This window comes from Coptis chinensis, chromosome 4 (assembly GCF_015680905.1).
Source record: "Coptis chinensis isolate HL-2020 chromosome 4, ASM1568090v1, whole genome shotgun sequence".
Classification (NCBI taxonomy): Eukaryota; Viridiplantae; Streptophyta; class Magnoliopsida; order Ranunculales; family Ranunculaceae; genus Coptis; species Coptis chinensis.
In genome coordinates this window covers 80,437,252-80,509,340 of record NC_141459.1, presented here as the reverse complement: position 1 = coordinate 80,509,340, position 72,089 = coordinate 80,437,252, and the positions used below count along the sequence as shown (strand labels likewise).

At 40.0% G+C, this 72,089-nt stretch overlaps 2 long non-coding RNA genes and 1 pseudogene across 2 annotated transcripts; 2 read left to right on the top strand and 1 right to left on the bottom strand.

The window, feature by feature from the left end:
• Window positions 1-16,427: 16,427 nt before the first annotated feature.
• Window positions 16,428-16,522, bottom strand: LOC147505038 (small nucleolar RNA R71; annotated as a pseudogene).
• A 27,287-nt stretch (window positions 16,523-43,809) lies between these two features.
• LOC147505037 (uncharacterized) lies at window positions 43,810-46,149 on the top strand. The gene is made up of 4 exons (XR_015220519.1): window positions 43,810-44,185; window positions 44,270-44,340; window positions 45,067-45,168; window positions 46,115-46,149. It is a non-coding gene; the product is annotated as an uncharacterized LOC147505037 (long non-coding RNA).
• A 795-nt stretch (window positions 46,150-46,944) lies between these two features.
• LOC147505036 (uncharacterized) lies at window positions 46,945-47,710 on the top strand. Its single transcript, XR_015220518.1, has 3 exons — window positions 46,945-47,194; window positions 47,271-47,369; window positions 47,468-47,710. It is a non-coding gene; the product is annotated as an uncharacterized LOC147505036 (long non-coding RNA).
• The last annotated feature ends 24,379 nt before the right edge of the window (window positions 47,711-72,089 follow it).

Genomic DNA, 72,089 nt, shown 5'->3' with positions numbered 1-72,089 from the left:
CCACAGACTGAGACACTAGTACACTTGCTGATATGTGTTTTTTGGAGAGGGTGAAACTTGTAGATTTTGTAAGGGACATCCCTCAGTCACTTGATGTGCACGCACGACGACTCCCTCAGTATAATGCGACTCCTAGACATACGAACATCGCGCACTTGCATGCTCAACAATACTCACAAACTCAGTAACACACGCACTCAGTGACATACACACACTCAACAGGTCGGTGACTCGTCACTTGACTTCATTTCATGACATCATCACCTGTTACTATCATTATTACGGGTTATCTATAAGCTCCCTTCCTCATTGTAATACATGCACCATTGCAACCCTACACCATCATTCACGACGGAGAACACCATAATTACAACCTATGGCGGCTCGGATAGACCTACAATTGCTATCAATCGTCCCCGACCCATAGGCAAATCATGTCATCCATCCATCTCGACCGCGTACTCCTCATCGGTACCGTGTAACGCCGATGCTCATCCTCAATGACTATAAAACCACCCTTAAGAGCTCGTGTGGCTTGATTCTATATTCTTGACCACGTCTTTGGATAATGTAGGCATCTTTTTTACTTAGGAAAAGCGACCATTAGTACTACTCAAAACCATCCCAACCTAATTATCTACATATAAGAGCTAAGAATTAACTCCTAATCCTTGGTGTAAATTTAGACATTTACATTTGGCTCGTCGTGGGGAAGGTCAATACGATCTCATATCATATGAAGATCATCGTTCAAACAACTTCCAGTTGAGTTCATTCAAGAGCATCAACGAAGCAAGGACTAAGTTTTCATCCCTTTCTTTCTTCCCGCTTCCTTTTTTTTTAATTATTTTTAGACATTTGTTTTTCATGAAAGATGGCCCGTAACACTCCGTCTTTCCAATGCTTGTTCTTGAGGACTTGGTTTTAATCTATACCTTGAAAACTCAAATCCAAAACTCACATCTTTGAATGTCCTTACAACGACCTCATCAATGCATACATACAAAACCCAAGTAGGGCCGACCCGTCACTTGGTACTCTACTACATGTTACATTTGAGGACCTGAGGTATATATTATGGCCAAACTCTCACCAAATCAAGCCATAGTGAACCGCGGGAGAGTTATAGTCATTCAAGGCAAAACATCTCTATTTTCTAATCTCCGTTTTTACTCATACAACATAAACTCTTTACTAACTACCGTACATGTTTTATAGCATAGCGATATATTGCGCATCGATTATAGTAGTTTCATCTCTATTTTCTAATCTCCGTTTTACTCATACAACATAAACTCTTTACTAACTACCTTACATACATGTTTTATAGCATAGCCCGATATATTGCGGTCGATTATAGTAGTTTGTGATCGCTAGGGGTTTGATTTTAATATATGTACTCAACCTGCTCACGACTTCAAAACAAAGAAGGCCAACGGCGAGAACTCTTGGTACCATAAAACGCGCCACAATGGCTCTAACAAGTATCCGCGAGACAAACAATACTACACACTTGAGGGATAGATTAAAATCACACCCACAAGGCAATCACATTTCCGCGGCGAGGGCTAATACACACATTTACGATATGTAGTGAACAAGGGTTACATCTTATTAAAGATGCGTGGAACTCAATCGTTTCTCAACACACCGAGGGTTGCCACCCCTTCTTCTACATTCGTTCAGTCGAACCAATCGATCACGCAACAACAAATACTTAACAAACAACAAATACATTGGACAACTACATCTATTCGCATATAAGCAAATATTATTTTTCCGCGAAACTTTTCATTATTATTCATAACATCATACATTTTTAGATTACATTTATCGATTACATCTTTCGACTCACATCGCCGGTTACAAGTCACTCCCTCACTCTCTACGCATTAATCGAGGGCTCGTGATTGTCCTCATCAAAGTTGCGATTACGTTGGATCGTCGGCATCATCATTAGTACCATCGACGCGTTAACACCACCACCACGGTCTCTTTAACACCGGTGATGAAAACACTTAACAAAAGCGAAAGACCAAGGCACGCGATTGCCTCCTCTCGACTCACATATGCAATGACTAACACCCAACAACAATCGAGTGGTTCCGGATCAGCATAAGGCGGAGCATCACCACCACTAAGGGAGCGACACTCCAAGAAGACCACTTCGATCGCTGAAAACCAATAACCCAAGGAAAGTGCGCGATGGACAACAACCTAATCCGGACATGCATCGCGAGCTCAGCGCAAGACCGAATACGTTGACCCCTATCGAAGCCAAAATGCCGGAGGCGCGACATTTCACCACTACCGAAGATTCACCTGCCCTGCGCATGGTCGATCCCCTCATGCGGATCCACCAATACTGAGCGAGCCGAGCCGGACATCTCAGCTTTCGATCAAGGATGCTTTACCTAAAACATCCTTTCATCGACCAAACAACCTATCACAATCTCTTCCTCATGCCATTTATGGATTTCCCCTTGTCAAGGATAGCTCACCACATCTCATATGACACCTCGCAAACCTGGCTTGATAAGTCAAGTCCAGCATAACTCCAGCATTTAACAACTGCAAGTTTCAAAGCGACAATTCCACTTCCCAAAACAACAACTTCCAAGAAGGACCAGATATGTTTCACCCACAAATGTGGTAAAGTTACAAGGTTACCTTTTTCTACTTACATTCTTTATGCTTACAAGCTAACATGATATGCGATCACAAGAAGACAAAACAACAATCGCGAACATGCATTCAAAAGCAATAATCAATTCAAGTACTCCTACAACGAGCCCTACTAGACTTCACTCAGTGAAAAACAACTCACTATTTCTACCATCAAACAAGAACGACGAGCAGCACAAGGCATACTCTATTGTATCAGGCTACTTAGAGCCACAACAACCTCACCAACACTTTCGCCAAACAAACAATACAATCAAGAAGAAGCAAGTGTAACACCACCATCACCACAGTACCATTACACGCTTCTGCGTTGGACCCGTTTCAAAATGCAAGACTCAACCACCGCGTTCGACACTCGGCGCACTTCGTCCCCTCAATGGGGAACATTAGGTCGATTACAACTTTCCCCTTTCCACGCGTTAGCCACTACATCCGCGAATTACAATAGAAGACACCTCTCGCTTCACCATCTCGACCGTCCTTTTCATCATCATCACTTTGGGAAATGGTTTTGCGATCTCCGCGTCGGTCGACACTAATTTCCGCTTACGCTAGATAGATAGCCGACGATTCCATTTGACGTTAAGCCACCTCCACCCGACCGTATCGGTACTTGCGCTGTCCCCCCATGAAACCCCTACTCCCTCTTCAAACGCTCGGTTCTAACCTTTTTGCTTATCAAACATCTTCTTTAGCTCTCCACACAACATTTTCACCGTGAACATCTTTGAAAACTTCACTTCATCCAACTTCTTTCTCAAGACGCGTCTTGACCGCTTCATCCGCGATGTAAATCCCTCGTGAACGATGTGTTATTCACAACTGCCACCTCTTTAAGATGCACCCTTAAGTTAATAATTTCAATTAATTTCGACTGCATCTCCATATCAGATGAAGCCGAAACAAATGCTAACACTTCCAAATTGTTGCATATAAGCATATTCTCGCACCCGGCCTGACATGACAAGAAATAGTTTAACCCAGTCATGCATACTAAATGAATCGTACAACCAGAAGAAGAACAAACACTTACCCAGTACGCGTTCACCACACTTTTCTCTCGCAACTCTACAGGAGTTATCCTCTCCACCAACTTCCGGTCGGCCTCCCACATCATAGAATCAACCAAACCTCTCTTTATAGGCTCGATCATAGGCACATCATCGGTGCACCTCACCCGACTCATCCTAAGACCCTCCACAAACCACGGCCTTCCCAATATAAGGTCTTCCTCTCTATCTCTAGGCAGCCTAGGCACTAAGCCCACTAGAACCACTCACCACTTCATTAAACTCCACACATGGCTAACATCGGCTACCTTCTTCAAAGACACGGGCACTACCATTTCCACACCAACCCTACAACCACTCGCTACACTACACCCTATTCACTTACCCCCAAATCATAACAGGATACCTCACCACCACTCATAGCGGGGATCCTTAAATTCAATAACTCCACCAAAGACCGCGCCTCCTATCAAATCTATAACTTTCGCCCCCCGACTTCACAAAATAAATCCTCACCGACCTTTGACTTCTTCGACTTCCCTACACCAGCCACACCGCTTCCTCTTGTCCCCTTCGACACCACTATCCATCTCCTCACCTGAATCCCCGATCAAACTCACTCGACCGCTTTGCTATGATTCCTAGCACGATCTTTCTTCTTGTCCTTCTTCACGCGGCAACAATCAACCTCCTCACTTGTCAAAATAGTCAACAATCACGACCAAAAATGCTTCTTCTCCTCCCTTCCTAAGCTAGCAAAACCCTCTATCTTGTTGTACCGCTGTAATGATGTCACTGTAAACTTTGGAATCTTTGCAAAATGCACAAGCACATATTAGAAAACCCTTGAACCCAGAACACAAACATACACAAACATCAACCCCACCCATTCTTACCTTCACTATTACACCAATAATGGTTCAAACCACTACCAGCTTCGCAAAACAAACTTGTTATAAGAACCAGATGCTCCCACCAAGCCTCCCAGTTTGGTAACTCCATTAACTCTGACGCACCCACCCTCAAACTCAGGGCACACGTCAGCATTGACCTATCCTTCGACCAAGTTCCCTTCACATACATATACTCCAAAATATCCTTCAGAGTAATCCCATAACCTTTAAGTCTCATTCAAAAATCAAAAGTCCTCGGGTACCTCCGGCTATTACTAGTAAACCCGATAGGGACTCTTTGCAAAGTTCGAGAAATTCGACTGTTAACTTTGAAAAAGGAATCTTCAACCCAGCCATCATTTGCCTAGTACTCACCACCACTATCTACATGGGCATCTCGTACTCAGGATGCCTATAAGCAGGATAATCCTTTAGCAGGTCAGCAATCACCCTAAACTTCAACTTTTTCTAACCACATCATCTCTCTCGCTGTTTGTTCTAGCGACTCCACACTACTCGAGCCACGATGGACTTTCCAGGCCGGGCGTTCCCATGGCTCCACAGGTACCACTTTCAGCGACTTCCGGACTTCGATTCTATCCTCATTACTCCCACTACACTCCTCTCCGTCGGTTTGCGGCGACGGTAATCGTTCCATATCCAACAATTCTTTCGTACACACACTACCCCCAAACTTCACCAACAACAATACTTCCTCCGGACAAACACTTCCTTCCTCGCTCAACACCTCCTCTTCTCCTACATAAGTAACAATAGAACTATTACTACTCAAATCACATCCAAAATCCACCCATAAATACCTACCATCCTACCAATCCTTACAACAAAGAGGACCTATTTTTTTTTCATCACCGGTCAAGAACATATTCCTACCCTCCAAAAAAAGCGAAAAAAAAAAGCAAAGTTGAGAACATAACCGACACCATTATAGATCAAAATGCTTTCGCCAAAAGTACTCCTACCAAGTATTGATCACAGTTCTCTACACTTGTTAGAAAGTTTTTTCTTTTTTTTCTTTTTTATCAAGTAGTAAACAAACTCTCTATCCACTAACTCTTTCCTCTTATATACCCGCAACAAGCCAATCCCCATCCGTTCGAACCCCAAACCGCTATAACCTATCAATGCTCCGGATAACGCGACCTTTCGCTTACCCTCTTTTGAGCCAATTTTCATACCACCAACACAATCAACGGTTTTGCTGAAATTTTCATCAAAGCGATCCTCCGTCATTCGACATATACAATATTTACCCCACATTTCATCCGCCACGCACCCATCTTGAGCTCCACAACCGTCTCTTCATGTATGCGAAACAATCATAATCGCCGCATTTATTACTTCAAACCAGCCCATTTTATTTTTTCATAACCCGATGTATCCGCGTGCCTTGGTATTTATCCTTTTCTTTTTTTCTTTTCGTTAACCGTCCTTTTCAAGGACATGCTAACACTACACCATAACACCTTTTGTGGCGCTTAAAATGGTGTCACAAAAAATTTTAATGACACCATTTTGGCGTCACAAATATGGTGTCACAATTTGGCGTCATTTATTTTTGTGACGCCATTTTGGCGTCACTATTTTTTGTGACGTCAAAAGCCGTCCACAATTTGTGATGTCATTTTGGCGTCACAAATATTTAATGACGCCAAAATAAGCGTCCACAAAATTTGTGACGTAAATTAACGTCAAAATTTGTGACGGCTTTTTGACGTCACAAAAAATAGTGACGCTATAATAGCGTTACAAATTTGTGACATCGTTTTGGCGTCTCAAATATTTGTGACGTCATTTTGGCGTCACTAATCTAATTTTAGATTTTAAAAAAATAATAATAATAATTTGCTCTCATACATACACCCTGTAGAACTGGCCATCTATACACATCTATAAACCAAGACGACACATTTAAAAAACAAATAGCTCCATAAAATACACAAATACACCATCATTCTCATTCAAGAATATAACATTCATTCTATCACTTTTAAAGTTCTCTAGTCACTAGCACAAACACAAACACTACTAAGTACTTACATTTTTCAAAAAGAAAAATACAATACAAAAAGTTCATTACATTGTGCTTACAACTAGCTAGAAATAAAATCTTGATAGAAAGTTTCCAAGTTTCCAAACTATCGACTTCCATCAAATTGCGAAATTGCCGACCATTTAAGCTATATCTTGCATCATTAGCATTGTGCGGATCACTAAATTCACTGTACAAAAGGTAAAAACAAGGAGAAACATATGAGAAGAAACTTATAGGCATGTAATATTCTGCTTAGAGATGCTTGAAACACAACTAAGAGAGAGAGAGAGAGAGAGAGAGAGAGAATAAAGAGAGAAATGCGTCTTGAGATCCACATCCGAGAGCACTTACTGATGAAATCGCGGTTGCGGATCCACATCAATGCTTGATAAGGCCATCATGACTTAAGTACCAAAGGCTTTTGATACTTAGCCGCTTCACGAAGAACTAAACATCAAGGGCACCAAGAAGGACCCCACCACCAGCAGCAAGCACCAGCAGGTCTATGGATGCGATGTGAGCCAACAACAATATTATCCTTTCGGTGGATGTAGTTATGCGATGAGCGTAACTTCGAATTGCATCGACTGAAAATAATGATTAAATGACAAACATTATACATTACGAAGTTCGGTATTTGGAGAGAACCTGCTTGACTTTTCCTCTTCCCAGTGAAGTATCCAGATGAAAGTAGAAATGAAGGTAGGTTGTAATCATGCACAGAGATCAATATGAATTTGGGAACCCCTATGACACAAAATAATGTTTAATCCATAGAGCACACCAAGAGAGAAATACAAATTGCTACTACTTACCAAACAAGAGCAGTGTGTATTAACGCATAGGTGGCCTTCTCACTAAGCAATGTTCATCCTTTCTCAGACTCATTGGTCAATGATAATAAGTTGTGACTCATAATTAATTATATCATGAATAAACAAATATTAATTTACATGTTTGTACACATCTACAAGCATATTTCGATCTTATGTCAAAAGAGCTCATTAACTCCACAAAAAAATGAGGCAACATCCATAACAATAAGACTACAGTGAAGGATAAATCACTAATCATAGGAAATGGAGAAATGAAGCTTACAGTCATAACAATAACCACATAAACAGGTGTGCAATAGTCAGTGTTGTACCATACTCCTTTGCAGCGTCCTTCATCGCCAAAGCGTTTGCCTCGCCATTTATCCTCTTCATCTGCTCCTCATTACCAAAACCTCCAATAGTTGAAAACAACTCTGCGGTAGCCCAACGAGAACATCATCCCAATTTGTGTAGAAAACATCCCCGCATGAATTGGGTTTGAACGCAAGTAATTCAAATGTTAACCGCAATTACATAGTATGCTCACAAAGAAACCAAAAGTACAATTTATCATCTTACGTGTCAAGATACATGTGAGAATTGTACCACTTTTATGTATATACATGAAGCATACTTAGTACCTTTAACTCCTTTAAATGCGTTAAATCAATATTAGTTGGTTAATGTGTGAGTTTGTTTAAGTTCTTTCTTCCTTCCCACTACCAATATCTGTTCCCGGTCTCACATAATCATACCAACGACTTCTTGATTAGTACATCATGCTTATTTTTTTTCCTTCAGACAAAATGCATCCGACCCCTCCCCCGCTTCCCTATATTTAAAACTACCGAAGGAAGGACAACACACGCACACCGGGTATTAAATAGGTGTGTGTGCTAATTTTCCTCCCTCCATGACCATTGTCACCAAAAATCAGTTCATGGCAGCAGCGACACCAGCAGCAGCCGAGTCCATGGCAGCAAATGCGACACCAAAGGCGAGGCACCGGTGGCGGCGGCAACAAGCGAGCACCCGGCGGCGGCGAACAAGCGAGCACCCAAAGACACTCCACCCGGTAGCAACAACACCACACTCACACACTCACACACTAGCACCTCCACACACACTCTCCCACACTAACACTTGCACACACTATCACACGCACACACTCTCACATACACCACACTACCACCACTGCCATCCCACACTCACACCACATATACTAATGAAACGATTTGGTATGAAGGAGATAAATTTTGAACCGACAAGTAAAGTTGTTGTTGAAGAGCAAGTCGAAAGATACCAAATGGTCAAGCAGCAACAGGGTTAATAGTTTAGATGTCTCCCTATTATAATATTCTTTAGTGTACAATGGCTTAATTAGCTTATATGTCTCCAAGTTTCTGAATTTCCCACAAAAGTGTTAATAGTTTAAAATTAATGCGCAACCACGAGTCTTAATTAATTATAACCAACAAGCACATGTGATTGTTCAATGGTAAAATAAACAAGTTGAAATGAAGGAATACAAGAGTTTGAAAAACTTATAAACGATAACAAAATAGTCATATTGCTCACCTCGCTTTGGCAGCAAGAAAAACCACTGGACACACTCATTGGTCCTCGCAAAGAAAAACTGATTTGGTTATTGTCAGATATTGATTTCTTTGAAGGCATCAAATCAAGGACACCCCAAACATTTGATGCAAAGAGATGGAGAAGAAACACAAATGGATTTAAGATATCGTCTAAAAGTCTGTAGTGGGAGCTCTCAATCTGGTTTTCAAATCTATCTCACATTCTCACTAATTTGGATTGTAAAGCTCATGAATTCAATGATCTATTCAAATACACTTGCTTCACAAAATCACAAGATCACTTGGACTTGATCTTAGGCTACCCCACATTTTATGTGGCAAGACAATGACGACAAAAATTCTAGGACTAAATAAAAAATTAATAAAGGTGTCCATGGAAAGTTCTCAAAGTATCACTAGTCATTGCTTAACCTAGAACCTAACCACTTGCCAATTTCTTCTTATGATTATCGATTATCATAATAAAGAATGACCAACTCAACATACTAGTTACTTCTCAAGACCAAACAATCCACAACAACAAAAATAAAGGAAAAGCTCATTATTCAACACTAAGACAAACAAACTAACAAATGGTATGCAGTCCCAAATTCCTATGATCTATTCCTATACCAACAATGTTACTCATAAAAGAATGACAAGTTGATTAGTCATTGTTAAACAATCGACCACTCTAAAAAAGTCGGTATGTACAAGAGGTGTAGGCTTTGTTCTCCATGTAATATATCTAGTCTATCTCACATACCAAAAAGGGATGAAAAAAAAAACTTTTGTAAATGTCAACTAAGTGAAAAGCAAAACATGTAATAAACTTAAAAAACAGATCTTGCTGATTTACTTAGCTTGACCAGGGTAAAACTTCGATCGACTTCCATGTGCAAGCAAAACCTATGGAAGGGTATTGAAACACATGAACAAATTATAAACCCATTCCAAAGACCCCAAATAAAACTAACCCCATTTCTAATGCTCATAATACTCGAGGCATCAAAAGCGAATATATATAACCTGGTTTCTGTAAGCATTGATTGTTTATCTTTGTTAAGAAACGAGGTCCAATAAGCATTTCCCAAAATACTTTCCAAGCAAAGTCAAAATTTCAACTTTGTCTAAACACTTTAAATTACTATATGCGTAAAACTGTCAACAAAATAATATCCAACATTGTTGAAATATTCAAGAACACTTCTCAAACAGGTTAACCAGGTAGCCGTACAAGAATTATATTCCAAGGCACAATAAAAAGCCATAGCAACGAGTGTTATTAACTTATTACAGGTAGCCATGGTAGATGCATAATATACAAACACAATTCAACTCAATAGTAATGTATACAGAAGTTAACTAGAACGACCACATGCACTTTGCCTGAGTAAACATTTTATTCAGTTCCAATGCTCAGATGCTTTCAAATGAGATTGTCTCGTCTATTTATAGTTTTGAGGGGTCGAATTGACAAAGTAAAGAGCATATGCATGGAGTAGGCAGTATTTTTACCCAAAGCAAAGCTTTTCCTCCAGCTTATTCATTTCTCCTTGAGCCTTCTCTTTTCTCTGACATCAATGAAATTAGAACTTCGGTCTAATTAAACTCCCCAGTGACCTAAACCTACAATATTGAACTTTAATATAAAAAAGGGAGAAAGAAGTTATCAAAAAAGCAAAATTTTATGAAAAATTGATAGTTGATTGAATGAAAAGGGAAGAAAAGAACTAACACTTTCGAATCGCCAAGCAAAAATATAATCAAGGGAATAGGCGTGCGTGCAGCTTCCTCGATGCCTCCATCATTCGGAGAACAAATGAGAGACTTAGGGATTTAATTGTAAAGAAAGGATGTAGTGAGAGAGGGAGAGAAACAATTCGAGGGACCTGATTCGACTTTGAGTTAGGGTTTAAAGTGATTTAGGTTGGGTGGTAGAAAAAAAAGTGGGAGAGAGATCGGTTAGTGTGAGAGTTGGGTTTCCACGGGTTGCTTTTCTTTTCAATATTTTTTACAGATTTGTGACGCCTATGAGCGTCACTTTGGTTTATTTAATTTAAAATAGATTAATTCGGATAATTTTGGAATTATTAGTGACGAGTTTTTTTATAAGTGGCCTTGAATTAGTGTCACAAAATTCGCCATTTTTGGCGTCACTTATGAAAAAACCCCGGTGTCACAAAAAAACTGTTATGGTGTAGTGTAACGAGAGATGGCTTTGTAAGGGACATCCCCTTAGACATACGAACATCTACCGCACTCGCATGCTCAACAACACTCACAAACTTAGTAACACTCGGGCACTCAGTGACATTCACATACTTAGCAGGTCGGTGATTCATCACTCGACTTCATCTCATGACATCATCACATTCATTCGTCATCATTACCTTATCTCTAAGCCCCTTTCCTGCCGTAATACATGCACCATTACAACCCTACACCATCATTCTGAGAGAACACCATCATTACAACATATGCCATTTCGGATAGACATACAACCCGATATCCATCGCCTCCCGTAAGCATATGTCATCCATCTCGACCCCGCACATCGTATTCATCAAGACATGTAGTCGCACCCGATGCTCATTCTCAATGACTATAAAAGCCACCCTTAAGAGCTATGCGGCGATTCCAGATTCAGCGACAAATTCTTGGATACGTAGACATCTTCTTACTTAGGAAGAAGCGACCATTAATACTACTCAAAAACCATCCCAACTTGATTATCTACATATAAGAGCTAAGAATTAACTCCTAATCCTTGGGGTAAATTTAGACATTTGAGATTCAAAACTTTTGTACCATTTTTACTGTATATACCATAAGAAAGTCATTTATTTGGAATGCAACTCTGCGTCAGACCCTGTCTCTATCCTTGTTTGTTTTCGACCACTATTTATACTTGGGGTGGCAGTTTTGACACCACCGCTAAGCACCCTAAGCTAATAGAATCCAACCAAAGCATTAATGGGTTTGGGTTGGCCATGATTGAATTGAATTGATTCTGGGTTGACTCGCCCGACCCATTATATAAACATAAAATGGTTGGGTTTGAATTAAAATTTTTAACCCAACTAATGTTTAGTTGTCAGACAGGTCATGTCATCAACCCCGCTACCCATGTAACATGTTTGGTTGTACTTCTCAAGTATTTTAAACTTAAATTCTTTTTTTTTGCCTAGAGAGGTTTCAATTTTTTTTTTAAATTTTTTTTATTATGGCACTATCTTGCTCTAGAGTTTGGAAAACATTTTTTTTCCCTTTTTATTGGTGAAATAGAATTATATTAAAAATTGAAAAGTTGTAGGTAGTTTAGACTTAAGGTACAAGCCAAATGAGAGCTCAAAAGTATATGCCTTAGAGTTTCGGAAACAATCATGATATTCAATTTTCATAGCTATTTAATTGAATTATAGATAGATGGTTGATGTAGTCTAGTTATGAGTATCTCAAAGTTGTTGATGTGGTCCACCATAAATTGTTTGTAGCTTAAATGATTTGGGCGTTTTAGAAGAAAGAAAGGTAGAATCTTAGTTTAAGACTTGTATTGGTTCACTAGCTTATGAAGAACATTGAAAAGCTTAAGTTGTTTTAATGATTGAAATAACACAAACTTGAAAGAAAATGATTGAAATGATTGATTGAAAGAAAGAACATTAAGAAAGAAGATTGATTGATTGAATAACAAAAACAAATAAAAATATTAAAACGAAGAACAATAAAGTAAATGACTCAAATGAAAAAAAAACTAGAAAATAAATCTTACATGATACTTGAATAAGTCTAGGTGCATTCTCTCTCCCTAACTTTTAGTTCTTATACCCCTACTTTATGCTAATGACTGATTTGTCCTTCTCCATTACATTTGAGACACCTCACCTTTTACTTTATGCTTTTCCTTTTTCCTTTTGATTTTTTATTTCTTCTTGATCAACATAGGTTTTAGAGAAAGCCATCTTTTATGTTAAGGACATCTATCTCTGGTCATCTGAGTTGAGGACTTAACTTTCAGCTATTTGGTTATGAGTCCTTGACCTATGACCTTTGACTTTGACTTTGACTTTGACTTTTTCAGCACTTTTTTATAATAGCTTATAGTCTTCATAATAAGTGTAATTAAGACTTCTTTTGGTGCTATGACCCAACTTTTATGGTAAGTGGTCTGAATTTCTCTGTAACCGAAAAAAATACAATAAAGCAATGAGTTGTCTTTTTATTAAGCGTAAGAAGGGCTATAATACAGTAATATAAGGATAATAAAATGCACATTTGGGAGCTAATCACCACCCCCAAGTAGCATCTTGCTTGTCCTCAAGCAAGGATGAAAGAAAAAAACTAAGATCACAAATGAGTGATTTATTATAAGTTATACTAATCTCGTTTCGCAGAGTGCGATTGCATTTATTATATGCAACAAGGCCTTAAACCACAAGGAATTCTCTAGTGGAGGAGTTTTAAGCCTCGTGAGAGTTTTCCAGTGAAGGTACTCACAAACTTCTTCTATCTAGTACAAAGGGTCTTGTTTCCTTATTTATTCTCAGAAGTCCATACATCTCATTAGCGGGGAATAAGAACAAGCTCCTTTGAACTTAGAATAACATATGTATAGTAATTTAATAAATTAAAGATAAATATGCAAAACATGAGCAATAAAATACAAAAAGCGAGTCGACTTCCAAGACTTTTGGAGAACGTTCTTAAGGAGGGTTCCCACGGTGTGTTGCAATCACAATTGTCATTAGATTCACTCAAGTTTAAGTTCTCTCAAGTACATGGGACACTTATATTCCTCATGATAAGAGCCCAAAACTGTAGTTTTAACCACAGTAACGCAGACATACTTTTAGACCAATTATATGAGTAATAATTAAGAGTTAACACGATTATTTGTTTTATGCATTTCGGGCTTCAAAGTCCATTATGTGCGAAATGTGCCACTTTAAGCGAGATAAAGGAGCAAAGGTCGGTTACTAAGGAGTTCCGTGATTAAAGGCCAAGATTCAAGAAGACAAAGCCTTTCTAAAGCCCGGTCAAAAGCTGAAAAGTCGACGCGGGCAGAAACATCACACAAAGTCAGCAGAACTTCCAAAGGCCATATCTTTGGACTTAGACCTCGGAATGGGGCCTACCTTATGTCAAAACGACCGGCTCGGAAAGAGCTTTCCAATGGTCTAAGCCGTGATCCAATTAGAGGAGCAGAAGTGGATGAAAAGTCTGTTGAAGCCAACTGCAGCTGAAGAGGCCTTTTTGGACTGAAAGAATTGGGTTTTGGGCACGATTCTCGGCTGAAAAACATGGCTCCAAGCCCATGCATGATTTTTGGATCTGAAAGTATAAAAACAAAAGCTTAGCTCTTTGTTAATGGTAGATTTTTTAGTAGAGAATAGTAGATTTTTAGGTTAGAAAATAAAGGAGCTTAGAATAGAAAGTAGCCATTAGAATAGCTTCTAGATCTAGATTTAATTATTTTAATTAAGTTTAATTTCAAATCCAATTCTTGTTTTAGATTAAACTATTAGAATCATTACTCTTAATTAGTTTGATTAATAAAATAGCTAGTTGTTAAATTTCGATTCTTGTCATTTACATTTGTGTTAGATCTGATTCATTTACTACTTGTTATTCAATTATTAGTTATTAATTAGATTTTAATTATTGTTTAATTTAGATTAGTAAATTTCAATTCTTTATATCATGTTTAGTTTAACTTTAATCGGAAATGATTGCGTAATGATTCTCGGCTAAACCTCCATTAGAGGGGGTTGAGAAGCCTTGATGAAAGCTTGATTCCGACTATCGTAGAATCGTCGTAATTTCCTTTCCACTCTAGAAACGATTAGTTCACCATGAGAATGGGTTTAATCGTTCACATGCTAGTTATGAATTGGTAGGAATGCCATGTGTAATTAGGGATTAGGAAGAACCAATTGTTCTGCGAAGCAGTTCAATTCGGATTATGACGATTCGTCGTTAATAGGATTAAGTCGAGTTAAGGTGGAATCAATCCCCTCTAACTCCTTATCATCGAATCAACGTAGCATTCCCTTAGTTATTTTGATAACCGACTAGTTGCATCTTGTGGATAGTTGCATCGTAGTCTAGTTGCCTTTTTCGTAAATCTCTCATTAGACTTTAGAGATTGAATAATTATACTTAGAGAACATTAACATGCGGAAGGACTAGGAGTGGAGCGAATCACTCTACTCCACTATATCTCATAGGATTGAGAGTAGAAATCTTTGATAAAAATAGACATCATAAAATTAGTTTTAGTTTTACTTACGTTTTGAGTTTCATCGCTTTATTTAGTAGGCAAATATTCATTTTATGTTTTATCAAATGGCGCCCGCCATCTTAGTTACACTTTTCGCATTGTTTTCGTAGTGTAAGTACTTTTCTTAAAAGTTCCATTTCACCCACCCACCCGTGTTTGATTCATCTTGTGGCTTTCCGTTTCATCGTTGAAAAATTTCAGCGAAAATTACACTGAAGCAGCGCCGTGCTTTCGGGAAAGCACTGCGCTCCCTATACTTTGAACATGAGCGACCGCCCAGCCCCATGTGGCGCGACCAGCCTAAAACACTGTAATTTGAAAATTACCCGGAGCGACCGACCGCTTGCGCTTTTGTTAATTTTTCCAAATTCTACGGTTTTTGCTTTCGAACTTTGATTTTTCAAATTTTTCAGTGTTCTAACCTGTTATATACACTAAACACGCGTAAACAAGGCGCTATTCATAAAAGCGAAGCAAGGGCCTTGATATAAGGTATTCCTTTCTTCCACACCTCGCATCTCTGTTAGAGTTTTATACTAGTATATCGAGAATTGTTTGGAGTGTTGATGTGTTTAGCTAAGTTTGGTTTTTAGCCTTGTATGAGATTAAAGTGCGGCGAACAAAACACGAGCGTAATTACACAACAATGTCAACAAACAAGTCTATCTAGTATACCACCCACTACACCTCTAGCTACTATTTCACACACATCACGACCTGATGCCCGGCGAAGAAGAGACTCCTCTCTCGACTTCTACAAAAAGCCTTGGCGATAGCCCCAAATCTTGTATCGTTCTAGCGGACCCGATTGGGGATTTCGAATCCCCAAATATTTTTAATTTGTTACCCGTTTTCATGGATTAGACCATGAAAAACCTTATCGGCTATCATCGTAGGATTGAACAAGTCCTAACAACATTCCACCATCCTACGGTTGGTGCGGAACAAATTAAACTTCGAGGTATTCCCTTTCACCTTAGCCCGATAAAGGCAACGTCTTGGTTAACTTGCCCAAACGCCTAATTACGTGGACTCATGGGCTAAACTTGTTCAAATTTGTTTATGGAACATTTTTACCCACCCCTAAAGGCGGACGAGATGCTTTCCAAGATTCATTTCTTTTCGACAAAATCCTCATGAATCATTTTTTGAGGCTTGGAATCGTTTCACCGATCTCCTTATAGAGTGTCCACATCATAACTTAGCAAAGACACGTTAGTTAGGTGCCTTTTCAAAGGACTTCTACACCACCATAAAGAAGTCCTAGACATAATGAATGGGGGTAGTTTCTTAAGCAAAGGAGCCTCCGAGGCTTATAAATTTTAGAGGATCAAACTAAAGCGAAATAACAACTCTGGGGGTAGTGATGATATCCACCGCTCCGCTAGTTCATCAAATACTGATTAAGGCCGCCGGTATGTTTGAAATTAAACACGATTCGAGCTTAAAACTCTAATCGAATCACTTTCACTAAAAAGGTAGAGACCATTTCTGTTCAACAAAAGCCTATCCCGTCATGAATGTAAATTCAAATCCATGTAGTTTTACATTTGGAGCCCGAGCATCCCGACTCCCAATCGTCCTATAGCCTATGAGCGGGCTTGTTCTATTAATAGTGAACCTAACCCTTGGAGACAAAATCCCAACCGGTTGGAGAAATAACCAACACGTCACACCTCGAGTCTGACAATAATCAATATGTTAGGCCTACGCTACGGCTTTAACCAAGCCCCACTCACGACAAGGGCGAGGTCGGGGAATTTCAATAATTATAACAACCAAGTGCAACCTCGACAAGGTCAAGCACAAAGTCAAGGTAGTTATAATAATTATAATGCTAATAGAGGTATCGTTAGGTAAATAATAACTATCAAAATCCACCCATAAATAATTCCGCGTGAAATAGTTCGATCCACACCACCCGTGACTACTACACCCACACAACCGGATCGTCTTGACACCTTCATACAAGTGAGCCAAAACTTTTCCAAACCATGGCTCAATCTAACCAACAACTTCTTCTCTGATCCGTTAATAATTTAACCCAACAGTTGGCTCAAGATAAAGCCCAACCCAAAGGTGTGTTTCAGTCCGCATAATACCTAATACTAAAACAACAAATACAGCCTTTGAGGTAACCGATAATACTAGTAATGAATATGAAAATGTAGGTGAGCTAAAGGCCATCACCACTCTCCGTTTTGGCAGAGTGGTTGATAACAAAGTAACTATGCCTATAGTTACCCTACCCGATCGCCCTACACCTTATTTTACTAGATGCCTAAATAGAAACTGAAGAGCCTACCACCGTAGAGGTACCCGATTACAACACAACCTAAAGAAATGCGAAAGCCACGGTTAAACATCCAGGTGATACCATTGCTAAATATAAACAGAAACCGCCGTTTCCACAAAAATTAGCCGTGTTAACTAGGGATACAAATTATGAGGAGATTAGGGATGTTTTCAAGAATCTAACTATAAACCTTCCGCTTCCTCGAAGCTATAAAAAGCTACCACACCATGCTAAGTTTCTTAAGGAATTGTGTACTACTAGGCGTAAGACCAATATACCAAAAGGCGCCTTTTTTAGCGAACAATTCCCAACTTTATCGAACATAATGGAATTGTTAAAATTACAAGGACCACGGTCATCCCTCTTGTCTGATGCACCTTAGGAGATTCTTATCTGACGACGCGTTATTAGACTTGGGGGCTAAGCGTTAACTTACTCCCGTTTTATTTGTATAGACAAATAGGTCTAGATGAGATGCAACCCATTAAAATGGCGTTGCAATTAGCTGATCGGTCTATTAAGTATCCTAAGGGTGTCGTTGAAAATGTTATGGTAAAAATTCAGGATTTTTACTATCCGGCTGATTTTGTCATCCTCGACCGCGGAAGTGGATTCCGACTATGTCCCGATCATCTTAGAGGCGTCCTTTCACGGCAACTGCCAATGCGCTCATTAATTGCGCGATGGTTCAATGTCCATGTCTTTTGGCCATCTTCTTTGTTGAAGTCAATGTTTTAAAACAAAGAAAGACCGCGATTACCCGATTAGATCTATGGATGGAGAGGTTAGCATGATCGAGAGCTTTGCTTTCGAGATTATTTCAACAACACGTTCCCGGATAATCATATGCCCAAATTTCTTTCCTTTGGAAGTTCAGACTCCAACATTTCCATCCCTACACTAGTCGATACACATATTACGGATGAGGATGAGATAGATGACTTTCTCAAAGATGTAGAGGACTATCATAGTAACGAGGATATGACCAATCTAGATGAGCAATTCGATGAGTTTCTTAGAAGCGGTGATAATTCACCCTATCAAGAACTACTTTCCACAACATCCACCTCATCTCCCCTCCTTCCACCCTTTCAAAGGAATCTCGAGTTTGCACTCGATCCTGTTGTTTCTTCTGTGCTTCATAATTTTTTAAATTCACCTAGTAAACAAATACTTTAGAAGACAAAAGCGTGTGACACCTTCATTTTCAGACTTGAGACAGTCCCTACCTACACTATGAATGAGTTTTGTGCTAAACCCACATCCTCATTTTTTCCATGCTTTCCTTCTACAACTTACCCATATCCACCATATTCTCCACAACCATTCACTCTTCCACACTTATTCACTAGGACACCCTCTCGTTCAAAAATGAAAAAAAAAAGGTGCATGCTAGGTTAAGTAATAGGGTTATCCGACTTAAACTTTCATTTTACTAGGTTGCGTCATAGGAAATCTTGGTGCTTGATTGTGTTTGGATATGTTTTCTATGATATTTATTTATGGAATGATCCACAACTATTTTGGTTGTTGATATATGATAAACGCATGTTCATACATATGTTTAGATAAGTCTCGAGTATCGACTATAAAAGCGACTCAACTTTTGTGTTTGGTGCATTTCCTTTCATTTCCATATATTGGTGAGTGCACCATTAAGGTAACGGGCCCTCCCTACGGTGTGTGTGGCTGTAAGTACGGATCCTAAGTCCACGTTTAAACATAATTCACGTTTTCCACTCTTGCATGTTTTCTTAGGATTTTTGAGTCATGTTTCTCTATGGGGTGAATTATGTCCTTCTTGTTTATTGTTTTCTTTTAAATATATATATATAAATATATAAATATATATATATATATATATTAAAGAATAAATAAACATAGTAATATAGGAAGTCTCGAATCGACTTTAAAAGACCATTTCTAAAAACAAATTTTCTAAGCTCCATTGTAAAAAAATTTGTTTGGGGTGGGGTGTGTTAAATGTTTCCGAATGTTTAGAATGTTTATGTCCCATTATAGTTGCTTAGGCCGTTTAATTGTATTACGATTTGGGTTGACATAATCCATGATTTTAGAGTCCAATTGTTAAAAAAGATAACGTCGTCATGCACGCACTTTAAAGACGAGGTGTTTTCCACTATCTTATATGTCATCCACGGTTGGAATAGAGTGTTTTATGGATCATTGGATTGGAAATTCTCTCCTGATCATTTCCATAACTCATTCGCCAAAAATCGGACCAAGAACCACGGTTGGAATAGCAATTTTGATTTGAAGTTTCGCGAAAAATCGAAAAAAATCACAAATTTCGATTTGGGCTTGGCTTCAACCAGCCCCCAGCGCCCGCCCTTACCTTCACCAACGATTCGCGATCATCTTCCACAATCCACCATTAACCCCAAAGCTTAAAACAAAACCTAAAAAAAATAAAATAAAAGAAAACCTAAATTAACCCACGCCCACAATCAATACCCAACCCAAATCGATTTTATGAATGTGCCCTACCACCACCTCCACCAAATTAAATAAGCAAAAACCACGGAAATTCCAAATTTTGTTGCTTGCCGCTTTTACCACTCCACCACCACCACCACTGTTTGCTTCAGTTGGTCGATTAACAACCCACCACCACATCCCATTTAAACCCCACTACATTCCAAAACACCAATGGCTCAACAACGCCCGAATTTTGCGAGCAAGCTTTTACAGCGCGACCACTTCGGCGCCATTTTTCGGTGTGAAATGATCGGTCGAGGCTGGAATAGCTTGTGGTACTTTCGGAAGCCTATTACCACGAGGACTTAGTCCGAAACGGTTCTACAATCTGAGGGAGTTGGAAGGGGCGAGGATTTTGTTGTGGTGGCGAAGAGGAGGAAGGAAGTGGCGACTGGTTGTTGGCTGAGATTCTAGGCATCCCGCCTAGAATCCATTTGGATGTCACGTTGCAGGAGTCCCAACATAATGGGGTAGAGCCATTGATGAACGAGACAGTTACTGAAGGGAACTACAATGCGAGGTCGCATTGTGTTCGTCGAGCTTCCCTTAGGACCAACCACGGTAGGCTTTGCATTTCGATGGATTGGTCGGAACGTCCTGGGGAAGGAGAAGGTCAGCGACATCGGCCTGAACTGCCTCCACATCTTATGGATACTCCAGGAGCAGAAGTATGAGTTCTGCATCTTGGAGTTTTTACTTAGCATGATTAGGGGAGTAGGGAAGTCCGTTGCCCTCTCCCCCGTGTTGATAACCAAGATCATGTTGAAGTTGAGAGCAGCTCAGGCGACTGATAGGACTTACATCACCCTACACCATAACCCTCGCATCTATAAGGAGGTGTCCAACGAGTTTGGAGGTTGGCTGAGGATAGAGAAGAAGAAGAAGAGGATGGTGGAGATCAGAATGCCGAGGAGGCCGGGGAAATCGAATGCCTCGGAGGATGAGGAGGATTTGACTTGTTTTGATCGGATGCCTTGGAGGTGTTGGTCGGGCGCTTAAACGCATGGCTGTGATTCATCGTGGGCATCGTTAAACTCAACACCATCTGCGAAGACCTCCGGACTCGACGAGGGAAACGATGCATCATAACCGAGATCCGTTACCGAGAGAGGGATGAGAGGTGGGAACGGATGAGGGCGAGCTAGAAGCTCGGCGCCCGATTCGGGAAGAGATGCTTACGATTCCCACCTCACGGGGACTCTCCTTCGAGGACACACCATCGAGGCCGGCGTCGTCGCCCGAAGGGCGAATGGTCTTGGCCCATTAGAGCCCAAGAGCGATCTCTCGGACCGTGTGCCCTCCGCTACCGATGCGGAGTAGTTAGGGATAGCATCGTTTGATGTTTTATGTTTATTTGTAGTTTCATTATTGTTATTTATTTTAATGTAAGTTTTATTTCCGTAATTTGAATTTTGTAGTGAAATGTACTCGAATGAAAATTTTAATATAATCGCGGTTATTTTTATTATCGCGTGGTTGTCTCATATTGATCCCACCTTCCCAAATTGTTTGGGGGTGGTTTTATCTATTCGGATGATTTTTATATAACCCTCGTGTTAGAATTTATTCTTGAGTCAAGGTGAAAATATGGCCGATTAGGCATATCCGAGGAATAAGTATAAGGGTAGGATGAAATCTAGATTAAATAGGTAGATTCTATCATAAATTCAACCTAAAAGATACTAGGTTTGAATTAGAATCAAGATAATGAGTTGTTTTAGTTTTGGGTTTGGAAATTTTAGGATTTCCGAAAAACTGCCGTAATTAGTTTTGGCAACTTCCCCGATCCGTTTTAGCAACTTAAAACCTATATAAACTTCATACATTCTACACTCACAACTCACACTACACCTAAACTCCATCACTCACCTTTCCTCCCACGATTCCCGCGTTTGGCTCATTTTTCGAGTTTCAAAACTCGACGCTTTCTCTGGGAGGCGCTTTTCGTGCTCTGCATATTTTTTCTGAATTTTTGTCGAGGCTTTTCGGCGCCAAGCTGGCGACCGCGCTCAAACACTGGAAATTCCAACTATTGAGGCTATTCGAGGCGCTTTCATACGACTTCCGTGGACGAAAAATTTCAGTTTTTCTGGGGGAAGTATCCGGATCATTCGCGGCTATTCCAGGCGTAAGTTTGAGATGACATCTCCAACATTGATACCGGAACGATCTTTTCGAAGATTTGTTCCAAAGCACTACTTATGGTGCTTGGTTTTATGTGGCGATCACATCGTTAGTTGGGAGCCGCTTATGGTAAGACGATGCACTTTATTCTCTAACACTAGCATCTTATTTTTTTTCGATAACTGCATTTTCTTTGAAAGACCGGATGGAGAACAAGTGTTCTCCATCAACATTGATAATGAACCAATGGAAATTACCGGTTCTTGCTAGCATTTGTTCTTGGACTTGCTATGCCCTGAAATACAAGACCCATGGTGCTATTGGGTAGATAATATGTATGTCTACACTACGAGTTCTTGCATGAGTCGTCATGCGCAGCGCAGGCATTTTCCGTATCGAGGACCAAGGGACTATAACGTCGCTTTTGGTAACTTTGTCCATGAACATAGGAACTGTTATGTTTTGGATCATGCTAAACATTTTAGGGGAATGGCGTTTTTCTTACGTGAATAATGCCACTTGCGGCGTTTTCCTTGCTTTAGCCCGGGGCGTATGTGTCATGACCTTCCCCAACCTTGATGTCTAGTTTAGCTCGATCCCATAGCATGAGGCATAAGTTCCTTCTTATGCCCGTTCTAGTTTCCCGTATTATGCTATGTTTCTTTCCTGTTTTTGTACCGTTTCACGGGATGGATTACGGTCGACCGCAGTGCGACCCCACCAATAGTATTATTCGATCCTTCCGTGCAATGACTTGGCAAGGGTGGAGGATACAACCTCATCGAGGTTGCACCCTACACCCCATCAAACCAAGTGGCTCTTAATAGGTTAGCAATAATAGATGATAAATGGTGGGAAGCGACAAATTATCATGGCATGGCGGGGACGCCTTAGGAACCTCACTTCTTTATGGAAGAAGAGGATGAGTAAGATGATGAGTAATCGCGGGGAGATAAGGTAAGTTTTCATTCTAGTTAGTGTCTGCTTATGTCCCAAGCAATTTCATTCTTGTTAACCCCATAATGGGTAGAACTTCATTATAGAGTTCGCGTCGGTTTTTATTCCTATATTAGATGCGTTCTAACTTTGTTTTGCGGATATCCCCTGAATTTCCGCAGCGTTTCAATGGTATTTTTCCTACCCTCTTTATTTAAATGCTTTGAGGACAACGCGTGCTTCTTGTTTGGGGGCATAGAAACCGTGTAATTAAGACATCATCTGATAGGATATAGATAGAGTTAATATGCATTTGTTTTCTAGTTAAAATTTTAAAAATTCAAAAATATAAATAAATAAGTTCATGCTATACACTTAGGAATAGTGGTATTGTTTTCCTTCTCTATGCTCTTAACAATCTAGAAATATCCGTAGCTTTTGCATTAGAATAATTTTTAGAAACATAGGTTAATATGTAGGTAATAATCTTTGCATCTATTTATAAATATATTACATGAGTATCGATGATTGTTAGCGATGAAGTTTACGAAATCTAGGCTAGAGTACTTATTCTACAAAATCCGGTGAGAATATAGCCTAAAGCCTTATATGAGCCGAAACATTTGAGAAATGACACAAGGGAAAAGTAAAATCCGGATAGAGATATCACCGTCCACTTGCTTGATCACTAAACCATATCCTAAAGCGAGAATTTAGGCCCTCTTTGGATCGATATAGCCAGAGAAATTCAAACCTATGAATTATTTTCATCTAATTAAGCCCTCTGAGCCTTTCTTTAGCCTTTCATAAACCACAAATCCTTTACCCTTTTAAAATAAAATATATATAAAAATTAAAAATATATATATATATATATATATATATATATATATATATATATATATATATATAACCTACCCAATTAAGATAAGTCCGAGAATAGAATGAGGAAGAAAGAAGAAGAGAAAAACACGTGTAAACAAAAGTTAGTTAATTGCTTGAGAAAATAAATAAAAAAAGTTTCCATCCAAAGAAAAGAAAAATAAAAATAGAAATAAAATAAAAACTCCAAAAAAAAAAATAAAAAAAAGTCAAAAGCCAAAAGTAAAGAAAAAGGAAAAATATGGCTAAGGATGGAAACAAAGTATAGAAGCAAAGAAAATAACAAGGTTTTCTCTAAGTTACATAATATGAAGACTCTATTATCTCGGACTTGTCCTTTTGAATATCCATTTCCTTCCTTCTTAAACCATCTCCTAATCCCCACAACACCTAATAAATACCTCTAGCTCAATTAGGAATAGGTTAGTGTGATAGTAAGTGGCGATGTCTTTGATCGACTCGAGTTCCTTGTTGTCATTGAGATTGTAAGGTAAAGTGTACCCAATCGCACACACTAGAGTAGCAAAACTTGAGTGGAAAAATCAGAGTGTTGTATCTTGACTATTATTGTGAGAACCTACTTAAGGGCTTATTCGAGAAGTTTCAAACGGACTGCTATTGCATTTCATAGTATTACTCATTGTATATATGTTTATTGTAGATGATTGATTATTATGCATATATTAGCTTAGGTTTTCGACTTGATTACTCTATATACATTGCTAATGAGAGGTATAGATAATTTGGAGCATGAATAAAGAAACAATAGTTTTATTTCTTAGTCGTTGTAGTATAGATGAAGTTTGTGAGTACCTTCACTGGAAAAAACTCTCCGCGAGGCTATAACTTCGTCCACTAGGGAATTCCTAGTGGTTTAAAGGCCTTGTTGCATATGGTCAATGCAATCGCACTCGTCGAAACGAGTAGTTAGAACTCCATTTTGGTCACTTATTCTAATTTCTCATCTTTGCTTGAGGACAAGCAAAATGCTGTTTTTGGGTGGTTTGATAAGAGCCCAAAACTGTAGTTTTAACCACATGAATGGACATACTTTTAGATCAATTATGTGAGTAATAATTAAGAGTTAACACTGATTACGTGTTTTTATGCATTTCAGGCTTCAAAATCCATTATGTGCAGAAATATGCCACTTTAGCGAGATAAAGGAGCAAAGGTCGGTTACTAAGGAGTTCCGTGATTAAAGGCCAAGATTCAAGAAGACAAAGCCTTTCTAAAGCCCGGTCAAAAGCTGAAAAGTCGACGCGGGCAGAAACAGCACACAAAGTCAGCAGAACTTCGGAAGGCCATCTCTTTGGACTTAAACCTCGGAACGGGGCCTACCTTATGTCAAAACGACCGGCTCGGAAAGAGCTTTCCAATGGTCTAAGCCGTGATCCAATCAGAGGAGCAGAAGTGGACGAAAAGTCTATTGAAGCCAACTGCAGCTGAAGAGGCCTTTTTGGACTGAAAGAATTGGGTTTTGGGCCTGATTCTCTGGCCCAAAACATGGCTCCAAGCCCATGCACGATTTTTGGATCTGAAATTATAAAAACAAAAGTTTAGCTCTTTGTTAATGGTAGATTTTTTAGTAGAGAATAGTAGATTTTTAGGTTAGAAAATAAAGGAGCTTAGAATAGAAAGTAGCCATTAGAATAGCTTCTAGATCTAGATTTAATTGTTTTAATTAAGTTTAATTTCAAATCCAATTCTTGTTTTAGATTAAACTATTAGAATCATTACTCTTAATTAGTTTGATTAATAAAATAGCTAGTTGTTAAATTTCGATTCTTGTCATTTTACATTTGTGTTAGATCCCGATTCATTTACTACTTGTTATTCAATTCTTAGTTATTACTTAGATTTTAATTATTGTTTAATTTAGATTAGTAAATTTCAATTCTTTATATCATGTTTAGTTTAACTTTAATCGGAAATGATTGCATAATGATTCTCGGCTAAACCTCCATTAGAGGGGTTGAGAAGCCTTGATGAAAGCTTGATTCGACTATCGTAGAAATCGTCGTAATTTCCTTTCCACTCTAGAAACGATTAGATTAGTTCACCATGAGAATGGGTTTAATCATTCACATGCTAGTTATGAATTAGTAGGAATGTCATGTGTAATTAGGGATTAGGAAGAACCAAATTGTTCTGCGGCGATTCAATTCGGATTCTGACGATTAAATGGTTAATAGGATTAAGTCGAGTTAAGGTGGAATCAATCCCCCTCTAACTCCTTATCATCGAATCAACGTAGCATTCCCTTAGTTATTTTGATAACCGACTAGTTGCATCTTGTGGGTAGTTGCATCGTAGTCTAATTGCCTTTTCGTAAATCTCTCATTAGACCTTAAGTAGAGTAATTACATGTGATAACACAGCATGCGGAAGGACTAGGAGTGGAACGAATCACTCTACTCCACTATATCTCATAGGATTGAGAGTAGAAATCTTTGATAAATTAGGCATCATAAGCTAGCGTTTAGTTTTACTTACGTTTAGAGTTTCATCGCTTTATTTCGTAGGTAAAATTATTCATTTTATGTTTTATCAAATGGTGCCGCTGCCATCTTAGTTGTACTTTCGCATTGTTTTCGTAGTGTAAGTACTTTTCTTAAAAGTCCCATTTCACCCACCCACCCGTGTTTGATTCATACTGTGGCTTTCCGTTTCATCGTTGAAAAATTTCAGCGAAAATTACATTGAAGCCAGCTCGGAAGGCGCACTTACTCAAGCTCTATAGCTGAACCTGAACATGACCACCCCCATGTAAAACACCAGCCCTAAAACACCTGTAATTTGAAAATTACCGGAGCCTCACGCCTATCTTGGCGCACCAGCGCCTTTTTGTTAATTTTTCCGAAATTCTACGGTTTTGACTTTCGAACTTTGATTTTTCAAAATTTTCAATGTTCTAACCTGTTATATACACCGAACATCGTAAACAAGACGCTTATTCATAAAAGCGAAAGCAAGGGCCTTGTCGGGTATTCCTTTCTTCCACACCTCGCGTCTCTGTTAGAGTTTTATACTAGTATATCAGAATTGTTTGGAGTGTTGATATGTTTAGCTAAGTTTGGTTTTAGCCTTGTATGAGATTAAGGTGCGGCCGAACAAAACACGAGAACGTAATTACACAACAACGTCAACAAACAAGTATATCTAGTATACCACCCACTACACCTTCTAGCTACTATTTCACACACATCACGACCGACACAATGCCCGACAAAGAAGAGACTCCTCTCTCGACTTCTACAAAGCCTTGGCGATAGCCCCAAATCTTGCATCGTTCTAGTAGCGGACCGATTAGGGATTTCGAATCCCCAAATATTTTTTAATTTGTTACCCGTTTTCATGGATTAGACCATGAAAAACCTTATCGGCTACATCGTAGGATTGAACAAGTCCTAACAACATTCCACCATCCTACGGTTGGTGCGGAACAAATTAAACTCGAGTATTTCCCTTTCACCTTAGCCGATAAAGGCAAGGCGTCTTGGTTAACTGCCCAAACGCCTAATTCTGTGGACTCATGGGCTAAACTTGTTCAGCTATTTATGGAACATTTTTACCCACCCCTCAAGACGGAGGAGATGCTTTCCAAGATTCATTTCTTTCGACAAAATCCTCATGAATCATTTTCAGAGGCTTGGAATCGTTTCACCGATCTCCTTATAAAGTGTCCACATCATAACTTAGCAAAAGACACGTTAGTTCGTGCCTTTTTCAAAGGACTTCTACACCACCATAAAGAATTCCTAGACATAATGAATGGGGGTAGTTTCTTAAGCAAAGATGCCTCGGAGGCTTATAAATTTTTAGAGGATCAAACTAAGCGAAATAACAACTGGGGGGGTAGTGATGATATCCACCGCTCCGCTAGTTCATCAAATACAGTTAAGGCCACCGGTATGTTTGAAATTAAACACGATTCCGAGCTTAAAACTCTAATCAAATCACTCACTAAAAAGGTAGAGACCATTTCTGTTCAACAAAAGCCTATCCCCGTCATGAATGTAAATTCAAATCCATGTAGTTTCTGTTGGAGCCCTGAGCATCCCGACTCCCACTGTCCTATAGCCTATGAACAGGCTTGTTCTATTAATAGTGAACCTAACGCCCCTTGGAGATAAAATCCCAACTTCGGTGGGAGAAATAACCAACACGTCACACCTCAAGGGTACAATAATCAATATGTTAGGCCTACGCGCGGCTTTAACCAAGCCCCACTACGACAAGGGCGGGTCGGGGAATTTCAATAATTATAACAACCAAGTGCAACCTCGACAAGGTCAAGCACAAAGTCAAGGTAGTTATAATAATTATAATGCTAATAGAGGTATCGTTCGGTAAATAATAACTATCAAAATCCACCCATAAATAATTCCGTGAAATAGTTCCAAATCCACCACCACCGTGACTACTACACCCACAATAATCGGATCGTCTTGACACCTTCATACAAGTGAGCCAAAAACTTTTCCAAACCATGGCTCAATCTAACCAACGGCTTCTCCAATCCATTAATAATTTAACCCAACAAGAGGCTCAAGATAAAGACCAACCCAAAGTGTGTTTTCCGTGTCACGCATATACCTAATACTAAAACAACAAATACAGCCTTTGAGGTAACCGATAATACTAGTAATGAATATGAAAATGTAGGTGAGCTAAAGGTCATCACCACTCTCCGTTATGGCAGAGTGGTTGATAACAAAGTAACTATGCCTATAGTTACCCTACCCGATCGCCACCCGCTATTTTACTAGATACGAAATAGAAATTGAAGAGCCTACCACTGTAGAGGTACCAGTTACAACACAACCTAAGAAACAAGAAACCAACGGTTAAACATCCGGTGATACCATTGCTAAATATAAACGAAACCGCCCGTTTCCACAAAAATTAGCCGTGTTAACTAGGGATACAAATTATAAGGAGATTAGGGATGTTTTCAAGAATCTAACTATAAACCTTCCCTTCCCGAAGCTATAAAAAAAAGCTACCACACCATGATAAGTTTCTTAAGGAATTGTGTACTACTAGGCGTAAGACCAATGTACCAAAAGGCGCTTTTAACAACAACAATTCCCAACTTTATCCTGAACATAATGGAATTGTTAAGTACAAGGACCACGGGTCAGTCCCATTGTACAATGCACACCTTAGGAGATTCTTATCTGACGACCATCGTTATTAGACTTGGGGGCTAAGCGTTAACTTACTCCCCGTTTTATTTGTATAGACAAATAGGTCTAGACGAGATGCAACCCACTAAAATGGCGTTGCAATTAGGCTGATCGGTCTATTAAGTATCCTAAGGGTGTCGTCGAAAATGTTCCGGTAAAAATTCAGGATTTTTACTATCCGGCTGATTTTGTCATCCTCGACACGAAGTCGATTAACGACTGGTCCCAATCATCTTAGGGCGTCCTTTCCCGGCGGCAACCGCCAATGCGCTCATTAATTGCTGCGATGGTTCAATGTCCATGTCTTTTGGCCATCTTGTTTAAAACAAAGTCAATTATTTTTAGCATGATCGAGAGCTTTGATCGCTTTGCTCGAGATTATTTTAACAACACGCGTTCCGGATAATCATATGCCCAAATTTCTTTCCTTTGGAAGTTCAGACTCTAACATTTCCATCCCTACACTAGTCGATACACATATATTACGGATGAGGATGAGATAGATTACTTTCTCAAAGATGTAGAGGACTATCATAGTAACGAGGATATGACCAATCTAGATGAGCAATTCGATGAGTTTCTTAGAGCAGTGATAATTCACCCTATCAAGAACTACTTTCCACAACATCCACCTCATCTCCCTCCTTCCACCCTTTCAAAGGAATCTCGAGTTTGCACTTTCGATCCCGGTTTGTTTCTTCTGTGCTTCATAATTTTTTAAATTCACCTAGTAAACAAATACTTTAGAAGACAAAAGCGTGTGACACCTTCATTTTCAGACTTGAGACAGTCCCTACCTACACTATGAATGAGTTTTGTGCTAAACCCACATCCTCATTTTTTCCATGCTTTCCTTCTACAACTTACCCATATCCACCATATTCTCCACAACCATTCACTCTTCCACACTTATTCACTAGGACACCCTCTCGTTCAAAAATGAAAAAAAGGTGCATGCTAGGTTAAGTAATAGGGTTATCCGACTTCGCTTTCATTTTACTAGGTTGCGTCATAGGAAATCTTGGTGCTTAATTGTGTTTGGATATGTTTTCTGTGATATTTATTTATGGAATGATCCACAACTATTTCGGTTGTTGATATATGATAAACTGCATGTTCATACATATGTTTAGATAAGTCTCGAGTATCTGACTATAAACGACTCAACTTTTTGTGTTTGGTGCATTTCCTTTCATTTCCATATATTGGTGAGTGCACCATTAAGGTAACCGGGCCCCTCCCTACGGAGTGTGGCTGTAAGTACGGGATCCTAAGTCCACGTTTAAACATAATTCACGTTTTCCACTCTTGCATGTTTTCTTGGATTTTTTAGTCTTGTTTCTCTATGGGGTGAATTATGTCCTTCTTGTTTATTGTTTTCTTTTTTAAAAATAAATAAATAAATATATATATATATATATATATATATATATATATATATATATATATATATATATATATATATTAAAGAATAAACATAGTAATATAGGAAGTCTCGAATCGACTTTAAAAAAGACCCATCGCTAAAAACAAATTTTCTAAGCTCCGTTGTAAAAAATTGTTTGGGGGTGGGGTGTTAAATGTTTCTCGTCCTAGAATGTTTATGTCCCATTACAGTTGCTTAGGCCGTTTAATTGTATTACGATTCAGGTTGACATAATCCATGATTTTAGAGTCCAATTGTTCGCATAACATAAGTCATGCACGCACTTCGAGGCATTTTCCACTATCTTATATGTCATCCACGGTCGGAATAGAGTGTTTTATGGATCATTGGATTGGAAATTCTCTCCTGATCATTTTCATAACTCATTAAAAAATCGGACCGGTAACGAAGCGGCAATTTTGATTTGAAGTTTCGCAAAAAATCGAAAAAAAATCACAAATTTCGATTTGGGCTTGGGCCCAACCCGCGCCCACCGACAGCCAAGACCTTACTCTTACCTTCACCAACATCGCGATCATCTTCCACAATCCACCATTAACGCCCAAAGCTTAAAACAAAACCTAAAAAAAATAAAAAAAAAAACCTAAATTAACCCACCCACAATCAATACCCAACCCAAATCGATCGCAAACGCCTCCCCACCACCACCTCCACCAAATTAAATAAGCAAAACCACCGGAAATTCCAAATTTTGTTGCCGCGACCACCACTCCACCACCACCACTGTTTGCTTCAGTTGGTCGATTAACAACCCACCACCACATCCCATTTAAACCCCCACTACATTCAAAACACCAATGGCTCAACAACGCCGAATTTTGCGAGAAGCAAGCTTTTACAGCGACCACTTCGCCGTTTTCACGGTGTGAAAATGATCGGTCGAGATCTGGAATAGCTTGTGGTACTTTCGACCGAAGCCTATTACCACGGGGACTTAGTCCGGCGGTTCTACAATCTGAGGGAGTTGGAAGGGACGAGGATTTTTGTTGTGGTGGCGAAGAGGAGGAAGGAAGTGACGACCGGGTTGTTGGCTGAGATTCTAGGCATCCCGCCTAGAATCCATTTGATGTCACGCGTTGCGAGTCCCCACATAATGGGGTAGAGCCATTGATGAACGAGACGATTCATCGGGGAACTACAATGCGAGGTCGTATTGTGGTTCGTCGAGAGCTTCCATAGGACCCACCGGTAGGCGCATTCGATGGATTTGTCGGAACGATCTGACGCCCCGGGAAGGAGAAGGTCGGCGACATCGGAGTGAACTGCCTCCATATCTTATGGATACTCCGGGAGCAAAAGTATGAGTTCTGCATCTTGGAGTTTTACTTAGCATGATTAGGGGAGTAGGGAAGTCTGTTGCCCCTCTCCCTGTGTTGATAACCAAGATCATGTTGAAGTTGAGAGCAGCTCAGGCGACTGATAGGACTTACATCACCCTACACCGTAACCCTCGCATCTATAAGGAGGTGTCCAACGAGTTTGGAGGTTGGCTGAGGATAGAGAAGAAGAAGAAGAGGATGGTGGAGATCAAAATGCCGAGGAGGCTGGGGGAAATCAGAATGCCTCGGAGGATGAGGAGGATTTGACTTGTTTTGATCACGGATGCCTTGGAGAGGTGTTGGTCGACGCCTTGAACGCATGGCTGTGATTCATCGTGGGATCGTTAAGCTCAACACCATCTGCGAAGACCTCCGACTCGACAGGCAACGATGCATCATAACTTCGAGATCCGCATTACCGAGAGAGAGGGATGAGAGGTGGGAACAGATGAGGGGCGAGCTAGAAGCTCGGCGCCCGATTCGGAAGAGATGCTTACGATTCCCACCTCACGGGACTCTCCTTCCGAGGACACACCATCGAAACACGAAGGCGTCGTCGCCCGAATAATGGTGCCCCCATCGAGCCCAAGAGCGATCTCGGACCGTGTGCCCTCCGCTACCCGATGCGAGAGTAGTTAGGGATAGCATCGTTTGATGTTTTATGTTTATTTGTAGTTTCATTATTGTTATTTATTTTAATGTAAGTTTTCTTTCCGTAATTTGAATTTTGTAGTGAAATGTACTCGAATGAAAATTTTAATATAATCGCGGTTATTTTTATTATCGTGGTTGTCTCATATTGATCCCACCTTCCCAAATTGTTTGGGGGTGGTTTTATCTATTCGACAAAGATGATTTTTATATAACCCTCGTGTTAGAATTTATTCTGCGGAGTCAAGGTGAAAATATGGCCGATTAGGCATATCCGGAGGAATAAGTATAAGGGTAGGATGAAATCTAGATTAAATAGGTAGATTCTATCATAAATTCAAGCTAAAAGATACTAGGTTTGAATTAGAATCAAGATAATGAGTTGTTTCCGTTTTCGGTTTGGAAATTTTAGGATTTCCGAAACCGCCGTAATTAGTTTTGGCAACTTCCGACCGTTTTAGCAACTTAAAACCTATATAAACTTCATACATTCTACACTCACAACTCACACTACACCTAAACTCCATCACTCACCTTTCACTCCCACGATTCCCGTTTGCTTCGCTCATTTTTTCGAGTTTCAAGAACTCCGGCTCGACTCAGCGCTTCTACAGAGGCGCACTCGCGTGCCTGCATATTTTTTTTCTGAATTTTTGTCGAGGCTTTCGCTGAGCTGGCGCGAATTCGCTCAAACACCGAAATTCCAACTATTCAGAGCCTTTTCACTATCGAGCGCTCGACTCGCCGACTTCGTGGGACGAAAAATTTCTAGTTTTCTGCGGGAAGTATCCGGATCATTCGCAGCTATTCCAGAGCGTAAGTTTGAGATGACATCTCCAACATTGATACCGGAACAGTCTTTCGAAGATTTGTTCCAAAGCACTACTTATGGTGCTTGGTTTCATGAGGCGATCACATCGTTATCGGGAGCCTCTTATGGTAAGACTTGATGCACTTTATTCTCCAACACTAGCATCTTATTTTTACGGATAACTGCATTTTCTTTGAAAGACCAGATGGAGAACAAGTGTTCTCCATCAACATTGATAATGAACTAATGGAAATTACCAGGTTCTTGCTAGCATTTGTTCTTGGACTTGCTATGCCCGTTGAAATACAAGACCCATGGTGCTATTGGGTAGATAATATGTATGCTACACTTACGAGTTCTTGCATGAGTTGTACAGCGCAGGCATTTTCCGTATCGAGGACCAAGGGGACTATAACGTCGCTTTTGGTAACCTGTCCATGAACATAGGAACTGTTATGTTTTGGATCATGCTAAACATTTTAGGGGAATGGCGTTTTCTTACTTACGGAATGATGCCACTTGCAGCGTTTTCCTTGCTTTATCCAACGGGACGTATGTGTCATGACCTTCCCCGAACCTTGATGTCTAGTTTAGCTCGATCCCATAGCATGAGGCATAAGTTCCTTCTTATGCCCGTTCTAGTTTCCCGTATTATGCTATGTTTCTTTCCTAATTTTTGTACACGTTTCACGGATTGGATTACGGTCGACACGGTACGACCCACCAATAGTATTATTCGATCCTTCCGTGCAATGACTTGGCAAGGGTGGAGGATACAACCTCATCAGGTTGCACCCTACACCCCATCAGACCAAGTGGCTCTTAATAGGTTAGCAATAATAGATGATAAATGGCGGGAAGCCTGGCAAATTATCATGGCATGGTAGGACGCAAAGGAACCTCACTTCTTTATGGAAGAAGAGGATGAGTAAGATGATGAGTAATGCGGGAGATAAGGTAAGTTTTCATTCTAGTTAGTGTCTGCTTATGTCCCAAGCAATTTCATTCTTGTTAACCCCATAATGGGTAGAACTTCGTATAGAGTTCGTCGGTTTTATTTCCTATATTAGTATATGCGTTCTAACTTTGTTTTGCAGATATCCCCGAATTTCACGCCATTTCAATGGTATTTTTTTTCTACCCTCTTTTTTAAATGCTTTGAGGACAACGATGCTTCTTGTTTGGGGGGGCATAGAAACACGTGTAATTAAGGCATCTGTTAGGATATAGATAGAGTTAATATGCATTTGTTTTCTAGTTAAAATTTTAAAAATTCAAAAATATAAATAAATAAGTTCATGCTATACACTTAGGAATAGTGGTATTGTTTTCCTTCTCTATGCTCTTAACAATCTAGAAATATCATGTAGCTTTTGCATTTGAATAATTTTTAGAAACATAGGTTAATATGTAGGTAATAATCTTTGCATCTATTTATAAATATATTACATGAGTATCGATGATTGTTAGCAGTAAGTTTCTGAAATCTAGGCTAGAGTACTTATTCTACAAATCCTGTGAGAATATAGCCTAAAGCCTTATATGAGCGAAACATTTGAGAAATGACACAAGGGAGAAGTAAAATCCGGATAGAGATATCACACGTCCACTTGCTTGATCACTAAACCATATCCTAAGCGAGAATTTAGGCCCTCTTTGGATCGATATAGCCAGAAATTCAAACCTATGAATTATTTTCCGCTAGTCGCCCCTCTAAGCCTTTCTTTAGCCTTTCATAAACCACAAATCCTTTACCCTGTTACAAAATTTTAAAAAAAAATGTATATATTCAACCTACCCAATTAAGATAAGTCTGAGAATAGAATGAGGAAGAAAGAAGAAGAGAAAAACCTGTGTAAACAAAAGTTAGTTAATTACTTCAGAAAATAAAGAAAAGAAGTTTCCATCCAAAGAAAAGAAAAATAAAAATAGAAATAAAATAAAAACTCCAAAAAAAAAATAATAAAAGGGAGTCAAAAGCCAAAGTAAAGAAAAAGGAAAAAATATGGCTAAGGATGGAAACAAAGTATAGAAGCAAAAGAAAATAACAAGGTTTTCTCTAAGTTACATAATATGAAGACTCTATTATCTCAAACTTGTCCTTTTGAATATCCATTTCCTTCCTTCTTAAACCATCTCCTAATCCCCACAACACCTAATAAAGACATCTAGCTCAATTAGGAATAGGTTAGTGTGATAGTAAGTGGCAGATGTGTTTGATCGACTCCGGCTTCCTTGTTGTCATTGATATTGTAAGGTAAAGTGTGCCCACTGCGCACTAGAGTAGCGAAACTTGAGTGGAAAAATCAGAGTGTTGTATCTTGACTATTATTGTGAGAGCCTACTTAAGGACGTTATTCCGAGTTTCAGAAACGGACCTGCTATTGCATTTCATAGTATTACTCATTGTATATATGTTTACTGTAGATGATTAATTATTATGCATATAATAGCTTAGGTTTTGACTTGATTACTCTATATACATTGCTAATGAGAGGTATAGATAATTTGGAGCATGAATAAGGAAACATTAGTTTTATTTCTTAGTCGTTGTAGTATAGATGAAGTTTGTGAGTACCTTCACTGGAAAACTCTCACGAGGCTATAACTCGTCCACTAGGGAATTCCTAGTGGTTTAAGGCCTTGTTGCATATGGTTAATGCAATCGCACTCAGCGAAACGAGAGTAGTTAGAACTCCATTTTTGGTCACTTATTCTAATTTCTTATCTTTGCTTGAGGACAAGCAAAATGCTGTTTGGGGGTGGTTTGATAAGAGCCCAAAACTGTAGTTTTAACCCCAAATGCATATACTTTTAGACCAATTATGTGAGTAATAATTAAGAGTTAACACCGACACGTGTTTTATGCATTTCAGGCTTCAAAGTCCATTATGTGCAGAAATGTGCCACTTTAGCGAGATAAAGGAGCAAAGGTCGGTTACTAAGGAGTTCCGTGATTAAAGGCCAAGATTCAAGAAGACAAAGCCTTTCTAAAGCCCGGTCAAAAGCTGAAAAGTTGACGCGGGCAGAAACAGCACACAAAGTCAGCAGAACTTCCGAAGGCCATATCTTTAGACTCAGACCTCGAACGGGGCCTACCTTATGTCAAAACGACCGGCTCGGAAAGAGCTTTCCAATGGTCTAAACCGTGATCCAATCAGAGGAGCAAAAGTGGACAAAACATCTGTTGAAGCCAACTGCAGCTGAAGAGGCCTTTTTGGACTGAAAGAATTGGTTTTTGGGCCTGATTCTCTGGCCCAAAACATGGCTCCAAGCCCATGCACGATTTTTGGATCTGAAAGTGTAAAAACAAAATCTTAGCTCTTTGTTAATGGTAGATTTTTTAGTAGAGAATAGTAGATTTTTAGGTTAGAAAATAAAGGAGCTTATAATAGAAAGTAGCCATTAGAATAGCTTCTAGATCTAGATTTAATTGTTTTAATTAAGTTTAATTTCAAATCCAATTCTTGTTTTAGATTAAACTATTAGAATCATTACTCTTAATTAGTTTGATTAATAAAATAGCTAGTTGTTAAATTTTGATTCTTGTCATTTACATTTGTGTTAGATCTGATTCATTTACTACTTGTTATTCAATTCTTAGTTATTAATTAGATTTTAATTATTGTTTAATTTAGATTAGTAAATTTCAATTCTTTATATCATGTTTAGTTTAACTTTAATCGAAAATGATTACGTAATGATTCTCGGCTAAACCTCCATTAGAGGGGGTTGAGAAGCCTTGATGAAAGCTTGATTCCTCACTATCGTAGAATCGCCGTAATTTCCTTTCCACTCTAGAAACGATTAGTTCACCATGAGAATGGGTTTAATCGCTCACATGCTAGTTATGAATTGGTAGGAATGCCATGTGTAATTAGGGATTAGGAAGAACCAATTGTTCTCATGGAAGCGATTCAATTCAGATTCTGACGATTAAATTAGTTAATAGGATTAAGTCGAGTTAAGGTGGAATCAATCCCCCTCTAACTCCTTATCATCGAATCAACGTAGCATTCCCTTAGTTATTTTGATAACCGACTAGTTGCATCTTGTGGGTAGTTGCATCATAGTCTAGTTGCTTTTTCATAAATCTCTCATTAGACCTTAAGTAGAGTAATTACACGTGATAACACAGCATGCGAAAGGACTAGGAGTGGAATGAATCACTCTACTCCACTATATCTCATAGGATTGAGAGTAGAAATCTTTGATAAATTAGGCATCATAAGCTAGCGTTTAGTTTTACTTATGTTTAGAGTTTCATCGCTTTATTTCGTAGGTAAAACTATTCATTTTATGTTTTATCACTTGACTATGACATTCTCTACTATGCCCTTTGTGTACTTGATGGAGCGATCCGCGAGTTGCAGAGTCATATTGGTAGGTTTTAATTCATGAAGACCTAACTGCTTAAATAAGTAGTAGGGAAGTAGGTTAACACTGGCACCTAGGTCTAAAAGTGCGGTAGCGGTATACTTGTCACCCAATGTGCATGGTACAGTTGGTCGACCTGGGTCCTTATACTTTACCACACCATTGGTAGTGGTAATCGAGGGAAATTACTCAGTGAGGAACGCTTGTTGAGGAACATTCGTACGTCGTTTGGTGGTGCACATGTTCTTCAAAAACATGGCATGCTTGGGTAAATGCTTAAGCGCATCTAGGAAAGGTAAGTTTATGGTCAAATTTTTGAAGGTTTCACGGATCTCATCGAAATGTTCGTCACGTTTGTTCTTTACCAAACGGGCAGAGAACGGAGCTTTTGGGCGGAATCGCACATAAGGATCAGTGGCGTCTTTCCCTAGGGACGTGGGTGTAGAATTGGAAGGTACAACTTCGTCCATTATAGGTTGGGAAGTAGGAGTTGGAAGGACGTCAGCCGTGGTTTTCGTCGATTCCTCGTCTGGCATACGTATTTTATTGTCGATGGTTCGGCCAGAACGAAGAGTGGTAATGGCATTTACCTCACCCTGGCTTGGATTACTAGATCCTAGTGCATTGTTGAGTTCAAAGGTAGTGTTTGTAGGCTTAGGGTTTGGAACTGCTTGCCCAGGGAACACGCCCTTTTGACTTTTATCCTGAGCTAACAGTTGAAGAGACTGTTGGATAGAAGCTAGGATTTGATTATGTTGATTCATGTATGTCAGAAAAGTTTCAGGAACTAGTTCACGGTTATTATTTACGGGTTGATTTTGGTAGCCATATCCTTGATTAACGGGAACAAGGTTGCGGTTGTTTTGGTACCCTATATTTGCATTGTTGGGAAAATTACTTTGCCCTTGTTGGAATTGCGGAGGATTTCCTTGACGATAGGAATTGTAGTTCGCGGGTGGTCGTACAAGAACGTTGTTGACACCCGGAGGAGCTTGTTGTTGGCCAGGGGGTGCCCAAGCTAAATTCGGATGTTGTCGCCAAGGTGCATTAGGGATGTTGAAAGCACAAGCCTCTTCAGAAAGTTGGGGAGGGCACTCGTATACCAAAGGACAATAAGAATCGGTGTGCTCAGGACTTAAGCAAAGAGGACATGGGGAAGCGTTGGCAGCCATGACCTGTTTGGGTTTTTGATCATTTACTTGTACCGAAAGAGCATCGACCTTTTGTTTAGGGACTCGATCGAGTTTTTAATTCGGATCGGGTTTGACCTCGAACATAGACGTAACTTTGGTAGGAGTGTCTTTAGAAGATCTAGAAGAATCAAGAGTTTCCCCCCAATGGGTGCTTCGCGGAAGCCTGCTTCTCAAGAAACGTGTATGCTTCCAAGATGGCCCCTTGTCCATGAAACAATCGCCGTTCATGATATCTAATGTTTCCTTTTGATGGTCAGAGAGACCATTAAAGAATGAACGGACTAATACAGCGGTGTTGAGTTGATGATGGGGACATTCGAGAAGCAGATCAGTAAATCTGCTCCATGCTTCCGAAAAGGATTCCTGGGGGTGCTGGCGAAAGAATTGAATCTTTTGAAGCATTTCTGTAGTTTTCTTCTGAGTATAGAACTTTATCATAAATGCTTGTACGAGTTTGGCCCATTTGTCAATGGATTGCGGCGCTTCGCCATGAGCCAAACTGAAGCTCTATCAGCTAAGGTGAAGGGAAACAACCTAAGCAAGACTTGTTTGTTGGTAACAGTTAGATGGTGGAAAGTGGTGACTACTTGTTGCATCCGATGAAGGTGATTGTACGGTTTTTCATGGTCTAAACCATGGTAAACAGGTAACAAACCGAAAATGTTTGGCAGAATTTGAAAATCACCTGCAATAGCATCGAGTTTAATGCAGGAGGCAGGTCCTTCTTGTAAGGTAGTATAGAAATCCGAAAGGGGTTTCTCGACTATGGGATTTTCCTGGGCCATAATTACGGGTGATGACGGCAATGGAGATGTTTGACGAGGTTGGTTTATGATAAGTGCTCAAAAAATGCTATTTAACCCTCGATTATGCCTCTTGTTTAGCCATCTTAGTGGACTAATAGTGTTTATAAGTTGTGTTTTAAGATTCTACAGGTGAAAAAGAGAGTTTTGTAGAATATTAGAGAAAATGGGGTAAAACGGCAATTCGAGCATTAAGGATCACATGAGAGGCCCGTGGACAATCATGGAGAAGGCCAAGGAATTGAGTCGTTAAAGATGCGACTTGGACCTATCACTACTCTGAAATGACACATATACCACGGTCAATAAGAACGCGTTTATACCACGGTTCTTCCAAAACCGTGGGAAATACTTATATACCACGGCGAAATTTCTTTGGTCATTGGTTTTACTAGTATATGTCACGCTTACATGAAAATCGTGGGATAAGTTGGACCATATACCATGGTTGGTTTTTTTTCCAGCATGAGAGTACTCCACATCCCCACTACCTTAAACATAAACAGTGGTATATAAATTTTCCACTTTCTACCGTGGTTTATGACTTTATGCCAATTGCCAAATAGTCAGATAAAGCGGATACCAGATTTCCCAATTAGTTCCCATATTCCCGGTTTTACACCAAAGTTTTTTATCCTAAGGGTACCGGAAAGTTAGACAGCCATTTCTTTTTTGCTCTTTGTAGAAAGGGTAAATCGGTAATTGATCTTTTTTTCGCTCTAAGGGCCTGCTTGATAACCCATTTTCCCGCTGGCAAATCGATATTTTCCCACTTAAACCAAGGATTTGCCGTTGCTTGTTGCGATATATGGTCCGCAAAAATAAAACCAATTTATCGCAAAACCCTCACGCGACCCTTTTTTCCCACTCCACACGGGAAAAAATAATAATCCAGGGCTAGATATATTTTGCTAAGGAAAATCGACAAAAAATTTTCCCACTTCAACTTAAGTGCCGCTTGATAACCCATTTTCCCATTGGCAAATCGATATTTTCCCACTTAAACACATATTTGCTGCCGCTTTGTTGCGATATATGGGTATGGCAAAAATAAAACCAATTTGCCGCAAAACACTCACGTAACCATCTTTTCCCAATCGAAGCAAAGAAAAATTTATCCATGTGGGAGACGGATTTATTTTGCCACAAGAAAATTGACCAAAATTTTCCCACTCCATTTTCTTGTTTCGATCAACCACCCTAGTCTCCATGACAAACCCATTTGCTTCTCTCCCTCTCTCTCTCAAGGTAAACTCTGCAAACTCTCCCTCCCTCTCTCTAATTTGATTTTATTAAAAAATCAATTTTAATTGGTTAACTGTTATTTCAATTTCAATTCAGATTTTAGGATAAAGTTTATTGATATAGTGAGTTTTAAGATGAAAGATTCAATATTGATTGTTCGAAAGGAAAACAAATGCATGCCCAATTCTTTAAATTGAGAGAAATACTACATTATGGTGAAACTATGTTGAGTTTATCTTTATGAAGGTTTTTATTTTGATCAGTGTGGGAGACAAATGATACCTAACATCATTAGAAGTGGTTTGCTCTCCCGAAATTTTGAAAGAAGAAGCAAAGATCCGTGCTTCGTGGAGTTAGGGAAGGTAATATCGAAAAGTAATTACAACTAATTTCATGTTTTAAGTAAAGTCTGCATGAGGGTGGTTTCTATAGACTAGAACACACCGATATTTTTATTATATTCTAGAAGTGTGATTAGTTGATGATTAGCATTTATCTTGTACAGGATTAATCGCCATTGATGCCGGAATGTTCGATGGCTCATTAGGTATAGTTTGTGCGCAAAGGTGTCGCAGCTAAGGTTTTGAAGATCGAAGGAAAGTTAGAAAATATAAGAAGACTGATAGAGGTCAGTGAAATATGATGCCACTTCGTGTTTTGCTTAGCTGTGATGACTATGCCAGCACTATGTTGATATATTCCATGGGAGTGCTTTTGGGGGTACCTTACGAGTTTATGAATCATAATTCAAAAGTGAGTCCCGCTTTGTTAAAGAAATATATACTAACACCCGTTATAAATAGGTTTCACTTTGAGCATCGAATCGTGGTTATGTTCAGATCCGCAATTGATTGAATAATGATAGGGAAACTAGACTACCATTTGACAAATTGAACCTTGACTTCCTGGCCGAAAGTTGTTTAACTTCCTATTCGTAGAGCTAGAACAAACTTATCATCCAAAGTACTTAAGAATTGGATCACAAGAACATAAGATATAGGCATGATACTTGGTTGTTAGATAATCTGATCTTTCCCCGTTATTGCATACAGGTTCACATTTTGTTGAGCTAACATGCATGTCCGGGTTTATAGCTATCCATCTTCAATTTGATTGTTCCCCGACATAATGAAGAGTTGATGCATCACAATTGTTTATTATAACCTGGCTTATTGTTGCTTCACCGCTTTCGAAACTTGCGGTGATTGCATTTAGTGATGAAGAGGGTGTTAGCTTTAAGACGCTTTTTTAGGAAGTCTTTGCTTTAGTTGGAACTCTACCGCCTCAAAGATTGCTAATATCCGATAAGAGGTTTAACCGACTCACTCAATTTATACATGGAATAATGCTTCTTTTTTTTCACCTTGAGTTTGATGGATAAAACCTCATTCATGGTGCAACAGTCCAACATGCTCTCAAAGAGAACTCATTTGAGGGTACTTGAGGAAAGTCTTCTTCAACTCAAGTATAAGGAAGGATCGGTTTGGGGTTATATTGAGGTACTACTACATATCTTTGGCACTCTCACCGCCTATCACCGGATATATGTATATTCCTATCGTTCTCAAAGTCTTTTTGATTTTTGTCTCTTTTTCCAAAGGTTCACATTGAACAAGGCCCTCTTTGGAATCACTTGGTCTTCCTCTTGGAGTAGTCAACGGCATAGCCGACAAACACGATTAAAGGTATGTAACATGTTACCTTGTTTTATCTGTTAAATTATTGTTTTAGTAGGTAGCTTCCAAGCTTTGGACTACCTTCGCACTTATCGCTCGTACTTATTCTTCTTGGGGAACTACATCCTTTTTAGACTCTTTATGGGTTTTGGAGAAGTTGTTAACCAAAGTCGGTCCGTGACACCCATTCATTCCTCACACTTGCAGCAGTCATTTTGTATCTTTTTCGGTTCTCCATCCCCGCAAGTCGTGGTGCCTTGTTGGTTTTGTGTGTTGGAAATGGTGATGTTGAAGGTTTGGAGACTTGTTTGGAAGTGAATAGATTGTTTAGTTGTAGTGTAACCGTGTGAGGGTTCTTTTAGTTGTGTTGTTATGTTCCAAGTTAAATTTTGTGTAGGAGTGGAGTGTGTGTTGTGCAGGTGTGTGGGTGATGCTGCCGACAAGTGTTGTTGTTGCTGCTGCTAACAAGTGATCTTTGCCAGTGATGGTGAGTGGTGCTACGGTGTTGCGGTGTTGGTGGGTGGTGCTAAGGTGTTGCGGTGAGTGAGTGAGTGGTGCTCCCCGAAATGAGTAAAAGTTTCACAAAGCTCCCGAGAAATTGTTCGAAAGTATAAACCGCAACTAGGTGACTTTGTTTTGTTATGCTTGTATTTTGTAGTAGCTGCACTTTGAACCCAACACCGCGGAAGTGTTTTTTATCAATTTTTATTCAACAGAACAAAGATGGGTGCAAAGTAAGAAATGTAATTTTCCTTCATGAGATCACAAGTCAATGTAAAAATATTCAGGGGTTCTTACTTGTAGACACATTACAATTTAACTTCCAATGATATATCACTCTTTCTATCCATATGAACATGAATAATTTAAAGACGTGCACTAGTTGTTATGTGTTTTATCTTTTAAAATGTATGAACCATTTTAAATACAAAATAATAAATTTTAAAATTTATTTGCCAGTGGAAAATTTTGTGTTATCAAGCACCGACAAAATCGGCAAATGACATTTGCCAAAGATTTGCCGGGCTGATGCAAATTGTGCAAATAAGCAACGGCAAAACAAAATTTTCCCACTAGGTATTTGTCTGGCAAATTTTTAAGTGGGAAATTATTTTCCTATTATTTATTAGCCCAACAAGTGGGAAAATTTATCAAGCAGGCCCTTAGTGATTGGCAAATCATAATCGCTACTCTCTCCCTCTTTTTCTCAAGCGCCGACGGTGTTGATTCGACCAAGGTCTGAATCTCTTTCTTGAAATAAATAAATATTTCGATTAGTTAAAATAATAAATATTTTGGTTTGTAGTTGCAGGAGTTGGATGAGATGAAGAAAAGATTGAAAGAGATGGAAGATGAAGCAGCTGCTTTGAGAGAAATGCAAGCTAAAGTTGAAAAAGAAATGGGTGCTGTTCAAGGTCACCAATCTTTTCTTTTTTTTTTTATTTATTAAACACTGTTCATTTCTTGTTATTTATTATTTTGTCTTTTTTTTTATGTAGATCCTGCTAATGCAGCTGCGAATCAAGCGAATAAGGAGGAAATTGATTCTCGGTCGGTGTTCGTTGGTAATGTAAGTTTTTTTTAATCTGCGATCTTAAGGAGTCAAATTAGTGAGTTATCGACCTAGATAGTTCCAAAGATCTTAATATGGTGACAGTCATGAACTAAATGAGTTTCCAGCAAGTCACATGGACGTGTATGATTGACTGACAAGTGACAACTAATGCGAGTTTGCCATAAAATTTTGTTTGAACTTGGGATTAGCAGCACCATTTTAAACCGCCCTTTTACTACAACGATGCTTTAAGTGACTAAGTGTCTGGTTCTTATCCACTAGGGATTTCAACCATTATTTTATGTAGATTGAAAAGGAAAAGGAAAAGGAAAAAATGATTTGGAGATCGAAGGGGGAAGTCCGGAACGCGCGGTAGAAGAATAACAAATGAGACTGGGGAGAGCAATGGAAAAGCAGAGTTGTAGTAACCTACTTCAGAGGTTAAGAGTGCATAAGAAAAAAGCTTCCAAGTAAAACAAAGAAGCATATAGTGCACAGATTGGAACTTGAGATGCTTGTTGTGAGTTGTGGCAATGCTCCTATAAAATCCTTTATAGATGATTGACCATTTTGCATCGTTTTGAGACGATAATTGTCATTCTGGTTGCACCTTGAGATAGAAAGTGCGTACCTCCATGATGTATGTTTCTAGAGGTTTACATTAACTCTCTCTCTCTCAAATTTTCACCCTATTTTTCTTATTCAAAGATTTCAAACTAGTGTTTTTTCATGTTTATGTAGATTGAATTGGATTTTGAGTTGTTCGAGTAGATCGATATGTTTTCTTCATCAAATTAGTGATTTCGAGCTGTTGATTGAAGTAGTTGTTTGATACTCTGCTATGTAAGTATGTAACATTCATTTTTCATATTTATTTCATTTCGTTGTTCGATTGAGTTATTTCAATTTGAAATCATTTTATTTCAATTATTTCGATTGAATAATTTTAGTTTAATCTCTGTGAGATGCTACTATTGCTAGTTGAAACAAGAGTTGTGACCGCATGTTGAAACAGTATAACTATATGCATTGCATGGATTGATTTGTTAGTTGTTTGGACACTTAACCTTGAACTTTTGAATCTAGCCATACATTCTACTCTCCAATTTGATAAATCTTCCATATCAATGCCCTGATTTTGTGCCTTAATGATTTATTGCTTCATCGCTCTTAAATCCATAAAATATGTGTGCTTCGATTAAGTAGAATGTCCTGTCTTTTTATGTTTCGATTTCTTCCGCGTTGCTAAGTTAGTACTTTAAATCCGACTACTAATATTTATCACCAAATTATGTGTAATAGCACAAACTTTATGTTTTTCAATTTGGGGTTAAAAGGGCATGTATGGTTGACATTTTTTTCTTTGAAAGAATTAAAGTTGGTTCATTTGTGAGTTTGATTTGTTTGTTTGGGATAATTTTGACCTGTTTTTGTTTTAGCTTAATGTTAAGATCATTCAAACCATGTCCTAAGGGTGTCTTAGTGTAACAGTGAGTAAAATATGTTTATAGTTTATTAATGACTTGTTTTAATATGTAATAATTATAGCTAAAATGGGCAATTAAAACATGCCTTGCAGTAATGAATAATCAATGGAAAACATAGTCATGGGTTTTATTAAAAGAAGAATCATTGGTAAATGGAAGTAGTGTGTTTTTTTCAGTGTTATGGAAATTGGTAAAAGGGTGTCACCATACTTAGGTACTTACTCATTCGACATTGTTATTGAGTACCTTTCTTATTTTGAATGATTAATTACTTATTTTGATATTGAGTACCTTTCTTACAGGGATTGTGAGCATGATGGTTAGTTGATAGTTGCTTGCAAAGGCCTTAAAGAAAGATTAGGGGTGAAATGAAGTTACTCAAATTTCTTTTCTATAGGGGGTAGTCCTAAATCGGTTGTTAGTGCTTATAGCTGATTGGCCTTACTATTTTTGTTGGACAGATTTGGGTGTATTTGTTTTGACCTAGGGTGTATTTGTTATGATTATGAATGCTGGTTAGTGTCTCTTCACTTGAATAAGGAAAAAATACTACATTTTTGGCAAAACTTACTCGCTTAGTTAACCAGTGGTAGCATCCAACTCAACTTGCGGGTGCAATCGATTGGATTGCTTATTGCCCCCCTAAATAGATCATAAATGCTCTCCTTCTCCAGTACCCACATGCTCCTAGAACTTCACCGACCTAATTTATAGAGAGACTCTAATCAATATACACAAATATGCTCTGACCTACGACCAAACAGTTCACACACTTAAGCGGGTGAAATGGAAGTACGTCCTTAGAATCGTTGTTTTGACCAACACTAGAAGGCTCTAGCGATGATCACTAACACTAGAGGGATTCCTATTTCGAAGTATAACAACAAAAGTTCTCTTTTTCTTGAAGCAGGACTTATTCGGTAAATGAATCGGTTAAGGTGGAGTTCCATCCAAGATGCTCTGCTGAGGCTCACAAGATCGCAACTTACCCTACTTTTTCCGTGTACCAGATTTTCATATTCAAAGATTCATATCTCCTCGCATCGACATCATCACTGTGCCTTTCGTTCGGACCATTTCTCTCGTGCTAACTGCCCGACAGGTTCACACTTATATGCAATTTTTTAATTTCCGATTCGCTATGATTTTAATGCCTGGTAATTTTGAATTTTCAAAAATTTAGGAAGAGACAAGTAAAAGTAGTACCATAGTGAAGGTACATAAAGGATTAAATTAAATGAAGTACTAAAGACGTCTCCAATTAGACTTCCCACTAGCGATTGTGAATTAAATGTTTTGCATTTATCTTATTGTGAAGTGCGGTCCTCACATTGCAAAGGGTTGATGGGAAACGAGTTCCGCTGAAGTGGGACAAGATCAAGGTAAACAAATCCTACACATTATTGTCTTTTTCTTTGAAAAGTATATGTTTACATATGTTGTGAGTCTATATGTTAGGGCCCATATCAACCAGGTGGCACAGAGTGTGGGTATTATACAATGAAGTTTATGAGGGAAATAGTAGAAGGATGTTCAACTAGATTAGTTGAAAATAAGGTATTCGAAAGTTTTGACGAACACTTTATTTGGCTCAAAGACTTCGCCTTATTCTTATATATATAGTAACTCCACATGTTGTACTTTGACTCATCCAGATGACAAATTTAGAACTGAAGGAGACATACACGCCAGATGAACTTGACGGTGTTCGACTCGATATTATTCAGTTCATCCAGGAAAATGGGGTGTTTCAGTCGGAAGCGAATGAGGATGAGTTTTAGCTATGTTCGGACCACTCCAGTTTAATTTATGAGTCTTACCTTTTTAATTTATGAAAAGGAATTTGAAGTTTGTTTTCTTAGTGCACTCAAAAAATTAATGAAAGTTTATTATTATTATTATTATCTTTTTTTGCAATGTTTGATAGTTTATTGTACATTTTGGAATTTGTTAGGAAGATGGAAATGTTGTATGTAGGCGGCCGTAAATTTTGTTATGCAGGTTCGGTTTTTAAGTGGAAGACTGTTACTAGCATTATTATTAAAAAAACAATATATATATATATATATATATATATATATATACCACGGTTTGGCATAAACCGTAGTGTTTAGTATAACTATATACCACGGTATTATAACACATACACTAATATAAACCACGGTTTCAATAGCTTATATGCCACGGTTCTGTTGACAACCGTGGTATATAATGGGCATACAAACCACGGTTCTTTGAAAAACCGTGGTATCTGTTAAACATATATACCACAGTTTTGTTATTATTATATACCACACCACCTATTGTCACGGTTGTATAACAGTGGTAAATATATTTATACCACACTTAAAAACAGTGGTATAAGTGTCATTCTGTAGTAGTGTATTTTAAAGTCTATTTGGAAGCCCAAGGCCAAAGGATTCGTTGTTTGGACCAAAGCCCGCAAAAGAGGATAGAAGGATAGAGCAGAAGAGAGAAAATCGGCTTATGCGTTTGGGACGCATTTATCGAGCGTCCAAGACGCATTGATTGCATCTGGGACGATAAATCGAAGCGCCTAGACGCATTGATTAAGTCGGGGCCGATGAATAATGCGCCCGGACGCATGAATCGATTAATCAGTAGCCAATTCCTTCTCAGTTTTGAAGACGGTCGGACTCGAAGAAGTCTATTTGTATTAGGAAACAAATGACGGTTTGGAATGCTTCTAGAGCTCATTGTAACCCCTATAAATAGAGGACCTAAGTGCCTCATGTAATTTGCCAATTCACTTATATTCTTGTCTCCTTAACTTGAGGCAGAGAGAGATTAATAATAAAAGATCGGTTTTAACTAGCTGAGTCTTAATAAATTAGTCTTTCTAGTCTTATGTTCTTCAACTCTTCTTCTTCTCGTTCTTCATGTTCTTCCTTCTTTATGGAAGGCTAATCTTCTCCTTCAAGGGAGGAGATGAAGCTGGTGCTTAAGGTTTAATGATTCTTTTGGTTCATGGTGTTCTTCAATCAGGTTAGTTCTTTATGTTTTTAATTATTAGTTCCATTGCCCACACCAGGGGATGGAAGTATAGATTAAGGTTTTTATTTATTACAATTGAATATCATGCTAGTTTAGGGTTTTATTTATTGCAATTGAATATTTGATAGTGACATGCTTTTATTTATTGCAATTGAATATAATGCTAGAATAGGGTTTTATTTATTGTAATTGAATATTATACTATTATTCTCTACTTTTCTTCTAGTTGTGTACTGTTTTAGAGTAAAGGAAGTATTCCTTGTGTTTGCCTTAGATGGTGATTCATTGAATAGCTGCCCAAGCTCACATAAAAGGAAAGAAGATACTAGTAACATGAGCATTGGAACAACCTTGAGTAGAGTTAATTGTTTAACGATGTTTCACCCAAAAAGGCATCGGCACTCGCTCGATTGCCCGATTGTAGTCTACTTGGAGAACAATATGAAGCAAAAAAGTCATTGAATCAAAAGCATTGGTGAATTTGAATCTCTTGAATCTATCTCTCTCATATTCTCTCCCTATTTCCAATTCTTAGTTTTAGTATAAGTTTAGTTAGTTAGTTTAGTTTAATTTAGTTTAGTATTAGAATCTACAATATCTATAATAATAGTTTTAATCCCTCAAACCCCCTTTCCAATCATGTCCTTCATATAAACATACACTTAAAAGTGGAACGATACCCTACTCATCCTTTACTTATTGAGGGATAATTAGGTTTTGATACGCTTCTCTTTTGTTCAACGACCATACCACATCTCACACACAAAAAAGAGGTAGTGTCAATGGCGCCGCTGCCGTTTTAAGTTGTTTATGTTTAACATTTTTTTCAAGATTAGAACTTTGGATATTGAGGTAATTTTAGCTGCATCATCCATCCTTTTAAGAAAGAAAGAAGCTTGAAGGACATCTTGAAGACAAGATCTACCATCCAGGTTAGTCGAATCTTCATTCTTTTTATTGCTTTCTTAGTATAGTTGCATCATAGTTTAGTTTATTGCTTTCTAGTATAATTTCATTTAGGATCTTTTCAACAATTGAAGTTGTAAGCCAACACAGCGAAATATCAAACTCTAGTGTTTCTTGTCTGAATCTTGACAAACGGACTATCGTCTGTGGGACGTGGTACTTAAGCAATCCAAGTGATTCACCATAACCCTAGAAGAGACAGCTTTAGACAACGGGCGAGATACTAGCTGCAAAGCCCAACCAAGTTGAAGGAAAGTAGTTTTGCATATTAGTATAATTTAGAATAGTTGCATATTAGTTTAATTGCATTCAAGCATAATAGGATAGTTTTCATCATCTTCGCATAGCAAGAATACTAGACATGATTGATATAATGGCCGCACGCAATGATGGAGGTGTTTTGGACACCAATAATCCTGAAGCTATCCCACCCATGCAAGCACAACAGAGGAAGAAGTTGAGCAATTTCTATTCGCCAATCATTGGAGACCCACCCAGCAGTATTGTTTTTCCAAAGACAGAAGCTAATCAGTTTGAACTTAGAGCATCAGTAATCTCTATGCTTCCAAAGTTCAATGGTTCGCATAATGTTCACCTTTATGTTCACATGAACAAATTTCTATCATCCTCGAACTTTCAAGAACGAGAATATCGGGATGAGAGTATCAAGTTAATTCTTTTTCCACTCTCACTCGAAGGTAAAGCATCCGAATGGTTAACTGCATAGCCGATTAATTCAATCAACAACTGGGAGAAGTTAAGAACAAAGTTTATGAACAAGTTCTACCCACCCCAGAAGACAGATGCAATGTAGCAAGCCATCAACAATTTTAAAGGGAAGGTGACTGAAGAATATCATCAAAGTTGGGAGAAATTCAATAATCTGCTAGTCTCATGTCCACATCATGGTTATGATAAGAGCACACTGGCTCATTTTTTTCTTTTCGAGGACTTTCTACTATGAACAAGCTGATGATACCAATGCATCAAGGTAAGTTTACATCATTGGATGGAGAGGAAGCCTACAACTTCCTTGAGAATTTAGTTTGAAGACACTCAACAATGGAGTACTAGCAACGAGGACGAGCTAGAGTGGAGGGGTGTCAAGAAATTTGGCAACCAAATTCAAGAAGACCCAAATCAAGCAATGCTATCAATTATGGCAAGCCTATCAACAGGACTTGAAAATCTGAACAAGAAGTTTGATCGGGTTCTCCATGAATCCTCCAAAACCAAACAATTTCCAAGCTAAACCTCAACCATCCAAGCCTTGTTATACCATTTGTGAGCTATGTTCAATGAAGGCCATACCAGCAAGAGTGTTCAGATTATCCGGATACTAATGCAGAGGCATGTAGTATCAACTCTTTAGGAAGAAATAACCAGTTCAATCAGGGACAAAATTATTGGAAGCCACAAAATACAAATCAGAGGAATTTTCCTCCGTGATTTCGAAATCGACCAAATCGGTTCGAATAACTTGATGATCGGTTCCAAAACCGCCCGGAACCATACGTAAATCAATAGTCATACCGAAACCGGCAATACCAAGCCAACACAAACAGAGTTAGTACCAGATCTTATGAGTGGATATATTGCCCCTACGCCTCGGTCGAAAAAGCTTATCCCACATCCGGAAGAAGCTATCACCACCATTGTCAATGAAATAAACGGACAAATCAAAGAACCCGAAGTTGGAGAATAACTTTAGTGTCATTCAAGGCCGATAGGGCAAATCGCTGCCGCCTTGACAGAGATCAAAAGGAACATTACCAAGCCAGTAGAGCCAAATCCGAAAGGAAGAGGTGTCCCCCGCAAGTAGATAACCTTGAGATTACTCATGAACAAGTTAATCTTGTCACCACTCGAGGTCGCAAGAAAGTTGATAACAAGATTGTCTATGAACCAGGAAAAGATTATGTGGAGCCTAAGGTAACTTATGTCCCCACCATCCCACCCGCCTCTAACATTCCGGATATATCTAGTGTTGTGCCACCCAATCAAGTAATCGCTGAGAGAAAGTTCAAGGAACTACCGTAAAAGTAAGTAAGAAGAAGCCATCACGAGTAACTCCACCTGTCACTCCACTATTTGTTACCAAGCCAACCGGCCGAAAAGAAGAGAACCGATATTGAAGAATCCGCCAAAGACCGCTTCCTTCAAACTAGTGAATACCGTAAAGGATAACCAAGTCTAAGGAGATTTGCGATGTATTTCAGAATTCTGATTAATATCCCATTTCGACCGCCATCAAGCAAGTTCCCTCATATGCCAAGTTCCCCGAAAGATCTAGTAAAGAAGAAGACCAACATTCCGAAAGAAGCTTTTATCGCCAAAGATGTTCATTCATCGCATCTACGAATCTATCGGTTGTGGAAACCGAAGATCCCGGAAGTCCAACTGCTTACATGCGAATCCGAGATTCTTTGGAGGAACAAGCTTTATTAGATTTGGGTGCCGTGTGAATCTTCTACCATTTTCGCCTCACGAGAAGTTGGGCTTGAAGGATCTAAAACCGAATCGATGTTACTTTACGGTTGGCGATAGAGCAATGAAGATACCTAGAGGACTCATTGAAGACGTCATAGTCAAGATCGAAGACTTCTATTATCCAGTTGATTTCATAGTACTAGACACAGAACCTACATCTGGTAGGCAGATACCAATCATTCTAGGCAGACCATTCTTGGCCACTACAAATGCACCCATCAACTGTCGAAACGGTAATATGACGTTATCCTTTGGTAATATGAGAGTCGAAACCAATATTTTCCATACGTTACAACAACCACAGGAGGTGTGTGCTGTGAACGAGGTTTGTATGATTGAAGCATTAGCACAGGATTATAAGACTCATTCATATCCTGCTGATGAAGTGTTGAAAGCTCGGACAGACTCAGATTGTGAGGAACTTAGTGTTGAGGCAATGCCTAAAGGACCATATATAGAGTTTAAGAAGGAGCCTAAGCTAGAATTGAAGCCTTTGTCGAGATACACTCAAGTATGTTTTCTTGGGAGATTTGGGAACCTACCCAAGAGTCATTGCATCGATTTGATCGAGGAGCAGGAATCCGGGTTAGTAGCACTTTTAAAGGAACACAAGTCAACTATAGGTTGGACAATTGATGATATCAAGGGGATCACCCTATGATAGTTCAACATAGGATTCATTTGGAAGAGGATTCCAATACTTCTAAGAAACCACGAGGAGGAGGCTTAATCCGAAGATGAAGGAAGTAGTTCGAGAAGAGGACATCAAACTCCTTGATGCCAAAGATATCTACCTTATTTCGATAGTCAATGGGTTAGTCCAATTCAAGATGTGCCGAAGAAGTCCGAAACCATAGTAATCGAGAATGAGAACAATGAGTTGATTCCAACCAGGATTCAGACTGGATGGAGAGTTTGCATCGACATACGAGAAGTTGAATAATAGCGATCGAGGAAAGATCATTTTCCATTGCCTTTCATCGATCAGATATTTGAAAGATTAGCTGGACAAAAAGTGCTCAAAAAGTGCTATTTAACCCTCGATTATGCCTCTTGTTTAGCCATCTTAGTGGACTAATAGTGTTTATAAGTTGTGTTTTAAGATTCTACAGGTGAAAAAGAGAGTTTTGTAGAATATTAGAGAAAATGGGGTAAAACGAAGCAATTCGAGCATTAAAGGATCACATGAGAGGCCCGTGGATAATCATGGAGAAGGCCAAGGAATTGAGATGTTAAAGATGCGACTTGGACCTATTTTAAAGTCTATTTGGAAGCCCAAGTCCAAAGGATTCGTTGTTTGGACCAAAGCCCGCAAAAAGAGGATAGAAGGATAGAGCGAAAAAGAGAAAATCGGCTTACGCTACCGGGACGATGTATCGGCGTCGACGCATTGATTTGATTATAAATCCCGAGTGTCCATGCGCCTTGCATCCGGGGCGATAAATCTAGCGTCCGTGACGCATTGATTAAGTCCGGGACGATGAATAATGCGCCCGAGACGCATGAATCGAAATCGTAGCCAATTCCTTCTCGGTTTTTGAAGACGAAGTCGGACTCGAAGAAGTCTATTTGTATTAGGAAACAAATGACGGTTTGGAATGCTTCTAGAGCTCATTGTAACCCCTATAAATAGAGGACCTAAGTGCCTCATGTAATTTGCCAATTCACTTATATTCTTGTCTCCAGAACTTGAGGCAGAGAGAGATTAATAATAAAAGATCGGTTTTAACTAGCTGAGTCTTAATAAATTAGTCTTTCTAGTCTTATGTTCTTCAACTCTTTTCTTCTCATTCTTCGTGTTCTTCCTTCTTTATGGAAGGCTAATCTTCTCCTTCAAGGGAGGAGATGAAGCTGGTGCTTAAGGTTTAATGATTCTTCTGGTTCATGGTATTCTTCAATCAGGTTAGTTCTTTATGTTTTTAATTATTAGTTCCATTGCCCACACCAGGGGATGGAAGTATAGATTAAGGTTTTTATTTATTACAATTGAATATCATGCTAGTTTAGGGTTTTATTTATTGCAATTGAATATTTGATAGTGACATGCTTTTATTTATTGCAATTGAATATAATGCTAGAATAGGGTTTTATTTATTGTAATTGAATATTATACTATTATTCTCTACTTTTCTTCTAGTTGTGTACTGTTTTAGAGTAAAGGAAGTATTCCTTGTGTTTGCCTTAGATGGTGATTCATTGAATAGCTGCCCAAGCTCACATAAAAGGAAAGAAGATACTAGTAACATGAACATAGGAACAACCTTGAGTAGAGTTAATTGTTTAACGATGTTTCACCCAAAAAGGCATCGGCACTTTCTTTCGATTGCCCGATTGAGTCTACTTGGAGAACAATATGAAGCAAAAAAGTCATTGAATCAAAAGCATTGGTGGATTTGAATCTCTTAAATCTATCTCTCTCATATTCTCTCCCTATTTCCAATTCTTAGTTTTAGTATAAGTTTAGTTAGTTAGTTTAGTTTAGTTTAGTTTAGCATTAGAATCTACAATATCTATAATAATAGTTTTAATCCCTCAAACCCCCTTTCCAATCCTGTCCTTCATATAAACATACACTTAAAAGTGGAACGATACCCTACTCATCCTTTACTTATTGAGGGATAATTAGGTTTTGATACGCTTCTCTTTTGTTCAACGACCATACCACATCTCACACACAAAAAAGAGGTAGTGTCAGTTTACGAAGGAGGAGCTATGTCTAGGAGATAGTATAAGCAATTGTTTATTGTATTTTCGACGCCGATATGTAAGTTCTAATTCCTTATGTTTACCAGACCGTAGTCTCATACAAATATAAATTTTAATTTAAGGTTCATAAGGAACGAGTTATGACTGGAGGTTTTAGAATTAAGGAAAGAGGGAGGTGAAACACGTCTTCCTGAGCTGTTGCTAACTTGAGTAGGTAAGCTAGGATAACGTGTGAATATTCCAAAGAGCCGTGTCACCGAAAAGAATTGAGGGAGGTTGTTCGTGCTAGCACGTTTCTTAATTAGGCAACCTCAATTTTTTTCAAGTTTCCTAGGCACTGATGGAATAGGATGATGATTTATGATGATGTATTATGTGGGGTGTTATTAAGATGATTTAGATGAAATTTTTAATTACTATGAAATTTTTTTAATTTTTTAATTTTTTTTTTAATTTACGTAATTAATGTATTATGGAGACGTGATTACGAAATATGCAATTAAAAACGATAGATGCCCAAATAGAAACTAACTAACATATACTAGTTTACACAGAAAGTCTACACATGCAATCTATATTACTTATACGTGCAACTATATGTAAGTTATATGTGAGCTAGGGGAATGTCGAGAACGAACTCATATAAATGAATACCGCGTACGTGAATTGATGTAACATACACATACAAAAATATTCTAAGCAGGTGGTTTGAAACTACACATACATCCAAATATATTCGAATCATATTGATCGTGTTAACGTGAATATGTAATGACAAACCACATTTCTATGCAAAGAGTTCTTATGCCACACACAACATGCAAGGTAAAACAGGTTATAGTAACAACCAAACAATATCCTCGACAAAGTTTGAGGAGTTTAAGGATTTGAAACCTGGTGTCCTGCGATTTCTCGTACACGATCAAACTAACTCCCGAGCTCGTGAACTTACTGGAAAAACTGGACAAGAGAGTCCAAAAGAGTACTGAAAAGGAAAGTGGCCTGTACCTGAAAATCGAGTGTTGATACTCCAGGTTAGTCTCTCGCGCTACTAATTTAGTCTCGTCCGAGACTCTTTTGTCGGGCTCGAAGACTTCAAGTTCCTACAGAATACTTAAACTGTGCTAATAAAAATAAACAAAACTTGGTTCACAAATATTTGTTAGTAGAAAAAGTTAAGGCAAACAGTTACGTAACACGTTAGTATCGTAAAAGAAATGGAAATTTAAAAAATGGAGAGGTAGGGGAGGGGGTTTATGTTTGATGTATTCCAGTTATTACGTTAAGTCTAGAGTCCTTCGGCGTACAGCGGCGCCATTTGATAAAGCTCTCTTAATACACGTTTATTGTTTTCAGTTACTTATTTTCTTAAGTCCGAGGTCCACAGTCCAAAGTCCGAAGTCCAAATACCCAAGTCCAAAGTCCAACGTCCATATAGTCGTACGTTTTAGTCAAGTTACCTTACTCACATGGGTTTGGTAGGATAAGTCGAGTAAGGGATCGTCCAAATCTTAGAGCTTGGAAAAGGTTCACAACTGGAATTACAACTCTTTGTGAGTAGGATTTTAGGTTTTTTAGTTGGTTTTAATTAAATTAACGGTAATGCAAATAATGTAAATTACTATGGCGATTATATGTAGGTAAACAAAAATAGAGAAACAGGGAGAGAGTTAATCATACTCATGCAAGAATAATTTTTTAACAGTTTATATTACCACATCACTACATCTCTAATTCGTCTCATGTTCGAAGATGACGTTGAGTATTGATCCCTAGCGCATGCCCACATCTCTGAGCCGCATCACACTAGCATAAGGAGTTGAACTAATATTTCATCTCTGGAATATCATTTCAGCTCCTGGCTCGATTCCACATCAGCTGGACAAATTGGAGAGCTGTTTGACACCATAGAGTCGTGCGCGAGACATTTTGGGTCACGCCGAGATCGTTTCGAGCATCATCGATCTCAAATTTGTCGGGCCTCGGGCCATTTTGGGACCGGATGTCTAATCTATGCCTAATTCCTAAGTAGCGATTATGGAATATTAACGAGTCAATCCGGATTCTCACACGAGTAGCATAACCCTCCCCCGGGGAGGGGATTAGCTCATGGTCATTGAAGGAATAATAAAACTTGATGTAGATATTAAGTAAATAAATGCAGGACAGGAATTAAACTAGAAAAGAAATGACTGTTATTAAGGGTAAAATGACTTACAATATTTAAGCTTGCTGGAATGAAAATGATGGAATGTAAGTTCTGAATTAAAACTAACTACTGCTAAGCGGAAGCTATAGCATAAAATGCTGAAGGTCGAATAATGAAGACCCCCCTCACATATATATAGGTTGGGGACCCTTCACGTGAAGTCCCAACATTTAAAGGTTTTGTTTCATTCAAATTGTTAAGATCAAAACTTCGTATTTATAAAGTTTTGTCTTATTATAATTTGTTTTGTCCTTTTATGTTTTGGTTTTGTCTTTTAGCCCAATTCAATTCAAACATTGAATTGGTACGTGTCTTTCCCATTGCGAGGTGGCACAAATTTGTGACCATCACTTGCCACCTGCCTATGCTGACTCATCATGTCTTTTGGGCCCGCAGAGTGGGTCCACTTAGTATGTCCAGTGGCGGCGCCGAATTTGGCGTTTTTACAACTTTACGTCTTTTTATGTAGCATTTGTCACCCTGGTTCACTAGCCAACGCGGCACCCGATTTATCTTTTGAACGCCGGTTTGCCCGATTTTTATATGTGGATCGGTTTGAGCTTCGAAGTTTGTTTGCTTCTTTATATGTGGACCGGTTACCGCGACCGTTTTTGTTCTTTTGGAAACTTCAAATCTAGTCGCTCATTGGCTTCACCGGGTTGAGTGGGAAACTTCAAATATTCCAATATTCCCGCACTTCGATGCACGTTTTATCATTATATTTATTTTAAATGCGGAAACCTGCAAAAGTACGAAAATATAATTATTACATGATTATTAAACACATAATCGACCAAAATGTTATGTCTCTCGGGGTTTAATATTACAGTTTTGGGTGCTTATCATTAAGCTATAAGAAGGACTGAGGCGCCAGGGCCTACCAGAAGAAGAAGAAGTCGTAACAATTTCCGATGACCCCTCAGCTTCAAAAAAAACGACCCCGAACAACAACCACAACAGCAAGAACGGAAGTCAGGAAACCGAATGACTAATGATCATGAGTTCGCTGTCCTCACACGATCTCCCAATTACATACTGGAAAAGATCAAGCGAGCTACATACTACCGACCTGATGTATATGGCAACTAGCAGATCGACCTGACAAGCCTTACTGCGCCTTTCACCGAGCAAAATGTCATGAGACCGATGCATGCTGGGGGCTAAAGCATTACCTTCAAGACCTCATCGAAGCTTGACACATCAAGCAATACACCAACATAGCTGATGGCGATCTGCGCCATAAACTGATGGCTCATAGGCTGCGCAGCTGAACTCCACCCCGCCTTGATCGCCACAACGATCAAACTCGATCTTGTAGTAGAGGAGGTCCCAAAGACCGTTCCCGCCACGAGCGACGCATGCACTCATCAGACCGCGACAATGAAAGAATTATTCATATGATCACTTTCCCTGACGGCTCGGTTAGTTCGACTAGAGAGAAAAGAAGGCGCGTGGGTGCCCTTCAAGAAGTTTACCATTTCTCCTCGAAGCGGCACTCCCGCATAAAGTTCAGTCGCAAAGACCGAGACATCACTTTAACAAAGAAATGACCTCGGCAAAAGTTTGTCTCCCCGCTGAACAACGCCAGTAGTCCATGTCAAAATCAGCGACTGGACAGTTAAGCATGTTCTGATTGACTCTGGTAGCTCATGTGACATTTTGTTCTACCACACAGTACAGGAGATGAACTTCCCCAAGTCAGTCTTCATAGATCCGATTGCTCATCTTTACGGGTTCAATGGCTCCAGAGTCGACCCAATTGGTGATATTACACTCCCAGTTTCAGTGGGATCACGAGAGGATAAAGTCAGCTTCAATATGCATTTCAGCATCTTAGGTATCAAGTCGTCTTACAACGCCATCCTAGGACGGCGTTAGATTCATCAAATGCAGGCTCGTACTATCAACACTGCATCAAGTCCTTCGTTTTCCAGGCCCTAGGGGCATGATGGAGCTTCAAAGCAACCAACTCGAGGCCTATCATTGTAATCAAATCCTCTCAGCGAATAAAACTGCCGAGTCCCCTGTCAGCATAAGGAACGAGCCCACCAGCTACACGATGGCCAAAGACTTGGTCACTGAGGTTAAAGGCAATGCACCAAATCAGAACGATGGGGCATCCAGCAAGAAGGTCTATCCATCTGTACAGACCCCGAAGGTTGCTAAAGCGGTTATCGATTCAATCATCAGACCCCGTGAGGTCGCCTCCCGCAGTCGGCTCCCACTGTTTCGGACCCCCCGGAGGTCTCCCACCCATCCCATACAACCAATACAACTTCAGACAAGTACTCCAGCCTCTGTTGTTATGACCACAGAAGTTATCTCAGACCCTGTTGTCGTAACCACAGAAGACGCTCCGGTTCCTGTAGCAACTCCTATTACTCATCAGACTGACAAAGCAACTACAGAGAACAGTCCCCCACAGGACGTTCACCCACCACATGCCACAGTACAAGTTCGAAGAACTTCCTAGAAAGCTAACTTAGGAACAGATGATGATCCTAAGTTCGTCTATGTAGGGGATAACCTCGATCCCACACTCAAAGCCCAGCTTGTAAACTTTTTATCCATGAATAAAAATATTTTTGCTTGGTCATATATTGATGTGCCGGTATAGATCCTAGCGTTGCATGCCATAGATTAAATGTCAATCCTAATGCTCGACCAGTTCGACAGCGACCTAGGAGACTATCATTACGTTATCAAAAAGTAATCAATGACGAGGTTGACAAACTCAAGCAAGTCGGTTTCATCCGAAAGGTCGACTACCCAGATTGGATCATTAACATAGTGGCAGTTCCAAAGAAGAATGGCACGGTTCGCCTTTGTGTTGACTTCACCAATGTCAACCAAGAAACACCCAAAGGCAGCTTCCCATTGCCTAGAATCAACCGACTTGTGGACCAAACCTGTGGCCACGAGCTCCTCTCCTTCATGGATGCATATAGTGGATACAACCAAATACCACTTGCTGAAGAAGATCAAGAGAAGACGTCATTCATTACAGAGCAGGGAATTTATTGCTACAACATCCTCCCGTTCGGCCTCAAGAACGCTGGAGCGACGTATCAACGACTGGTAACTGACATGTTCCAGGACATGTTAGGGGATACCATGGAAGTCTATATTGATGACATGGTCATCAAGAGCAAGAAAGCACGTGACCACCTCACTCACCTTGAGCAAGCGTTCTCTAGGTTACGCTGAACTTGAATGAAGTTGAATCCAGAAAAATGCCTTTTTGGAGCATCTTCCGGAAATTTTTTGGGCTATCAGGTCTCACAACGAGGGATCAAAGCTAACCCAGACCAAATCCGGGCGTTCTTAGATATGCTCGACCCGCAGACAAAGAAGCAAATACAGAAGCTGTCAAGCATGGTCGCCGCACTCAACCGATTCATATCCAGGGCATCAGACAAGTGCCGACCGTTCCTACAACTTCTTAAAAAAGGCGAGCAGTTCTCATGAAACGATCAATGTCACCAAGCATTCTCCACCCTCAAAGAGTATCTCACAACACCTCTTGTCCTAGCTAAACTAACATATGGAGAAATGCTGGGGCTTTATCTCGCAATATCAGACTTTGCTATCAGTTCGGTTCTCTTCAAAGAGGATAACAACTCCGAGAAACCAATCTATTTCACAAGTAAGACGTTAATTCCAGCCGAAAAAAACTACTCTTACATCGAAAGAGCAGTACTTGTATTATTATACTCTACAAGGAAGTTTAGGCCTTATTTCCAAGCGCACCCAATCAAAGTACTCACCGACCTCCCGTTGAAGAAAATCCTTCATAAAGAGAATAAGACAACTCACATGGCAGTATGGGCTGAAGAACTCGAGGAACACCACATCGAGTTCGTCCCACGCACCTCGCAGAAAGGACAGGTCATCGCCAATTTCCTCGCTGACTTCCCTGTCGACGACCTACATTGGGAACCTGTAGCAGACATCTTACCCTCAAAGCAAAATAACACGACCGTCTGGTCTCTCTTTGTGGGTGGCTCTAGCAACCCCAGAGGGAGTGGAATCGGAGTTGTCTTAGTGTCGCCAGATGGAGCAATGGTGGAGAAATCAGTTCGCATCAACTTTGCGACCTCCAACAATGAGGCGGAGTACGAGGCATTAATCATGGGGCTCATAATGGCGCTACAGCTCGGTATATAAGATTTGCAGGTCTTTAGTGACTCGCAACTGGTCGTTCGCCAGATTGCTAAATAGTATACTACCCATGAAGGTAACTTTTCTAAATACCTTCAAGTCCACCATACACCACTTTTTGCGTGATGAGAACCGTCACGCAAACAGTTTAGCTTACTTGGATACTCAAACACCGAATCTGCGCCCCTAGACAACTACTGATTAAGGTAGTTGACCGACCTACTTACCAAGTGGAGTACGTCTTCGAAATCAGCGACCTATGCCCACTCTCTGAGACTCAGATGAGTTAGATGTGGATGCAGCCCATCATAGAGTACATCCAGCACGATACACTCCCCGAAGAGGGTGCCAAAGCCAGACAAGTCTCATATCTGGCTCGCCATTATTGCCTGGTTAATAACAAGTTATTCTGCAAATCCACTAGCGGACCTCTTTTGAGGTGTATAAGCCCAGAACAAGGACAGTTAATTTTTGCAGAAATTCATGAAGGAGAGTGTGGCAACCATGCTAGAAGACGCTCTTTGGCCCACAAAGCGATCTCCCAAGGATACTTTTGGCCTCGCATGCAAATCGACACCAAAACAAATGTCCTCAAGTGCATCAAATGCCAAACCTTCGGCCACAACATCATCCAACCAGCTTGCAAGTTAATTAGCATTGCGAGCCCTTGGCCATTTCACATGTAGGGCATGGACATCATGGGACCATTCATCCTACAGAAAAGCACCGATTTCCACTTCATCTTAGCTGTAACCGATTATTTCACTAAGTGGTTCGAAGCAATTCCGTTAGCACATGTCAAGGAGTCACATGTCATAAACTTCATCTGGACTCACATTATCACCAGATTTAGTTTACCACACACCCTGGTGATAGACAATGGTTCCCAGTTCAAGGGCAAAATAGTCAAAGAGTTTCTAGCCAAGTGGAAAATCGTTCATGCATTCTCCACTCTCCAATACGCTCAAAGCAATATCCAAGCAGAGGCCAGCAACAAAGCAATCTTAGAAAATTTGAAGAAAAAGATTGAAAAGAACAAGAGCCAATGGCCAAACCAGTTAGACAACATTCTGTGGGCTCATCGCACCACAGCTCGCTCCAGCACTGGTGAGTCCCCATTCTCCCTATGATATGGCACAGAAGCCGTCATTCCCACCGAGCTGACAATCACTACTACTCGATCAGAACTCGTTGAATTGGGACGAAATGACTCCGTCCTATCTTGTGAGGTTGATTTGCTGGAGGAGCGCCACGACCTGGCAGCTATCAGAGTGGCATCGTATCAACAAATTCTAAAGAAGTCCTACAACAAACGAGTACATCCTCAATCCTTCCAACCTAGTGATCTAGTTCTGAAAAAGAGTCAGGATGACTCCAAACTAGCACCAACATGGGAGGGACCATACATAGTAGACCGAGTTGTTAGCAACGGGGCATACTGGATCAAGACACAAGAAGGGAAACCACTACCACGCCCTGAACACTTATTTGTTAAAGATATTTTATCAATAAAACTGGAGTCTTGTACAATTCATGTTTTTTATTTCCCGTCAATACATTTAGTTTAATTATGTTTGTATTGTCAATTACTCCGTTCAAACGCGTTAACGACAAAACCATGCTGGCACCTAATGCACCAAAAGTACAGGCGCACTTCCAGCACTCACATAAGATCCAACGCTCTCAGTGAGCCATACGCCTTCATAGGCTAAATAAGCTCTCCACGAGCAGCACACTCTCATGAGCTTACAGGCTCATAGCCTCTCCAAGTCTCACTAAGTTGAGGACTTATACTTCTAGGATCAGCTTAGTGAGAACGCTCTCAGTGAGCAGTACGCCTTCAGAGGCTAAATACACTCTCAGTGAGCAGTACGCCTTTAGAGGCTAAAAATGCTCTCAGTGAGCCATACGCCTTCAGAGGCTAAATACGCTCTTCGCGAGCAGCACACTCTCATGAGCTTACAGGCTCATAGCCTCTCCAAGTCTCACTAAGTTGAGGACCTATACTTCTAGGATCAGCTCAGTGAGAATGCTCTCAGTGAGCAGTACGCCTTCAAAGGCTAAATACGCTCTCAGTGAGCAGTACGCCTTCAGAGGCTAAAAATGCTCTCAGTGAGCCATACGCCTTCAGAGGCTAAATACGCTCTCCGCGAGTAGCATGCTCTCATGTGCTTACAGGCTCATAGCATCTCTAAGTCTCACAAAGTTGAGGACCTATACTTCTAGGATCAGCTCAGTAAGAATGCTCTCAGTGAGCAGTATGCCTTCAGAGGATAAATACGCTCTCAGTGAGCAGTACGCCTTCAGAGGCTAAAAACGCTCTCAGTGAGCAGTACACCTTCAAAGGCTAAATATGCTCTCCACGAGCAGCACGCTCTCATGAGCTTACAGACTCATAGCCTCTCCAATTCTCACTAAGTTGAGGGCCTATACTCCTAGGATTAACTCAGTGAGAACGCTCTCAGTAAGCAATACGCCTTCAGAGGCTAAATAAGCTCTCAGTGAGCAGTACGCCTTCAGAGGCTAAAAATGCTCTCAGTGAGTAGTATGCCTTCAGAGGCTAAATACTCTCTCCACGAGCAGCACGCTCTCATAAGCTTATAGGCTCATAGCCTTTCCAAGTCTCACTAAGTTGTGGACCCATACTTCTAAGATCATCAGCTCAGTGAGAACGCTCTCAGTGAGCAGTACGCCTTCAGAGGCTAAATACGCCTCGCTTAGCGGATGCCTTCGAGCCTAAAAACGCCTCTCGATTGAGCCATACTTCCGAGGGCTAAATACGCTTCTTCGAAAGCAAAGACGCTCTCATGAGCTTACAGGCTCATAGCCTTCCAAGTCTCACTAAATTGAGGACCTATACTTCTAGGATCAGCTCAGTGAGAACGCTCTCAGTGAGCGTAGTACACCTTCAGAGGCTAAATACGCCTCTCGAGCAAAGCGATGCGCTTCAGAGGTTAAAAACGCTCTCAGTGAGCTATACGCCTTCAGAGGCTAAATATGCTCTCTGCGAGCAGCACGCTCTCATGAGCTTACAGACTCATAGCCTCTCCAATTCTTACTAAGTTAAGGACCTATACTCCTAGGATCAACTCAATGAGAACACTCTCAGTGAGCAGTACGCCTTCAGAGGCTAAATACGCTCTCCACGAGCAACACGCTCTCATGAGCTTACAGGCTCATCGCCTCTCTAATTTTCACTAAGTTAAGGACCTATACTTCTAGGACCAACTCAGTAAGAATGCTCTCAGTGAGCAACACGCCTTCAGAGGCTAAATACGCTCTCAGTACGCCCTCATAGTCTAAATACGCTCTCAGTGAGTCGTACGTTTTCGTAAGCTAAATACGCTCTCCGCGAACAAGACGCTCTCTTGAGCTAACAGGCTTCATAGCCTCTTTAATTCTCACTAGTCAAGGACCTATACTTCTAGGATCAACTCAATGAGATCGCTCTCTTATGCAATACTTAACGAGCAAAACTTTTTCTTAAGCTAACTCACAGGCTCCATAGCCACTATGTACCACAACCATCATAAACAAAACACTAGCTACAAGAAATCAAGCAGAAGAAGAAGCAGAAGCATGTATTCCATACATGTTCATCAACAGAATTACCGGCCCAAGGCCGGGAAACCAGTTCACAAATTCACCGATCTGCTGGGTTTACCCAAGAAATCCAGATCGGCGGTTCTTACAAGTGTTGCAAAACATCGAGCTGCCACTTTCATGGAAACCAGCTCGTTAGGTATCTATACCAAAAGGCGAACTGCTCAGGCAAGCCTGAGAAACCAGCTCTATTGTTTAACTCTCTTACAGGGAGGAGAACCTATAACACATCCAAAAATTCGTTTCAACACTTACTGAGAGAAGCCTAAAAAATCATCATCCTGCATCAGTAACAACATGCTTATCCCTTGGAACGGCACTGGTAGAAGGGATATGACTCGCATCACGCGCAATGACAAGTGCGGCAGTATCTTCAGCTTCCTGGTCCTGCTTCTCCAGTAGCTCCACGTACAATTCTGCCAACACAGCATGATCTTCACAAGTGCGGTCATACTCCTTTTGCGCTTTGCGAGCCACCATTTGACATTGCTTGGCGTACTCAGTCACATACACCAACTATTTTTGCAGGTCCCTTATTGCCTTAACCAAAACAGTCTTCTCCAACGCGTGTCCTGATGTTTGTTCCTCAGGGACGACAGCTTCTTCTTATCGACTTCCCAAGCAGCACGCATCCTCGCCAGCTCTGCCACACCACCATTGCCGCTACCAGAACACTGAACAGTTTGCTTTAACCTATCATACCCTGCCAAAAACTGCACAGAGAACGTTACTATTAACAGTCATCATTCATGTCGCAATAAAAAGATACAACTAGAAAACTTACCAAAAAACAAGCCGCATCGGAGGTTTTCAGGGTCGTTTCCAAACTTTCACTCTCCAGCTCGTCTTTGTCTCCATCTAGCACTATTCCTTCCAAAAGACAACTCGCTATAGAGGCAGAATGGAAACTACAATCAAAACGCTTTACCATGCGCTTCTTCCCTGTCTTCCAGACATAGAAGAAGTCGCGCCCCACATCACCATGATGCGGGGATGAGCTGCCAGACGCAGCATGGTGATCTTGCCCCAGGTCGTCTCCCCCTCCACAACTCGGAGACCTGAACATGACCCCCACAGGTCACCCACATCCCTCCACCTTCGCATGCTTGCCTTTCCTAGCATCAGAATCGTCAGCTTTACGCTTACCATGGTTACCAAGAGGATAAGGTCTAAATTCCATCTCCTCCATCACCAGGGGAGAAGTTTCCCTCGACCCCTCACTACCACCAGCAGTGTTTTCACGACGTATAGCCATTTTGCAGCCTATAAACATAGCCAATGATCAGCAAGTTGCTACACGAACCAAGTTTTCAAGATCAAACAAAGAACCAAGAACCAAAAATACGTACCTGAAGCGATCAGTAAAGGAAAGAATGCAACACTACCCAAAAGAATAGAGCAGCTTGAAAAAGAAGATGAGCAAATACTCTTCAGATTCTCGAAACAGTTCTATTTATGCCCAAGTAACGTCTCTTCCCAAGGCAAGTCATAATGGCATCGAGATGCCAAACGGCAGGCCACTTGGCAGCCATCATTTCGTATCTCCCGACCACTCATATTCCTACACATGCCATGCACGTACTGTAGCCCAGGTAACTCCAGATTATAGAACGCTTCATGCGTCCTCAAAACATGCGCAACCTACAATGCTTAAACCGAACAACAAACAAGACAGATCAACAAATTCACAGGTCGTTTAGACTATATCACTTTCACAACAAGTCACAACAGCAGTCACACGCTTACAAAATGCAATCAGATATATAATACGCAAAGCTAATTGAACAAAGTGAAGCAGCATGCTTTCCATACAAGCAAATGAAGCTTAACCGACGACCCGCGATTAAGCCGCGGTTAGGTTGACTAACCGAAATCCGAGTCCACCACTCGGAAATCCAAATTTCGCTTAGCCACCAGTCATCACTACTTGAACCCCCCAATACATTCAAGGAAGCTAAGTAGTTCATCATTGTCACAAACATAAAGCAAGACGAACTGCCCAGGTTACCCCAGGAAACCAGCTCTATTATTTCAAGCCAAAGCCCACATACAAACGCAAATTCAAATTACCATCTTTAAACAACGTGGTCAAAACTTTCAGTGACAAGGACATCCAAAACTTGAGAAGAGCTTGGGTCACCCGAAGTTGCTACAAATGCATCGATCCACGGTCAGATCCATCCGGTTAAACCGAGATCCGCTTTCAATCACCGCACGATGAGCGAAGAAAGCACGACTTTAGGAACAGTACTAGCATCTTCGAGTGGGTTGCCCCTACGATCACCCAGAGCCCCACGTTCGTGTTCCTCTTACAGATCATAATATTTTTTCTCTAGCTAGTTCCTATATCTCAGCACGAATAGCAAGATAGGTATCCTTCACCTGCAGGGCGATAGTTTTGCACCTTTCAGCATATGCATTCGTGGTAGCTACCTTGTTCTTCAGGTCATCCACTTCATGCTTCAGCCCGACCGACTCATTGATACCGACGCGTCTTCTCCAAATACAAGAACGCCGGCCTGGCCCTCAAAGCATCCAAATTTCTTCTCAGATTGCTCCACTTCTCGAATAGTCGAGAGCTCGTCCCTCAGCGACTCGACCTCAGTCTTTTCTAGCTCAGCGAACTGGGCAGCCATCTTCAATTTCTAGTACCCAGCAATCAGCTGCGACAACTCACACAGTATATCACGTTGGCATCAAGTAATACCACAAAGCACATAAGGTAGACAAGCCATAATACAGGAGCTACTTACCAGGCACAACGCCTTATCCATCCCCATCAGATTCGACTCCAGCTACTTAGAATCCAAGTCCTTCCTATCACCATCCAGCTCATTCCCTCCAGCAAACAAGCAGCTATAGGTTCGGACTTGTAGCTACAATCCGACCTTTTCACATAGCGTTTTTTGCCAGACACATCATCCACATACATTAAATTGCGTTCCAGCTCATCTTTCCCACCACTGGAGTAACCTTTGCCAGTCTCTTTCATAACAGCCTTCCCGTTCATCTTCCCTGGAGTATCTCCAGCGACCTCCGTGGTCTCCTCACCCAACACGCTGAAGTCGGGCATCGGCCTCGACCTCGAACTACGAGCCGCCCTCCCCCCGGTTCGCCCTTCACCACCAGCTCCAGCACCACCTCCAAGCGCGGTTTCAACTACCTTTGCGACCTTGGCAAGTCGAGTCTCCGGATCGCTACCCTTCCTCTTTGGCAAGCGACTTCGCTCAGGGATTTCAAAGAGGATGTCATCCAAGTTGAACAAAGCGTCCTCTTGACCCCTCCTAATTCCAGACCCAGAAGTACCAGCACCTCCAGTGGGTCGCTTTTACCCAGCACGGCCTCGATTCTTATCTTCCCTCATCACCAAATCACTCTTACGCTTTTCCATCACAAGATTCCTCAATGCTTTACCACTCACCTTACCCCGCGCCCTCTTCTTTTGCACTTCCCTCTTCTCCCTAATCGCAGGCCCTCCCTGTTCCTTAAAGAAATGCGCAACTTCCGAAAGCTTCGCCCATTTCTCAGCTCGCATCAACCTAGCGAACTTCTCAATCACCTCCCGATTCGTCTCCTTCTCAAGAGCGAGCTCTACACAGATAACAAAATAGTAATGTCAGTACAAAATCAACCAACACAAAATCAGAATTCTCAGATAGTGTACTGGTACCCACCAGTAAATTCGCATATTTTATTTTCCACACTGGCCTAGCACAGTAGTTTACAACAAGCAGCAATGGTCTTTTATCCCAAGACTCATTACTCACACCATCCATAACGCTCAACAGCGTAGCTCGAGTTTGCAAGCTAAAGTTAAACGCGCCCGAGATTGCTTTACTGAGAAATGCTCAATAATATCAGCGACCTCTATCCGGTATTCACCACTGGCATTCAACAGGTCAAACACCTTGAACAACCGCCATGTGTTACCCACAAAATGAACAGAAGCTTTGCCACAATGGTTCAAGAACTCACAAACCATCTTAGAGAACGGTATCGTCATGTGCACCCTCAGCTACCCCTCACAGATTATAACCCCATAGTTTAGTGGGTTGTACCTATCACTAAAGACCCGAGCATCCTAGTCGGGATCATGGATCTCCAGGCCGCTTACGGTTATCCCATACGTTTCCCTCAAATAGGGGAACGCCCTCAAAGCATGTCTATCTACAGCCCTAGGAGGCAGCCTACTAGAAGACGACCTCTCACCACGACCTGAAGTGCTAGTTTCAGCAACCACAGATGCAGAATCAGGCATCATCTTCCCCACTTTTCGCCTCATCAACATCATCATCTTCATTGCCACCCTCACTCACCCCACAAATCGACTTTTCCTTCTCTTCCTCCGTGTCATCCCAACCAAGGGAAACCTCACGAACCTCATTAGATCGCGTATCGTTTGAGTCAGACATCTCCTGTCTCTCACAACTATGACCGCAAGCAACTAAGTGAGCGACCTAACAACTTACTAACAAAGCACAAGAACAAAGCACACAACAGAAAATCAACAATGGCAGAAAACTAACCTAAAAGCTCTTGGTGTAGTGAGGTTTTTCTGCAAAGAGAAGCAACAAATGGCATTTCAGTGCACCATCGTAGTTTTTGTATAACCGCCCCTCCAGTTCCCAAAGCATTATGATTGCACCCTAGCCCTAGCCGCACACGACTTCCAACAAGCTGTCTTGTCTTTTCAAATCCCGAAAAATAGGGCGGCATTTTTTCTCTACAGCTGCTCAGATCCGCTCACGTGCTGTACACGTGTCAAATGTTTTCGCCCATCAGGTCACCAGATAGCACGGATCGATCTCCACAGTCCGTTGGGTATTTCCACTTTCGCCAGGTCTTCTCTTTAGCCATGCTCCACACGCGCTAATGTGTTCTCTCAGCATATCGCTTCAATGACCTGCGCGACCTACTGAGAGGGGACTGTGTGAGGGAGTAATATTCTCCTTCAGGAATATCAAGCACGAGCTCAGCATGGTGGAAATACCACACCAATCTCTGACGTACTTCGCCAACCTATGTCACTAGCTCGCAACGACAAGCTATGAGATCACTCCAGAACAGTTCGTATCATCACATAGACCGTTCTATATCTTGACTCATCTTACCTTCTAGAAGCAATCATGAGGGAATCTACACGTACACAAATCACTGCCGTCCGGCTACTGACCACTGCCGCAAGCTACTAAGCCAGGCTACTAATCCCCATCATTACAGCAGACCTATAAACACAGTTCTCACACGCCTCCACAATCTTCACCCTACATTTGTGTTGCTCTTTACACGTGTTAGGTGGGGATTCACTTTCATCACCTATAAATACTCCCCATATGAACTACACCAGACCTGATTCTTCTCTCTCCCTAGAATCAAGAGAAGATACGTAGGCAGTTCGCTCCTCGACGAACTCAGTCTTAACCATAATCTAATCCATTCTCCTTCTCTCTCTTTGTAGGTAAAGGAAAGACCAAAACACACCTTTACAGTGATGTTCAACCTTTTTACTTAAATAATGCCTAGTTAATCTTTGGATACTAAGCTAGTTAAGAAAAATATGATCATACAAATTGCCGGAAGGAAAATTTAAGCTTACAGTACATGAGACTAAAAAAAGATCATATTAGAAAACCAAAACAATAATAAACTCAATGAAGCTTTTATATGCAAAAATCAACGGGTGCCCATGTTACAAACAATTATGATTACACAGAAAAACAAATGTATATGGCATCAAAGCGAATAAAAATCAAGCAATTATAAGAAAAATAACAATAATGACAAAGTATAAGTACAACAACGATTGAAACTTTGAGGATCTAACATACATTACGAAAACACCCACCATCACGTAAAAATTAAATCGTTGAACACACACCCATGTTTAAAAAAAACACACACACAATAAATTCTATCTAAAAGCAACAAAGGGTATATAGAAAAACAAATCAAACTATACTATAATGGGTGCAAATAAAAAGGCAAAAAAAGGGATACCATACCAGAAATCTTCAATAGTGTCAAAAGTATAGATCTTGCGAAAAGAAGAACCCCAAGCAGCACCTTCTTTCGATTGTTTTGATTGGTTGTCAAACCAGAAATTCCATCTGCGTGCTAGCTAATATGGCACCTTTCCATTACTTCTTCCACTAATTGAGGATAGAGCGAAAGCTAGAGCAAAAGAATGCGAAATTGCACACACAGAGAGAGGAACATTCGAGAACAGTATAGATAATACTTTTAGATAGTGAAACGATTAAATTACTCCAATAATAGAGTGTGAAATTACCAAAATACCCAGGAAACGTACACCAAAACTACTGTTCCTCGACCCCCACATTTTTCTATTTAGTAAAGATATCTTTCCATGACCTTTAAGAACACCCTCGTTTGCGTATTTTGTCAAAGCTTGTCGTGTGACATCAACAAGGTCATATCTGAGGAGATCAATATAATATACAGGGGTATTTAGACTTTGGTCCTAACAATAGTGGGTTTATTAGGGTTTGGTCCAGAAAAGCTTGAATATTAGGATTTAGTCCTAGTTTTGGTTGTTAACTGTTAGTCAACTGAGTTGACTGTGGTCAATCTGCTTGTATTTTTGAAATGACAATAATACCCCTCACGTGCAACATCACGTGAATAAGGTCCTCTTCTAGGACTTGGTCCCTACTGTTATTTGACAAATTAGAGCTTAGTCCTACTTGTTAACCATTAAAAAAAACCAGTCTCAACAGCGGAGGATCCCTTTTCCATCTTATTTGCCCTGCCCCTGTCTCAGCTTCAGACGTTGGAAAAGGAACAACTATAACCTATGCCTGTTCCTCTTCTATGGATTCTGGGTAAACAACCCTTTCTCTCACCAGGATCGATCGAAAGCCCATTACAAACACCTATCAATAGAACCACAAGCAAACCTTCATTGACTCTGAATGAGATTTCGATAAATCCCCTCACTCCAGCGGAGAGAGGATGGGTATTATTGCCATTAATTTCAATTTCAGTTCAGTGAAAGATTTTGTCGAGTACTCTCTTCAGATGGTTGCATTGCCCATATCATCTAGTTTTGGATCCCAACCTTTTGAAGAGAAAGGAAAATATGGTATGGCTGGTCCTGCTAGTCTGTC